The following is a 60,948-nucleotide window of genomic DNA, read 5'->3' on the forward strand; positions in this document are numbered from 1 at the left end:
CAAACCAAGCTTCTTGGTTTCTATCCAAAGGCTTTGTTGGGAGAAGTATCAAAGTGTGTTCATTTGCCATGTAAGATATAAGGTAGAGAACCCAATTTGAAGGAGGTGGAATAACTTTCCAAAATACTTATGGCTAAATTCTCAGTTGATCTTGGAATAAGATTCAGGAATCCAAATGCACCCTTCTTTGTTATCTTGCTAGAAAACAGGTCAGGCATGGTGGCTCATGCCTGTAATCCCAACACGTTGAGAGGCCGAGGTGGGTGGATCACGAGATCAGGAGTTGGAGACCAGCCTGATCAACATGGTGAAGCCCTGTCTCTACTAAAAATACAAAAATTAGCCAGGCATAGTGGCATGCACCTGTAATCCCAGCTACTCAGGAGGTAGGCAGGAGAATTGCCGGAACCCAGGAGGTGGAGGTTGCAGTGAGCCAAGATCACGCCACTGCAATCCAGCCTGGGTGACAGAGCTAGACTCTGCCTCAAAAAAAAAGAAAAGAAAAAAGGGCAGGGAAGGGAAGGGAAGGGTAGGGAAGGGAAGGGAAGGGGGGAAGGGGAGGGGAGGGGAGGGGAGGGAAGGGAAGGGAAGGGAAGGGAAGGGAAGGGAAGGGAAGGGAAGGAAAAAGGGAAGGGAAGGGAAGGGAAGGGAAGGGAAGGGAAGGGAAGGGAAAAGGGAAAACAATGGGCTTTTACCCACAGCTGATAAGCCTTTCTAATTGTCTACCTTTGGGTTAAACTTTATCATTGAGTGTTTTTATCCAATTATGAAAGAATTAAGATTTGAAGGACTGAGGTAAGGGTGAAATTTTACTCTTAATTGAGTAGCTTAACCAAGTCAAGCCACAGATTAGCTGAAGCCAAAAAGTACTGGCAGCATTTGAAATAATTGAGAACATATTATACTCAACACTTTATTATCTAAGAGAGGCACTTGAAGTTGAGACCTAGAAATTTGATTCTGGGATCTTTGTTTCTAAGGGGCAGGGTGAACCCAGCTATAGCATTCACAGATGCTATAGAATTATATATATTCTATATATAATTATATATATTCTATATATAATTATATATATTACATTCATATTAATATATGTTAATATATTCTATATTATTCATATAGAATTCACAGATAATCCAAGTGCTTTTTTAATTCATTGATACCAAATCTCTCCTGCTCTCAAAAAAAAAGCCCAAGGTGAAAATTTTTGATTAGGCTGTATCTGCAAATTCATAGTGCATGGCATGATGGGTACTCTACATTCCTCCTCCTATTACACTCACTGTGCCCAGGTGAACCTAAAGTCACCAGTAATAGTGCTAATGTAGTAATGGGCCCAAGCTTCAAAAGAAGGAAAATTAATATTCAGTATTTAAATGTGGGAAAGAGGAAGAATATGGAAATTATCAATTTTATAATACCTATACATATTCTTCCCTGCATTAATGCAAATAGACATCAATGATAAACAGAATAATGCCCCATAAAGATGTCTACACTGTAATCTCCAAAACCTATAACTATACTATATCACATGGCAAGAGGGAATTAAGGTTACTAATCAGCTGACCTTGAGATGGGAGATTCTCCTGGATTGTATGGGTGGGCCCAATGTAATCACAGAGTCCTTATAAATGAAAAAGGCAGACAGGAGATTCAGTGTCAGGCTGATACAATGAGGGAAAGACTACCAACAGTTGATGGCTTTGAAGACAGAAGAAGGGGGCGATGAGCCAAGAAATGTGAGTAGCCTCTAGAAGCTGAAAAAGGCAAGAAAACGGATTCTTCCCTAGAATCTCCAGAAACGCAGCCCTGCCAATGTTGTGATTTTAACTCAGTGAGATGCATTTTAGACTTCTGACATCTAGAATTGTGTTGTTTTTAGCCCTCAAGTTTGTGGTAATTTGTTACAGCAGCATTAAGAAAATGTACAATGACCATGTGCAGGGCCTCATGCCTGTAATCCCAGCAGTTTGGGAGGCCAAGGTGGGTGGATCGCTTGAGTCAAAGAGTTCGAGACCAGCCAGGGAAACATGGTGAAACCTTGTCTCTACAAAAACACAAAAATTAGCCTGGCGTGGTTGTGTAGACCTGTAGTCCCAGCTACTCTGGAGGCTGAGGTGGGAGGATGGCTTAAACCTAGAAGGTGGAGATTACAATGAGCCAAAATCATGCCACTGCACTCCAGCCTGGACAATAGAGCCAGAACTTGTCTCAAAAAAATGAAAAAGAAAAGAAAAGAAACTATACAATGCTCCTGTGATTCTAGTGCTATGTACATATATCCTTTATAGGGAATTAAGGAGGTTATAGACACAACCAGAAGAGGAGGCATGGAATAGACTAATGTATAATGGATAAGAAAGTGTATCTTTTACAACTTCTCTGTAAAAACACCTTCACCTACTTTATGAGTTTGCCTCAGCTGCCATAACAAAATATCAGACCAAGTGGTTTAAATAACAATTTATTTTCTCACAGTTCTGGAGGCTAGAAGTTTAAGATGAAAGTGCCAGCAGGTTTGGTTTCTGGTGAAGTCTCTCTTCCTTGCTTGCCAATGGCCACTTTCTCACTGTGTCTTCAAATGTCCTTTCCTCTGAGTATGTGAGGAGAGAGAGGTTTGATGCCTCTTCACCTTCTTATAAGGGCACCAGTCCTACTGGATTAGGGCTCCACCCTTATGACCTCATTTAACCTTAATTACCTCCTTAAAGGTTCTATCTCCAAATACAGTCACATTTGGAGTCAGGCCTTCAACATATGAATTTTGAGAGGACACAATTCGGTCTATAACACCTAGATGGAAGGCAATTTCATATAAAGATGATATGCAGTCTATGACAGCAGAGTAGCTCGTGGAAATCACAACCCCTAATTCTATTGTTATGTCATTCCCTAAGCCCAGGTCTCATGTAGATATAGCATTGTTCAGGGCTATCTCTTTGCTGTTCTTTTTTTTTTTTTTTTTTTCAGACTCACACAAGCAATGTGGAGAAGGAACATGAAAACATCTTTGAGACAGAGCATAATACAGATGTCAATCTCTTTGTAAATAAGCAATTAAAGGTGGGACCACTGTCAAACATGTGAGAAGAGTGAGTGGCTATTGCTGGATATTTTTAAATACACATAAAATGTGGTATAAATGGTAGAATGCCAGGGATAAAAGGAATATTTTATAAGTTACCTAGTCAAGGTTCCGGCTTCTGGGTGGAAAACTATCTACACTCAGCCAGATAATCAGTTTCGACTAAATCAGGAAAACATGGAATCATCTTTATCTAGGTAGTGTTACAGTTAAATTGCCTCATTTATCTACACATCAGGAAATTCTTTCTCATTGCTAATATTTATCATTCTTATAGCATAAGCAAATGTTTTAATTCTATTATGGTAAAGATAAAGATTCTGTAATTAAAACACTTTAATCTGGAAAGACAGCAGTAAACCCTTCAAGCAAAAGCCCCAGTAGATTCAAAAATTATAACCAGAGAGGTTAAAGGTAAACCAATAGAGTGATATGTTACAGCAACTGAGGGAGAGAGGCAGGAATTTTTTTTTATTTCTTTTTTTATTTTTTATTACTCTAAGTTTTAGGGTACATGTGCACAATGTGCAGGTTAGTTACATATGTATACATGTGCCATGCTGCTGTGCTACACCCATTAACTCGCCATTCAGCATTAGGTATATCTCCTAATGCTATCCCTCCCCCCTCCCCCCACTCCACAACAGTCCCCAGAGTGTGATGTTCCCCTTCCTGTGTCCAGGTGTTCTCATTGTTCAATTCCCATCTATGAGTGAGAACATGCGGTGTTTGGTTTTTTGTCCTTGTGATAGTTTACTGAGATTGATGATTTCCAATTTCATCCATGTCCCTACAAAGGACATGAACTCATCATTTTTTATGGCTGCATAGTATTCCATGGTATATGTGCCACATTTTCTTAATCCAGTCTACCATTGTTGGACATTTGGGTTGGTTCCAAGTCTTTGCTATTGTGAATAGTGCCACAATAAACATACGTGTGTATGTGTCTTTATAGCAGCATGATTTATAGTCCTTTGGGTATATACCCAGTAATGGGATGGCTGGGTCAAATGGTATTTCTAGTTCTAGATCCCTGAGGAATCGCCACACTGACTTCCACAATGGTTGAACTAGTTTACAGTCCCACCAACAGTGTAAAAGTGTTTCTATTTCTCCACATCCTCTCCAGCACCTGTTGTTTCCTGACTTTTTAATGATCGCCATTCTAACTGGTGTGAGATGGTATCTCATTGTGGTTTTGATTTGCATTTCTCTGATGGCCAGTGATGATGAGCATTTTTTCATGTGTCTTTTGGCTGCATAAATGTCTTCTTTTGAGAAGTGTCTGTTCATGTCCTTTGCCCACTTTTTGATGGGGTTGTTTCTTTTTCTCTTGTAAATTTGTTTGAGTTCATTTTAGATTCTGGATATTAGCCCTTTGTCAGATGAGTAGGTTGCAAAAATTTTCTCCCATTTTGTAGGTTGCCTGTTCACTCTGAGGGTAGTTTCTTTTGCTGTGCAAAAGTTCTTTAGTTTAATTAGATCCCATTTGTCAATTTTGGCTTTTGTTGCCATTGCTTTTGGTGTTTTAGACATGAAGTCCTTGCCCATGCCTATGTCCTGAATGGTAATGCTTAGGTTTTCTTCTAGGGTTTTTATGGTTTTTGGTCTAATGTTTAAGTCTTTAATCCATCTTGAATTCATTTTTGTATAAGGGGTAAGGAAGGGATCCAGTTTCAGCTTTCTACATATGGCTAGCCAGTTTTCCCAGCACCATTTATTAAATAGGGAATCCTTTCCCCATTGCTTGTTTTTCTCAGGTTTGTCAAAGATCAGATACTTGTAGATATGTGCCATTATTTCTGAGGGCTCTATTCTGTTCCATTGATCTATCTCTGTTTTGGTACCAGTACCATGCTGTTTTGGTTACTGTAGCCTTGTAGTATAGTTTGAAGTCAGGTAGTGTGATGCCTCCAGCTTTGTTCTTTTGGCTTAGGATTGACTTGGCGATGCGGGCTCTTTTTTGGTTCCATATGAACTTTAAAGTAGTTTTTTCCAATTCTCTGAAGAAAGTCATTGGTAGCTTGATGGGGATGGCATTGAATCTATAAATTACCTTGGGCAGTATGGCCATTTTCACAATATTGATTCTTCCTACCCATGAGCATGGAATGTTCTTCCATTTGTTTGTATCCTCTTTTATTTCACTGAGCAGTGGTTTGTAGTTCTCCTTGAAGAGGTCCTTCACGTCCCTTGTAAGTTGGATTCCTAGGTACTTAATTCTCTTTGAAGCAATTGTGAATGGGAGTTCACTCATGATTTGGCTCTCTGTCTGTCTGTTATTGGTATATAAGAATGCTTGTGATTTTTGCACATTGATTTTGTATCCTGAGACTTTGCTGAAGTTGCTTATCAGCTTAAGGAGATTTTGGGCTGAGACAATGGGGTTTTCTAGATATACAATCATGTCCTCTGCAAACAGGGACAATTTGACTTCCTCTTTTCTTAATTGAATACCCTTTATTTCCTTCTCCTGCCTAATTACCCTGGCCAGAACTTTCAACACAAAGTTAAATAGGAGTGGTGAGAGAGGGCATCCCTGTCTTGTGCCAGTTTTCAAAGGGAATGCTTCCAGTTTTTGCCCATTCAGTGTGATATTGGCTGTGGGTTTGTCATAGATAGCTCTTATTATTTTGAGATACGTCCCATCAATACCTAATTTATTGAGAGTTGTTAGCATGAAGTGTTGTTGAATTTTGTCAAAGGTCTTTTCTGCCTCTATTGAGATAATCATGTGGTTTTTGTCTTTGGTTCTGTTTATATGCTGGATTACATTTATTGATTTGCATATATTAAACCAGCTTTGCATCCCAGGGATGAAGCCCACTTGATCATGGTGGATAAGCTTTTTGATGTGCTGCTGGATTCGGTTTGCCAGTATTTTATTGAGGATTTTTGCATCAATGTTCATCAAGGATATTGGTCTAAAATTCTCTTTTTTGGTTGTGTCTCTGCCCGGCTTTGGTATCAGGATGATGCTGGCCTCATAAAATGAGTTAGGGAGGATTCCCTCTTTTTCTATTGATTGGAATAGTTTCAGAAGGAATGGTACCAGTTCCTCCTTTTACCTCTGGTAGAATTCGGCTGTGAATCCATCTGGTCCTGGACTCTTTTTGGTTGGTAAGCTATTGATTATTGCCACAATTTCAGAGCCTGTTATTGGTCTATTCAGAGATTCAACTTCTTCCTGGTTTAGTCCTGGGAGGGTGTATGTGTTGAGGAATTTATCCATTTCTTCTAGATTTTCTAGTTTATTTGTGTAGAGGTGTTTGTAGTATTCTCTGATGGTAGTTCGTGTTTCTGTGGGATCGGTGGTGATATCCTCTTTATCATTTTTTATTGCATCTATTTGATTCTTCTCTCTTTTTTTCTTTATTAGTCTTGCTAGTGGTCTATCAATTTTGTTGATCCTTTCAAAAAAACCAGCTCCTGGATTCATGAATTTTTTGAAGGGTTTTTTGTGTCTCTATTTCCTTCAGTTCTGCTCTGATTTTAGTTATTTCTTGCCTTCTGCTAGCTTTTGAATGTGTTTGCTCTTGCTTGTGTAGTTCTTTTAATTTTGATGTTAGGGTGTCAATTTTGGATCTTTCCTGCTTTCTCTTGTGGGCTTTTAGTGCTATAAATTTCCCTCTACACACTGCTTTGAATGTGTCCCAGAGATTCTGGTACGTTATGTCTTTGTTCTCGTTGGTTTCCAAGAACATCTTTATTTCTGCCTTCCTTTCGTTATGTACCCAGTAGTCATTCAGGAGCAGGTTGTTCGGTTTCCTTGTAGTTGGGTGGTTTTGAGTGAGTTTCTTAATTCTGAGTTCTAGTTTGATTGCACTGTGGTCTGAGAGACAGTTTGTTATAATTTCTGTTCTTTTACATTTGCTGAGGAGTGCTTTACTTCCAAGTATGTGGTAAATTTTGGAATAGGTGTGGTGTGCTGCTGAAAAAAATGTATATTCTGTTGATTTGGGGTGGAGAGTTCTGTAGATGTCTATTAGGTCCACTTGGTGCAGAGCTGCGTTCAATTCCTGGGTATCCTTGTTAACTTTCTGTCTCGTTGATCTGTCTAATATTGACAGTGGGGTGTTAAAGTCTCCCATTATTATTGTGTGGGAGTCTAAGTCCCTTTGTAAGTCACTCAGGACTTGCTTTATGAATCTGGGTGCTCCTATATTGGGTGCATATATATTTAGGATAGTTAGCTCTTCTTGTTGAATTGATCCCTTTACCATTATGTAATGGCCTTCTTTGTCTCTTTTGATCTTTGTTGGTTTAAAGTCTGTTTTATCAGAGACTAGGATTGCAACCCCTGCCTTTTTTTGTTTTCCATTTGCTTGGTAGATCTTCCTCCATCCTTTTATTTTGAGCCTATGTGTGTCTCTGCACGTGAGATGGGTTTCCTGAATACAACACACTGATGGGTCTTGACTCTTTATCCAATTTGCCAGTCTGTGTCTTTTAATTGGAGCATTTAGTCCATTTATATTTAAAGTTAATATTGTTATGTGTGAATTTGATCCTGTCATTATGATGATAGCTGGTTATTTTGCTCGTTAGTTGATGCAGTTTCTTCTTAGTCTCGATGGTCTTTATATTTTAGCATGATTTTGCAGTGGCTGGTACTGTTTGTGCCTTTCCATGTTTAGTGCTTCCTTCAGGAGCTCTTTTAGAGCAGGCCTGGTGGTGACAAAATCTCTCAGCATTTGCTTGTCTGTAAAAGATTTTATTTCTCCTTCACTTATGAAGCTTAGTTTGGCTGGATATGAAATTCTGGGTTGAAAATTCTTTTCTTTAAGAATGTTGAATATTGGCCCCCACTCTCTTCTGGCTTGTAGAGTTTCTGCTGAGAAATCCGCTGTTAGTCTGATGGGCTTCCCTTTGATGGTAACCCGACCTTTCTCTCTGGCTGCCCTTAACATTTTTTCCTTCATTTCAACTTTGGTGAATCTGACAATTATGTGTCTTGGAGTTGCTCTTCTTGAGGATTATCTTTGTGGTGTTCTCTGTATTTCCTGAATCTGAATGTTGGCCTGCCTTGCTAGATTGAGGAAGTTCTCCTGGATAATATCCTGCAGAGTGTTTTCCAACTTGGTTCCATTCTCCCCATTATTTTCAGGTACACCAATCAGACGCATATTTGGTCTTTTCACATAGTCCCATATTTGCTGGAGGCTTTGTTCGTTTCTTTTTATTCTTTTTTCTCTAAACTTCCCTTCTCACTTCATTTCATTCATTTCATCTTCTTTCGCTGATACCCTTTCTTCCAGTGGGTCGCATCGGCTCCTGAGGCTTCTGCATTCTTCATGTAGTTCTTGAGCCTTGGCTTTCAGCCTCATCAGCTCCTTTAAGCACTTCTCTGTATTAGTTATTCTAGTTATACATTCGTCTAAAGTTTTTTCAAAGTTTTTAACTTCTTTGCCTTTGGTTTGAATTTCCTCCTGTAGCTCAGAGTGGTTTGATCGTCTGAAGCCTTCTTTTCTCAACCCGTCAAAGTCATCCTCCATCCAGCTTTGTTCCATTGCTGGTGAGGAACTGCATTCCTTTGGAGGAGGAGAGGTGCTCTGCTTTTTAGAGTTTCCAGTTTTCTGCTCTGTTTTTTCCCCATCTTTGTGGTTTTAACTACTTTTGGTCTTTGATGATGGTGTTGTACAGATGGGTTTTTGGTGTGGATGTCCTTTCTGTTCGTTAGTTTTCCTTCTAACAGACAGAACCTCAGCTGCAGGTCTGTAGGAGTTTGCTAGAGGTCCACTCCAGACCCTGTTTGCCTGGGTATCAGCAGCGGTGTCTGCAGAACCGTGGGTTTTCGTGATCTGCAAATGCTGCTGTCTGATCATTCCTCTGGAAGTTTTGTCTCAGAGGAGTAACCAGCCGTGTGAGGTGTCAGTCTGCCCCTGGGTGCCTCCCAGTTAGGCTGCTCGTGGGTCAGGGGTCAGGGACCTGCTTGAGGAGGCAGTCTGCCCGTTTTCAGATCTCCAGCTGCGTGCCGGGAGAACCACTGCTCTCCTCAAAGCTGTCAGACAGGGACATTTAAGTCTGCAGAGGTTACTGCTGTCTTTTTGTCTGTTCCCTGCCCCCAGAGGTGGAGCCTAGAGAGGCAGGCAGGCCTCCTTGAGCTGTGGTGGGCTCCACCAGTTCAAGATTCCCGGCTGCTTTGTTTACCTAGCGAGCCTGGGCAATGGCGGGCGCCCCTCCCCCAGCCTCGCTGCCGCTTTGCAGTTTGATCTCAGACTGCTGTGCTAGCAATCAGCAAGGCTCTGTGGGCATAGGACCCTCCAAGCCAGGTGCGGGATATAATCTCCTAGTGCACCAGTTCCTAAGCCTGTCGGAAAAGCGCAGTATTCGGGTGGGAGTGACCCGGTTTTCCAGGTGCCATCTGTCACCCCTTTCCTTGACCAGGAAAAGGAATTCCCTGACCCCTTGAGCTTCCCGAGTGAGGTAATGCCTCACCCTGCTTCAGCTGGCACACGGTGCGCTGCACCCACTGTCCTGCACCCACTGTCTGGCACTCCCTAGTGAGATGAACCCAGTACCTCAGATGGAAATGCAGAAATCACCCATCTTCTGCGTCGCTCACGCTGGGAGCTGTAGACCAGAGCTGTTCCTATTTGGCCATCTTGGCTCCTCCCCCCGAGGCAGGAATTTTTTAAAAGAGAGAAGAGGAATTATAACAACAGAAACAGGTTAGCCAGCTGCCAATTTAGATGAGCATAATGAGTCCCTTAGATAGATCATTGGTGACTTTTATCAAAACACTATCAGTGGAGTTGTGGGAGTGTTAGGCTGACTATAATGGATTGAGGAATTAAATAGTGATGAACCCAAAACAGAAAGTCTGAAGAAATTCCCTTTGAGCCAAAAAAAAAAAAAGGCCAGGTGCAGTGGCTCACACCTGTAATCCCAGCACTTTGGGAGGCCAAGGTGGGAGGATCACCTGAGGTCAGGAGTTCAAGACCAGCCTGGCCAACATGGTGATGCTACTAAACATTGTCTCTACTAAAAGATACAAAAATTAGCCAGGAGTGGTGGCAGGCAACTTAATCCCAGCTACTTGGGAGGCAGAGGCAGGAGAATTGTTTGAACCCAGGAGGTGGAGGTTGCAGTGAGCTGAGATCAAGCCATTGCACTCAAACCTGGGGGACAAGAGGGAGACTTCTCTCAAAAAAAACCAAAAAATTCCCTTTGAGCATCTTTGCTGTAGAGATGAAATAAGAGAGAAGTGGATTCTTTAGTATAGAGACGGAAAGGTATGGAACTAGAACATGTGGGTTGTGAACAGTGGCTAATTAAACCAGGACCAGTAACCTAGATATCACATTGGACTTAATTGCTGGGTTATTCATTCATTCAGGCAACATGTATTTGTTGAGAGGCTGAATGTGCCAGGTAATAGAGACACAAAGGTGGTTAAAATAGACCTTGGCCTCTGTCTTCAGGAAGCTTCCAGTCTGAAGAGGGATGAAGACACATATTAATCAAATAATCCCACAAATGCAGGTATAATCTGCATAAACTGACAAATATATCTACTTTGGTGTGAAGAAATTAAGAGAAATAACTGATGTGATCAGTGAACAAGTAAGATTTATTAGGAAGATGGAAGGATGACATTATTTCAAATATATTGCAGGAAACCCCAACCATAGTAACAACATCAGGCCTGTCTTTACATATGTTTAATAATGCTTAACTTCACTTTTGCTCCTATCCTCCCCAAAGCAATCTTCAAGATCTTCTCTATCTTTGTTTTATTTTCTTTGTTCTTTTTTGTCTCATTTCCTATACTGTTTTTATTCCATACTTTGACAGTTCAGTGAACTCCTTTGATAGATTCCAAGTCCTCCTTTTTCAATATTTACAGTTATAATCATTTTTGATCACTCCAAAACAGAGAACTTTGAGTGTAGATTTTCTAGGCTTCTTATTTTATTTTTAGACATTATATAGAAAAATTAGAGGGAAGGGAAAAGAAGGATGGCAACATGGTAACTGGGACAGTGTTCAAAAGGTCCAAGTCCTACTTCTCACTCCATAAAATTACCTGCAGTTGTTTTATTTTTGAGACAGGCTCTTATCTCTCACCTAGGCTAGAGTGCAGTGGCATAATCATAGCTCACTATAACCTTGAACTCCAGGGCTCAAGGGATCCTTCCATTTCAGCCTCCTGAGTAGCTAGGACTACAGCTGTGTGCCACTACACACAGCTAGTTTTTTTATTTTTTTTATTTTCATAGACACAGGGTCTCACTATGTTGCTCAGACTGGTCTTGAACTCCTGGCCCCAAGCAATCCTCCTGCCTTGGCCTCCCAAAGTTCTAGAATTGTTACAGGAAAGAGGTCCCAATCCAGGCCCAAAGAGATTTTATTTATGTACTAGTGTGGAGCCTAGCCTAGGACACATCAAGCAGAAGTGCAGATAAGGTCTGACTCTTTCCAGTACAGCTAGGGTGCCTGGCTCTCCACATGTCCCCAGGCCTTATCTAGAATCTAATGTCTCCAAGGTAGGTACATTGAACAATTTTCAAAAGTCAAGGAAGCAGTTTATGACCTTAAAGCATTTAGCAAACTTACTATCTGACCTGCCTAATTTAGACCAAATGTTTAGATTTTTGAAGATATTTTTATCAGTAATCTTTAAAACCATTTTTTTATTTTCCAAAGATTACTTAAGTCAAATGAACTAAAAGGCATTACACATTTTACTTTTCTGATGAAATATCTGATTTAAGCACTTATTATTTTTAAACCAATTAAAGCTTTTTTATATCACACACACAACCCATATAAATACACAGACAGGCCGGGTGCAGTGGCTCACACTTGTAATCCCAGCACTTTGGGAGGCCAAGGCAGGTGGATCATGTGAGGTCAGGAGTTTGAGAGCAGCCTGGTCAATGTGGTAAAACCCCATCTCTACTAAAAATACAAAAATTAGCTGGGCATGGTGGAGGATGCCTGTAATCCCAGCTACTCAGGAGGCTGAGGCAGGAGGATAGCTTGAACCCAGGAGGTAGAAGTTGCAGTGAGCCAAGATTGTGCCACTGCACTCCAGGCTGGGTGACAGAGGGAGACCCTGTCTCAAAAAATTAATAAATAAATACACAGAAGAAGATAAAGGACTTATCCCCTAAGGCAGGAATCAAACCCTGAACACAGGCCACCATTGTTAAAAGAAAAAGCACGGCCACATGGTTACAAGGTCAAGCTCCCAAGGAAATACAAAACAAGAAGGAAACCTCATCCAGTTTTTTCAGGGACCTGCAGCAAAGTTTGTAACTGATCAGTTTACTGGGCCATCTTGAACAGCAGGCTTACAGGTGTCCTAAGCTCATGTTCTATCCTAAGATACCCCTCTTTATGACAGAATAATACAGAAAGACAAACAACAGATTTGCTACAACTTAAAACTAGCCTCATAAATCCATTTTTTCACTAATCAAAACTTTACAGAGGAAATGAACAGTGATTTTTGCCATCCATTCAACAAGTTTTATAGAGAGAGAGGAAAGCATTGCCTGAGGCAGGGTGAGGAAGGCCCGGCACTCTGAGTGCCAGAGAAAGCCCCACCCATTGCAGCAACACTGAAAAGTTCATGCGGCTGCTTGTCAGTCATGAACGGATTTTTTCCAGCAGTCCCATCAGCTCTCAAGTTTCCCTTTTTAGGGAGGGAAAAGCTCCCCATGTTCTAAAATCCTGTACATGCCTAATTCTGTCAACCATAGCCATCAGCAAAGAGTGCAAGGCAGATCAATCCAAAGAGAATAGCGGTTAACATCCTGTAATGCCAAACCTGTTCTTAGCCGAAAGGGACTTTAAGGAGAGGGACTTTACTGAGAGGGGCCTCTAACCCCCTAAATCTTATAAGGGACTCTAATCCTCCTAAGTTGGGCCTCTAACCCAATGTCAGTCAAGCATCCTTGCCTTTTATTGAGAGGAAGCTTTAACCCTCTCTTAGGAGAGACTCTAACTCCCCTAAGTTGAGCTCTAACCAATCCCATCCTTTGCCTGAGTACCCCACCACTTACCCAAAGTTGTCCAATTAGTAACACAGTCTATTTCCTTTGTGTTGGGGGGTCTCCTCAGTATCATCCCTTCGAGTTTCACCAGAAAGATGTTACCAGACCCCACCACTTACCCAAAGTTAGCCTTTGGATCGGGGGTTTCTGCATTATAGTCACTTCAGTGGTTGCCAGAAAGATGTTATAGGACCCCCAACACTTACCCAAAGTTAACCTTTGGGTCAGATATTTCTGCATGATAGTCCCTTCTGTGATAGCCAGAAAGATGTTATAGGAAAGGGGTCCTGATCCAGGCCCCCAGGAGAGGGTTCTTGGATCTTGTGCAAGAAAGAATTCAGGGTGAGTCCGCAGTGCAAAGCAAAACCAAGTTTATTAGGAAAGTAAAGGAGTAAGAGAATGGCTACTCCATAGACAGAGTAGCCGCAAGGGCTGCTGGTTGCCCATTTTTATGGTTTTTTCTTGGTGATATACTAAACAAGGGGTGGATTATTCATGCCTTCCCATTTTAGACCATATAGGGTAACTTCCTGACATTGCCATGGCATTTGTAAACTGTCATGGCGCTGGTGGGAATGTAGCAGTGAGGACGGCCACACTAATGTGTTTTAAACCTTTTCCCCAGCCAAACTACATAAAAGCAAAAATTACTTTGTTTCAATATTACCCCTAGTGGCTAACACACTAGCAGGTCATCAGAATATTTGCCATTCCTACAAAATTCCAAGATTCTGTGATGATCCTTTGAGTATAAGAATCACAGAGATACACACAATTGTTACATGCTTTCTTTAAGTTATCTTTGTTATATTTTCTCTTTATACCCCCCACCCCATTTCCTGACTCCTTCTTTTTAAACGGTCTTTGGGATCATGAAAGCAAAATGCAGCATCCTCAGTGTCACATGCATCCATGTGAAGAGACCACCAAACAGGTTTGTGTGAGCAATAAAGCTTTTTAATAACCTGGGTGCAGGCAGGCTGAGTCTGAAAAGAGAGTCAGCAAAGGGAGATAGGGGTGGGGCAGTTTTATAGGATTTGGGTACGTAGTGGAAAATTACCGTCAAAGGGAGTTGTTCTCTGGCAGGCAGGGGTGGGGGTCACAAGGTGCTCAGTGGGGGAGCTTCTGAGCCAGGAGAAGGAATTTCGCAAGGTAATGTCATCAGTTAAGGCAGGAACCAGCCATTTTCACTTCTTTTGTGATTCTTCAGTTGCTTCAGGCCATCTGGATGTATATGTGCAGGCTTGGGCTCAGAGGCCTGACACTCAGCAGCTACTGCCACCATTGGCACCACTGGCACCACTGCCGCCACCCCACCACACCCCAGTTGCTTCACTCTCTATCACAGAAGCCTTTTCAGCAACAGCCAACGTTTGTACCCTCACCAAGCCCTCTGATTTTCCCAATCACAAGGCCTTCATTACAATATTTTCTTCATTCACAAGTGTCACCTATTCTCCATCCCTAAGGTAAGTAAATTCTAATTTTTTTGCAAGGGTTGACAGAGGTAAATCCTGTCCAGATACCCCATAGATGTTTCATCTTGGCAATTCTTGACTCTTACAAGGAAATAATAATAGTCAAATATAACTAAGTAAAATAAATAAGAATATATAAGGTCTGTAAACCAAAAATAAAATTCTAAGCCCCCCAACCAACTGAATGGACCCCTCCTCTCAGCCAAGGGCATTCTAAAGTTAACCTGAAAGACTAGTTCAGGCCATGATGGAAATGGCTGGTCAGGCATGCCTCATTATATCCTCCTCCCTTTGGAATTTAGGCACAAAAGACCAACATTAACATTAAAACAGAGACCTTAAGATTGACAAAGCAGTCTCTTTGTAGCAATAAGATATGAACACAACAGATAGCAGGCCCCAAAATATATTTATTCAACATATTTTTAAATGGCTCTGCAAAGCTGTCTCTTGTGGGGAAACCTACATTCTGTAGAGAATGCCCTTCCCTTTCCAGATCTTTTCGCTTATCCAGGAGAGAATTAACTAAGAGTCTGGTACCTTTTTAAGTCTGATAAGAAACATTTACAATCTATTCTCTCTGAAGCCTGCTACCTGGAGGCTTCATCTGCATAAGAGCCTTAGTCTCAGAAGCCCCTTATGTTAATGCAGATACTCCCTTCTATTGACTTCAAGACTTTAATCAGAAAATCTCTGAGTCTACCTATGACCTGGAAGCCCCCACTTTGAGTTGTCCCACATTTTCAGACCCAACCAATGTACATCTTACATGTATTGATTGATGTCTTATGTTTCCCTAAAATGTACAAAACCAAGCTGTAGCCTGACCACTTTGGGTACATGTTCTCAGGTCTCTTGGAGCTGTGTCATGAGCTATTGGTCACTCATATTTACTTGGCTCAGAATAAATCTCTTCAAATATTTTATAGAGTTTGACTCTCTGTGGACAAGTCCTAGTTTTAAAACAGTTACCTTGTAGATGAAGGAAATCAAAATGTTCCTCTTTAAAATACTGAGGATTGTTGAGCTAAAGAAAATTAAAGTACAGGGGGACACTGCCCTCCCCCTTCTTGCCTGATGGCAGGATAGCAATTTACAAAGACAAAAGGTCTTCCTGCCCTTCCCTCTGCCTTTTTTCACCCCTTTACAAGGCTTATCAGCTCAGAGACAGTGGCACTAGAAAATCTAGAAAATCTAGGAGCAGACTTTACTCTTCCCATACATTTATCTTCTCACATTTTCCTGCCTCTTAGAAGCCTGAAGATGCTCTCTTGTTTGTCTTGTCACTATAGGATTTATGACTTGTTGTTAAACTACTGTTTAAGCAAGGACCCTAAGCCACTGCCTTAAGGGAGAGATACTTTCAAACTGAAGCGTCTCCTGCATGATGGGTACAGCACAAATCAATAAGCTTCTGCTGGTTTTTCTCTTGTTAATTTGACTTTCATTTTCAGGAGAGTGTCTCAACTAAGAACCTATGAGGGAAAGAAAAGAAATTATATTTTCTCCCCTGCACAGATAATCTGACCACTTCTCTGAGCTCTCCTAAATATAACACAGCTAAATTATCTTAAATAACACATACCCATTAGTCAGCAAATCAGTATAGTGCCTCTGCTGGCATAGCTATAAACTAAATGACTTGTTTTTATTTCATTTATTTATTTTGAGATGGGGTCTTCCCTCTGTCACCCATGTTGGAGCGCAGTGGCACAATCTCAGCTCACTGTAACCTCTGCCTCCCAGGCTCAGGTCATCCTGCCACCTCAGTCTCCCAAGTAGCTAGAACCACATACGTGTGCCACCATGCCCGGCTAATTTTTTGTATTTTTGATAGAGATGGGGTTTCTCCATTTTGCCCAGGCTGGTCTCAAACTCTCTAAGCTCAGGCAATCCACCTGCCTCAGCCTCCCAAAATGCTGGGACTACAGGCATGACCCACAGCGCCCAACCAAAATGACTTGATTTTAGACAAGAGGTGAGAAATTTTTTTCCTCAAAGGGCCAGACAGTAAGTAGATTAGGCCAGGGTTTCTCAACCTCAACAGTATCCACATTTTGGGCCAGATAATTCTTTGTTGTGGAGTGCTTTCCTTTTCACTGTAGGGTATTTAACAGCATCCCTGACTTCTACTCCCTAGGTGCCAATAACATCTTATTCTCAGTTGTGAAAACAAAAACATTTTCCAGACATTTCTAGATGTCCCATAGGAGGTAAAATTGCCCCGAGGTGAGAATAACTGGTATAGACTTTGCATTCCATATGCTATCTGTCACAACTACTCAGCAGTGCCATTATAGCACAAAAGCAGCCATAGACAATATGAAAATGAATGGACATGGTACTTTCCCAATAAGTACTATGGAAACTGAAATTTAAATTTCATATAATTTTCAAATGTAATAAAATATTCCTTTAAAAATTTAAGCATTTAGAGATGGAAAACCCATTGTTAGCTTGTGGGACAAACAAAAACAGGTGGTAAGCCATAGCTTTCCAACTCCTATTTGTTTTATTTTTGAAAGTTTAGTAATATATGTAATTTAAACTGCTGTATCCAAATAATATTATTTTAACATGTGGTAATTATAAAAATCAATTCATAAATTCAGTATGTATTTTATATTTACAATACATCTCAATTTGGACTAGCCACATTTTAAGTACTCAATAGTCATATATGGCTAGTAGCTACCATATTGGGGCCATGATGCCCTAGAGTATTTGCTTTTAATTATTAGGCATACTTCCTCTCAAGAGGCCCTAGTCATTGGGAACATGAGGTCACTTTCTCTTTGAAAGTAAAAGCCTCTAAGTCCTGTTATTGATCTAAACTCACAAAAAAAAAAACTGAAAGTAAGGTTTAAAAGACCACCATGACAATATTTATCCAATTTGTGACTGTATTTCTGATTGGCAATTCAAAATTTTATTTGGCTTAGTAATTTTTCTTGCTATCTTGAATAGAATTAATCCCAGAAGGTCTGGTAGACAATGAGTGTTTTGGTGTAACTGGGTTTCTTTATGTACAAAGCTACAGAATTCTCCTTGAAGACACTGGCCTTGACATCCCTGAAACAGCAAAATCGACTTTTTTGTTTACTCCACGTGTAGTATATGACAGTTAGTGCACTGTAGATAGGGCCATCTATTGAAATCTACATGTGATTATACTCTATTGAACATCTACTTTAAAACAGCAAACATGAGAGCCTACAATTGACATCTCATTGTTTTAAAAAAACAATTTCACATATATATTCACAAACATACTAAAGTGGTCAATATTCAAAGCAAATAGTAAAGACTCAGATATTCCTCACTTTACACCATGGTTTACTTAAATAATACAAGTACCCCAACAACCCAGTTTAAATTTCAGTTGCCATGGTATATTGACTGTGATATTAAATAAAGTACAAATTTCACTGCTAGGTTTTCAGTATGTAAATTACTATACAACTAACAGATGTGCATCATGATCAATTATGAATCACATCACTTCTTTCACAGTCTTTGGTGACTGGTCACTTATCAGCTATTCAGTACATGTGCAGAGAACAAACCATGTGTTTGTGTTGCCTCTTTGTCTGCCAGTGATAAACCCAAGTGATATTTAACAAAAACATATAATGAAAGAGGGAATTGGCCAATAAAAATGAAAGCTCAAGAAAGAAACTAAAAGTCACAATGCTGGAAATGAAATTCAACTCAAAGGTAAATGAAGTTATAGAGGAAATAGCTGACTGTGGGAATGTTGACACTTCCACTGGTTGGAAAGGCTATATAGATATGAAGCCAGAGGAACTTAGTTAAAGCAGACATTGACATAAATGAGGAATTTGGTTGTGACAAGCAATGCCTATTTTAGACTGATGGCTTGTATCCTCATTAGGGACTGTCAGTATACCAAAAGAATGGGTGTTAAGTCTAGGAAAATTATAATACATCATTATGTTGACTTTTAGTTCCCAAGATTTCCTATAATTACTGTTTTCAGTATTTAGATATTACTGCTAATGGTAAAATGGCCTATGAGTAGAAAATATGAAATTTACATTTCTCTTTATCCAAATTTCCTAGTGGAACCCTGCCCCTAACAATGTTTACCACTTCTTACTGTCCATTTTCACAGATATGGGGGACATGATTACATGCCCTCAACCCATATGTTTTCTAGGTAACTCTACCACAGAATAAAGCGGTACTCAAATTACTCTCAGCTTGCTTAATATCCACTTTAGGACACTGAAAAACAAACACAAAGGGACTAAACAAGATGAACAGTACGTATCCCATTTCTTTTAAGTCCACTATCTTGATATCATGAGGCCCCCTCACTGGTTTTATGTAGATGGGCTACTGGAATGCATAAGCTAGTGCCAATTCTTATTTTCCAAAAATGTTAAAAGATTAACATAGGATGGGAGGAGAGTGAGGATCAAAAAATCTACCTATCAGGTACTATGCTCACTACCAGTGTAATGAAATCATTTGTACATCAAACCCCATGACACACAACTTACCCATGGAAATTTACCCATTGGGTTTTGCTGCAAAAGTACCCCTTGAACCTAAAATAAAAGTTGGAAGAAAAAAACTTAACATAGCAAATTCTTAGACATCGTTCTGACTTGTTTGCAAGACCTATGCTTTCTTCCTAAGCTGGTGCTGGATAGTTCTTTTGACTTTTTTCATTATCGATCTTCTCTCTCCCTAGCATTGCCACCAAGGGAAACTATTTCATGTAAGACATTCTTTTCCCTCCAGCCATCTGGTTGGCCCTAATTTCTCTGAGCACATCTTTCCCACCTGTATTGTGAACCATAGAGCAGGCCTAAGGGAAGGTTATAAAGAAGGTAAGGTTGGTCTGTATTGTCTCAGTCTCTTTTAATATCTATTCCCTTGTGTATGGTACTCCTTCTTCTCAGAGACTCCTGTTCTCTAGCTTCTTCATAATCAGCTTTCAAAATAGGATCTGCTGTCAGCAATTTATCCCTTTAGTGTTAGGATGGTAAATAAATTTTTTCTTGCATGCCAACTCTAAATTATTAGTAGCAGCCACCTGAAATGCTATGTGAAGGATTCTGGGGATGCATCCAGTTGAATTAGTTATGAGAAGAAAAACTGGCTACTATAGGAAAGAGAATCAACAATTCAATGGATTAAACAAAAAGAATGTTAATTATTTCTTACATGACAGTATCAATGTAAAAAGTTCCAATCAGAGAGGGAATTCTGTTTCTTAGTCATTCAGGGACTTGATTTCCTTCCAAGTCATTGTACTTTCATCTCATAGAGAATCACTCTCATCTGTATACTGAAACTGGGTAGTCATTACATCCAAGTTGCAGCTGGTGGGAGAAAGTATGGAAAGGAGAGCATACCCTATGTCTTAGGACCCAGGCGTGGAAATGGCACACATCATTTCTACTCACATTTTATTGATCATAACAATCATTTGGCTACACAGAACTGCAACAGAAGCTGAGAAATGTAGTCTAGCTGGGCAGCCGCACATCAAGCAAGAATGGGAGAATGTATTTTGCTGGGCAACGAGCAGTTTTTTCCTTACTAGGCTTAACAGGAATCAATGCTGTAATTAATTAATGAAATTTTCCACGAGTTGGAAAAAAACTGTGGCATCCACCCATATTATGGTATTAGCTGATCTTGCCTTAAGTGTGAAATGGAAGTCTTGTTTTCTTTCCTAGAGGGTTCTGAAGTTTAAATATAATTCAAAAAAATTTGACAGACATTTTCTACTATGAGAAAGGTACTTTTGTTAGGTACAAAAATAAACTAGTCCTTGCTTTATCACTTATTGTAGAATCAAAGATTCATCTCCAGATAATGGAATTTCAGACATCAGCTACCAAGGAGGGAAAATATAGGCTTGGGAAAGAAGGCCTTCTTGTATGAAATCACACCACACAGGCACTAGACAGCTCTACTTATATAAAGTTTAGCTCTATAAAAATGAGATTGGGGTGTTTCAGAGATCTTATTAGGAAATGTACAGAGAAAACAGTTGATGTGGCAAAAGCTATAAACACTAAGGTGAGAAGGAATCAGAATATAAGCAAGAGTTATAGAAGCATCTAAATGGCATTTGTATCTGTTTAATCAGCCTATCAGGTAAATCTGCCCACTTTTCTCCCTACCAGTGAACATCTGTTTTGAACCTCTAGGATATGGGACTTCTTGCTTGATACCAGAGTCTTTCTGTGCCTACCTATTCTAAAGCCTGATGTCAACTTCTGTGCCTTCCCTTATAGGCTTATTTCCTTCAACACTGACCATTCCTCCAGCATTTCTTATTCTAAAGATGAACAGGTAAAGAAACTTCGTTGGAGGGAAAATTAAGCAGGGATTGGCATTAGAGAGGGAGCTGTGCACAGTCCCTGTCTCAACAAAAATAGCTTAAGATGAGACAAGTACTTTACTTAGCATAATCTTGCTACTGAAGGGGCTATTCTAAATGTCTCCCCGCCCAACACCATTATGTAAACATTCTCTAATATTCGGTACTTAATTTAGATAATCCACCCTTCCTTCTGGCCATTGCATTCCTTATCTAGCAATGCAGGAAAAGGGCAAGAAATCAAAGGGAAGGAATAAAGGGACTTCTGATTCCAGACTGTATTTTGAAGGGAAGTCATGGTTGGTTAGCGATTTTCTTTAGCTTTTGCTTTGCCTTTGCAGAATAGCTAATATTATTGTTTTACCTATGGGAACTGGTATCCAATCTAGTGCCTAATGGGGCTGTTGTTACTAGAGCTATTTTCTGTGAACCTCATAGCAGACTCTCTTCTGCTGAAAATGAGATTTACTATTCATTCTGGGTTCTCTCAAAAGCCAGCCTGCCATCTACAATTAGCGGTCACATCCATTTGGCTATAGTTCAGGTAAGTCCCATACTTCATGTCCTGCTTCTCAGCTCTCTGCTGCTCAGAGCCAAAAACCCTATCTTAGAACCCCAAAATACATGTCTAGTTGCTGTATCAAAGACCAGGTAGCAGCCTTTACAGAAAGTCCCTTTTCTCAGAATCTAGTTGAGCCAATACTAGGCAGTGTCCACTATATTCTTCTTGGTTCATTCTCTTTCTTTTGGAGGCAACAGCTTACTATGGTGAGGACAACTGGAACCCATCTCTACCTATTCACCACTTTTTAAGTAGTAAAAGTGGTAGCTCAAAAGTAACTTTCTTCCCTGCTAAGTCTCACTCTTTCCAATTATTATTCAAACATGAGAGGTGACAGTGAGAAGATTGGTTTGGCATTATAGGATGGTACCATGCAAGGTACTCTAACAACCTGCCTTCTCTCTCATGGTCTATCTCCCCGCAGATTCAGGTTGCATCAGCTGTCCTCCTATGTCCACAATGCAAATGCTATGTGATACTATGGCAGACAAGTTTTCCAGTTCTTCAGGAAGTAGCAACTGTGAGTATTCTAGCTCACAATGGGAGGAGCACAACCACTGGACTCCAGCCATGAGCAAATACAAGTAAAGGTTTAACTGAGACTGTCTGCTCCCCAGTTCTCCAACCCCTGCCTACCCCAAGCCCCTTTTTGTCTTGATTTATAGTAGAAAAGTAATAGTCGGCCGGGCGCGGTGGCTCACGCCTGTAATCCCAGAACTTTGGAAGGCCGAGGCAGGTGGATCACCTGAGGTCAGGAATTCTAGACCAGCCTGGCCAACATGGTGAAACCCTGTCTCTACTAAAAATACAAGAAAAAAATTAGCTGGGTGTGGTGGCAGGCACCTGTATTCCCAGCTACTCAGGGGGCCGAGGCAGAAGAATCATTTGAACCCAGGAGGCAGAGGTTGCAGTGAGCTGAGATTGCACCATCGCACTCCAGCCTGGGTAACAAGAGCGAGACGTCATTTCAAAAAAAAAAAAGAAAACAGAAAAAGAAAAGTAATAGTCACAAAATGGATATAAAAAGAGAGGTAACAATGGGAAACTACAGGGGGGCAAATTAATACTTTTATAGTTTCAGCAGACCTGTAGTAATAGAAGAAAAACTGACTTTCACTTGGTTCAGACTATCTCCCTGGGCTAGAAAGTATAGGGCCAAGGTAGAGGAATCGGAAGTAATGAATTATCTTCCTGTGTCTTCCTTTAAGTAGTTCACATTGCTCCCATTTAGGTACCAGTTAATAGTCATAATTACTATAATCCCTCTCTTTGGATATTCCCTAAGACTTTATTTCCTCGTGAGCATAAAGACATAAAATAGTACACTGGAGGTTAGCTATGATTAGGAAGAGCCATTCTAACTGTAAATTACTCATAATCCATGCTCTTTCCTGATGAGCATGTATCCGTTATAAAAGAGGCTATGATAATATACAGTGAGAAAAGAATTCGTTTAGAAATTAAGTGAATTTGGATCTAGGGTCACCTCAGCTATTTTGCACTGTGACATTGATCAAGTTATTTTCTCTGGGTTTCAGATGCCTCATCTTTATTTTGTGCATTTAGATACACCAATTCTAATTGGCCCAATGGGAATTACACAGCTAACACCATCATGCAGCAAAACAAAATAAAATACAGTGGAACTGAAGTGAGGGAGTAAAACCACCACACTATGCAGATGAGACTATCTGCCTAGTAACAAGACATTTCTTGGACTCTGGTACTTCAGCCAAATGTCCTCTGGGGGTGGAGCGGCGGGAGACAATATAGCCCACTGCCAGATAGAACCCACATCTGTTCCACCATTCTCATTGTCATTGCGTTTCCTGGGATACTTTCAGAATAATTCATTAGTAACAAAACAAAACAAAACAGCAAGGAAAAGGCTACAAGGGGAAGGGTTTTTCTAGGTCTTTGGGATATATCTAATCATTTCTTCACAGAATATTATAAAGTAGGGTCCACTCAAAGCTCATCCCTCACAAGCCACCCAACCTTTGACATTCTTCTTCTATTTAATATGAGTCTGTCTAAGATTTTTTAAAATCCTGCCTGCAAAGTCTGCTTATGAATTTTTTTCCTCACCACGGAGTTCCCAAAAAATGACAGGTTCTGCCTAAGTAGTTAGCTACCTGCAAGGCTGCTCGAATCCAACTTTCTTTCCCACTCTACTTTGCATTCTGCTGTCCCTTTGCTCTCCTCTCCTTAGGCCCTCAAGTGATGCCAGCTTTTGTTTTAGCACTCTAGAAAGGAGTTACTATTTTGATCCAGCGTACATAGGGAAGCGAAACCGGAGTGGGTAAAAGGAAGCTCATCACTGGGAATGCTGGTGCTGGGAGAAAGACTGTGGCAAACCCAGGAAATACTAACAATAAGGACCCCTCAAAAGTTCACCTTTACCAAGCTAATGGAAACAATATAGCTGAGTGGGGTTTGAATTTTGAGACCTAATGACTCCTCAGCTACCATGTAATTGCCTTGGTGCTCCATTTGCTATAATTCATGGGAAAGGTACTAAGGTACTTCAACTGGTTTTCCTTGCTACCTCCACCTTTTTCAGAAGTTGGACCTATGACTAGCACACTTCCTGCCTACCCATTCACAGTGAAGAGAATGGCTGGTTAAATTTTAGACCCCATTTAAATTATTCCACTTCGAAATTTGAATGATAGATGCTTGCCTAAGTCTACTAGCCTCAGTAACATTACCTTTTCTCATGACCAAGGGTAAAAGAGTAAACTGATAGGAGGCACAAGTTTTTGTGAATGTGGGTTGGGCTGGCACCAAATCCAACTACAAGCATACAGTGATCACTTCATACACACCACATAAAAAATACAAAAACTGAAAAATACTATCAAATGCTTTGACATTTTCTAAATATTTCTGCTGCCCCTATAAAACTGCCTTGTCTGACCTTTCCTCACTAACCAGGAGATATGGTGTTTTTCATTTCCTCTCCCTTCAAATTTTACAAGAGAATCAAGGAATTTGAGGACCAAAGCACCACAAACACAAGGGTAAGCACAGCAAATATGACAAGGGGACTGAAGTAAGCCCCTGTGGGAATAGGATCTGCTGAAGGAATCAAGAGGGATGGACAGAGGAACAGAAGACACTCAAGAATAACTTCAGGAAGTCTCCTTACCGCCTCACCTGCTTTCCCTCTGTCCTACACATCCAGCCTTGCAAAGAAATAGGAGTAAAGAGAAAAGTCCATGTAGGACCATCCCAGTTCAGAAGCAACCCCCAGGATATGGGTCAACTTTATCACCTCAAACTCTACTCATTTATAATGACAAATTCAACTGTTAACACATAGGTAAGAGTTCTTCAGGCATCGGTTTTACAGGTACATGTACTGGGACGGGTGCGGTGGCTCACGCCTGTAATCCTAGCACCTTGGGAGGCCAAGGCTGGTGGATCACCTGAGGTCAGGAGTTCAAGACCAGCCTGGCCAACATGGTGAAACCCAGTCTCTACTAAAATACAAAAATTAGCCGGGCATGATGGCGGGTGCCTGTAATCCCAGCTCTTCTGGAGGCTGGGATGGAAGAATCACTTGAACCTGGGAGACAGTGATTGCAGTGAGCCGAGATCACACCACTGCACTCCAGCCTGGGTGGCTGAGCAAGACTCTGTCTCAAAAAAAAAAAAAAAAGAAAGAAAGTACATATACTGAATAACCATCTGGGCCCATAACAGCTTAAGACTTTCCGGAGAAAAACAAAAAAAAAAAGTTTCCAGTTTAATTTCCAACAAAGCAGTAGAACTCTTGCCAATAGAATACTGTGCTGGGGGCTGGGCACTGTGGCTTATGCCCGTAATCCCAGCACTTTGGGAGGCCGAGGCAGGTGGATCATTTGAGGTCAGGATCTAGCCTGGCCAAAATGGTGAAACCCTCTCTCTACTAAAAATACAAAAATTAGCCCGCTGCCGTGGTACATGCCTTTAATCCCAGCTATTCGGGAGGCTGAGGCAGAATTGTTTGAACCCGGGTGGCAGAGGTTGCAGTGAGCCGATCACGCCACCACACTCCAGCCTGGAGACAGAGCGAGACTCCGTCTCAAAAAAAAAAAAAAAAAAAGAATACTGTGCTGGTTCATTTGCCTATAAAGTCACCAATCTAATGTTTTGGTATTTGATCATTTAGAATTCTAGAAACACTGAAGATCCCTTTACCTACTCAGGGTCTGGGCCTCTTTCATGAATGCTTAATTCCCACAGCCTTACAGTTTATACCCTGCTCCTCTCCCACTTTTGATCCTCAGTAGTTTTTTGCTTCTCACATTTTTTATTGGGTTTGTGCTTCTCAGTATCCTTGACCAAAGCAACTGATGCTGTAAGAAATGAGACTTCAAACCATTTATCCACACTGGGTGATTAAGGTAGTTTAAAAAAAGAAAGAAATGAGGCCGGGCGCGGTGGCTCCCGCCTGTAATCCCAGAACTTTGGGAGGCCAAGGCAGGTGGATCACTTTAAGTCAGGAGTTCGTGACCAGCCTGCCCAACATGGCAAAACCCCATCTCTACTAAAAATACAACCATTAGCCAGGCGTGGTGGCTCGTGACTGTAATCCCAGCTACTGGTGAGGCTGAGGCAGGAGAATCGCTTGAACCCAGGAGGCAGAGGTTACAGTGAGCCAAGATGGCACCACTGCACTCCAGCCTGGGCAACAAAGCGAGACACCATCTCCAAAAAAAAAAAAAAAAAGGAAGAAGAAAAGAAAAAAGAAATGAAGACCTTAGGGTAATTAGTGTGGTTAGGGACAGTGAAATTGTCACATCAAAATACAAAGTTTTCGAAACAGTATATTTTATTTTACAATAGCAACCAACTCCCCAGTTTGTTTCAATTGTGACATCTAGATGGCTTAAGATTACTTTTTGGTGGTCACCCATGCTGAACAATATTTTTCAATCTTCAAAACAGCAAAGACTCAAAAGAGATTCTGCATTTCACATCAGTTCACAAGTTCAAGAGTCTTCCATTTATCTTAGCATTTTGGAATAAATTCTCTTTGAGGTAGAAGGGCAATGATGAAGCCACTTAATTCCTTGTGTCTGCATAAAAGCAGATTTATTCATCACAACTTCATTTATGTGAATAAAGCAGATGATGATAAAATGTTCTCTTATTCTTGTTTAATCAGTGGTGGTAGTGATGCCAGAAACTGTGAAAGGAAGGCTTTTAGTTACTTTCTTCTTTCCATTTTCCAATAATGCATTCCCCATCCTCACCTGAAGAAAGGGGTGTTACTGAGTCCAGCTGATACCACACATTGAAAGATAAACATTAATATTTCAAATCTGATGTCTAACTAAAAATGTACAGAATGAAAACTAGAAAATTTCAACCCCAGATTATCTTCAACCTTGCTCCCTCCACCAATCATACTTCGACATTTATCTATTTCCTTCTCCACTTATGGATGTAATTGGCTTGCCACAGAAACTACAGTTTAGATGCTTTGAAAGTATGTATGAACTACAATGAACAATAAAGTCCTCTTCTTTTGAAGCATATTTTGGCTTCAGCTTTAAGATAATCTTATGACAAGAGGGGTCACACTGATTCACTTAATAAATTTCATTCTTACCTAACACAAGGTTTAGTTGATAAGCACTTGGACAAAAATAATACTTTTCAAAAATGTAAAGCAAACTAATGAGGACAAAGGATTTAGTCTCATCTCAACAATGATCAGCTATTGGAACTGCATGAAACTAAACAATTTAAACCTGGAGCTGGTAATGTTCTTAAGACCAATTCAGAACAAAAGCAGGCTGCCCTTAAAACAGGTTTGACCTTTTCCTTCACTCTTCCTCCTGTCCCACCCTCTGTGAGTGATTTAAAAATGGAAAAGGTCAAAGCCCAGCCAGGCCTACATTTAGAGAAATTTTTTAAAAAAATTTTCCTTTCAATTTTGGCCAATTATTTCCAATTTTTATTTTATTCTTAAAACTTAAGCACGGTAAAATGTTAAGCTGTTTTCATCCACTGATATTATTCTACTATAAGAAGCCCTTCTTGAGCAGATTTGATGATAAAAGGAGAACATTTCTAAGGTATAATTTGAGAAGCTGTTGCATGAGAAATCATGTCTCCATCTCCATTTTGCTATGCGTTATCTGAGGATTGTTTCTGAAAGAGATCTATTTAGGCAGTGTATGTATGTGTCAGCACGTAAAAAGTAAAGAACTGAAAATAGACAAACCTTGTAAATGCACTTCAAAACCAATTGTGGCTCAAGTGTGGGTGGTTCCCCAAGGCTGGTACCAATGAGACTAGGGTTTGGGAATTAGTTGGTCATCATCCCTCCTGCTGCCCAGCAGTGGTCAGTCATTTTTCATGAGGGATGGACTAGGAAAACGAAGTGTCTATTATAAGGAGAGTTCCCGCAACTTAAGGAGCAAGCTCACTACAAAACCCAGCTACCTGCTTATCGTAGTGGCCAGAGTGGTAGAAGAGATACAGAGTAGGAATTAAACCACACAATGTTATTTAGGGACTAAGCCATGCCCCTAACAAGAAAACAAGCCAAAACGAAAGTACTTGGCATTCTCTGGGAAGGTACATGCATTTTTTTTCCCATGTCTCTGGGGCCAAAAACCTTATACCAAGTACCTATTGGCACCCAAATATATTTGTAGAATGAATGAATACATGAAAAAAAAATAAACAGTAACCTTTCTCCTATATTCTACTTTCCAAGCCAATTAATAAGCAAGTATCTTTTCGTCATGATTTTTTTTGTTTTCTGTCTAGGATTTAACAAAATGGTTGACATAACAGTCACTTCTGTTTGATGAAGAGTATCACTTCATTCCATTTATTGTGTTTTTGTTGCATCTCCAAGTCAGAATAAATGCCTTTTGGAGCAGATATATTTCATTTAGCATTTAGTATCATCTTCATCAATATTCATATGAATGAAAAAATAAAAAGCCCTCTCTTATTCCCACTCTACAGCGCATGTCAAAGGTGATCTGTTTAGTTTTTCCTTAGTATCGAACATATCACAGCCACTCAATGAAGTTTCTTCTCAACTAAAGAAACACAGTCTCTTAGAGAATTTGTTCCTGTGTTTCCACCATAAGATAAATGAGATAAAGTGCACTTTGGTTTAGGTCTTTCAGGCACTTAAGAACAGCACTTTATTGTTTTAATAAATTTTTACTAAATTGGTAAATGCAAAAGAATCTTTTTTTTATTGCTCAAATGTCTTCCTGTTTCTAAGCCTGACCAATGAGCAAATACCTTTAAAACTAGTTGTTTCATCTTGAACCATTTAACTGTAATAAAAGCAGAATGTTTCGGTAATGAATTAAAGAACAAACCCTGAGCCCTTTTATCAGTCTTCTGGCTTTAAACTAAGCCAATGAGCAAGCGATTTGGGGGATTCCTGAAACTAGGAAAAATGTCTCTTTATTTTGAAAGAAACTTGCGTTTTTCTTTCTTTCTTTTTTTTTTTTTAATCTCAAAGGCAATTGAGTGGGTCTTCTGGGCCAGACCTATTTAATTTACTAATTTACCAAACATAGTACCTTGCAGAGAATAGGCACTGAAATATTATTTATACAATCAAACCAAAGATGTTCTTCTATCTTCAGCTGTCAGTGATCTAATGCCCTCATCTCTCTTATCCTCAGGACCCAGAATGGTATATTCCACATAAAAGATGCTTTGTTTATCAAATGAATCAAAAAGCAAGCCTGAGGCATTTATTTTTACTCCTTTACTTCTGTAGGCCAGGCCAAGGTGGGTAATTCACTTCTATCATCGGCACTTAAGAAACTGGATGGAAGACCACAACACCTTGTTTTTTGCAAAAATTTTCCATCTCCTCAATCACGCCAGGAAGCATGTATCTTCTGGACAGGACTTTATCTCTCTACTTAGCTTAGTACACTGCCTTATACTAGTCCATTTTGTCCCATGGTTTCATCATTGAATAAACTTGTTAAGTGACTTATGGTCTGGATCTCACACCTATTACTTCATTTCCTTCTGTGAGCACTCTATAATGATAACATCATTTTTATATCCTAGGGCATGTAGTTCCGAGCCCCACAGAAAGTAATCACCATTCAGTAAGCCAATAGTTCATTCCTATCTGTATAGAACTGTAGGCTTGTAAATCTACACATAGATCTCTGTTGTAGGTTCAATAATGATAATAAATGTTTGTGTCCCCAGTTGTTATCTCTAAGGATAAGAGTAATCGATGATCATTCAGCAGATATTGCTTATATATGGGTGGCAGTTTAGAAATTATAAATTGATTTTACACATATTTTCTTCTGCTACCCAAGACACAATAAAGATGGTTTATCTTTACATCCCCAATGCCTAGCAATGAGATTGGCACACAATAGATAACTACTATAGTGGCATTCTTCAGACAACCAATCCCTTGCATATGCGTATTCAAAAGATAATCATTGTTATTCAAATTTTCCTACTTTATTTGCACAATATAATTAGCATACAATTTTATAAACCTAGTACTCAGCACCAAGTGAGAAAATCAACAGTTACATTTATATGGTGCCTTAGAGTTCACAAAATGCTAACATAGGTATTGCCTTATTTTTGGCCATGGCTAAATGAAATATGATAAATTTTCAGTGCCTTTAACAGTGAGTTCACATAGTAGGCAATCAAAATTGCTCTATTTAACAGGTATTTAAACCCTTGGTTTGTATAACTACTTATAGAACCCTTCTCACTGTGGTTTAACTATACAATGAGAATTTTGTAGAGACAATACCTAGCTTACAGAAAGTTTTATTCATACAGAAAGCATCGAATTTTTCATTCACAAGTGCTTTATAATTTAGAAAGCACATTCGCAAGCTGAATTAAGTGACTTTTGGTCTGGATCTCACATCTATTACTTCATTTCCTCATACTAGCTCTTTCCTGGTTACCTGGGAAAATGTATCGGTAATAATTTAACTTAACCTCACCAGTAAAGTCTTGATTGTTTAAAATTAAGCAATATATTATTCCTTACATCTGAATAGTATAGAGGATAAACTTTCCTCTTATTACATAGGAGAATTAATCTTGTATTTTACAGTACCCAAAATAGCTGGGATGTAAGAGGCACTTAATATTCATTCATCCATTCATTCATTCATTCATAAATATGTAGCCCATTGACATTTGTATCGTGCTTTAGTTTACAAAGCACTTTAATATGCACCTTTCTGAAATTTTTTGTTCTATGAGAATATTTTTCCCCCTTTGGTAGCTCTAGCACCCAGCATGGTATCTGGCACATTATAGGTGACCACAACAAGCTTAGTCCCTTATGTTTTCAGTATATTTTAAAGTTTAAAAGCAGTTTCCATGTGTTTTCGTTTCTGATACCTGGAATACTGCATTTTTACTCAAAATTACCAGAGCAGCAAACACAAATTGGCCTCAGATATACATATAATTTATTCATTCATCAAACAATTCCTTGTGTCTGCATAGTACTATATTCCTTTTGAAAGAGCACTTTTTTATGCTTGCTCCTTTCTTTGTATCCACAATGCTTATCACAGTAGAATACAAGTGCTTTACAGTTTACAAAGCACATTCACTATTTTTTTTCAGGTCACCTAGATATCAATAATCATTGCATTTTTAGTGCCTAGCACAGGGACAGACACAGAAAAGGAAACTAGTAGTATTCAGAAATTTTCTCTGAATAACAAATAATACATCGGGGGTGGTAAGCTATGAACAGCAGGCCAAATCCAATTGGCTCAAAAACTAAGAATGATTTCGACCTTATAGAAAGGTTGTTTAAAAAACAAATATGTAACAGAAACCATATGGCCCACAGTCTAAAGTATTATGATTTGACCCCTTACAGAAAAACTGTGGACCCGAGTTACATAATGCTTCACAATTTACACTGCACTTTCAAATGTTAACTGCATGATTGCCAATACACTAATAAGGAGCACGCCTTGGTTTTTCTCTTATGTTTTACAGTGCTTTCATACACATTATCAGTCATTTAAATCAACTTCCCACATAAACAGGAAGAAAAAAATCAAGGAAAATATTAAATGTGCTCAATAGTCCCAGGTTCTCTCGCCTTTAAGCCTAGAGATGGGTATTAAACCCAGGAGTAGGGTTGGCACAGTCCACCAAATTATTTGGCCACTACTATGAGCAGGGAGTTCAGGCTGTCCCCTTGGGACCTCGCTTTGTCCCAGGCAGTCACCCTTTCCATAACTATCACTAGAAATCCCAAACCCCAGAATCCTGCTCACCTAAGCTCAAAGAAGGAAGCTGTTGCTGGCAGGTGCTTCTCGGAAGTCTGGTACATCTGTGTATTTCTTGTCTAATTCTTCTCATTGGCCTGGAGCATCTCTTCACATTTTTCTCTAGAGAGCCTGGCACTTTTTTTTCCCCAACAACCTGACCATTTTATCTTCTCAGTCTAGGGCTTCTGGGGTTAAAAGAGAGGACTGAAATACAGTATCACCTATATAAATGCCTGCTCCTGAGGGAAGTTAACAAAAGCCAGATTAGATTAGATACTGACTGGATTTTGGTGTCTCTCCCAAGTGGAGAAGATGTGAATAGATACAGAAGTTTACAAAACACTATAGCCTAACAAATAGGTAAAAGCTGTGATTTAAAGCTGGCTCAAGACTGGCCCAGGCATAATACTGTCAATCTAAAGGTAACTGGCAACATCAAAAAGTACATCTCAAAAGAATCAGGCTTAAAGAGAAACAGGAGAACTGGAAATATCTAAGAGTAAGAAGTGTAAACAATAGAAAAGAGGTAGAGTTTAGGGTTCTCATCTTGGGATTTCCCCAGGTCTTCAAGCTTCTATCCTTCCTGGGTTCTGGGTCATGGGCCTCCAGATTCCGGCCTTTAGTCTTGAGATACCTGTTTCACTTGGGTCCTCTATCCATCTAGGTAGGCTTTGTGACAGGGGCCTTCCATCCTTGGGTTGTAGGTCTTCCAGCTACAACCCTGGGATAATCTTAGGTCTTTGGCCTTGTGTCACAAGTCTCAGTTCTTAGGCCTTCCATGTGTCCTGTCCCAGGTCTTAAGACTTCTAACTCAAGCCTTGAGACTTCCATCCAACTCAGGCCTTCGGTCCAATTCAGGCCACCCTCTGTTTTCTTGGCTCTTGAGGCTTTTGTTGGTTTCAGGCCTGAGGCTTCTATCTATCTTGGAACACGGGCTTTCCATCTTAGTCCTCGGGTCTCAAGTCTCAAACCATCTGTCTTCTACTCTGGGCCTTCTACCCATATGAGCCTTCCACCTTCTGTCCTACTCGAGTTTTGGGTTTTACTGCAGTCTAGGGCCTTGTTTTGGTCTTGGATCATCTCACGTGGCAGCCTGGCATAAGGAATCGCTCCACAATGCTTATTCTGATAGCCGACGTTCTGCACCTATCAGGCAGGGGTTAGGAAGCCCCTCTGCCACACATGACACACACACACGTACACTTGCCCACATATGCAAAGAAATATTTAAGGAGAGATTACATGAAATCAAAGAGAGGGAGATAGATTCATGAAGAGGCTGAAATACTCAAAGGTGAGTAGAAAGGGAAGAAGCAGAGAAGAAATACAAGCCAACAGAGATTAATACTGAAATAGAAAATCACAAACAGCAAGAGATGCTGAGGCACGCAGGGGAGGAGAGAGAAAATAGCCCAAGAGAGGCAGAAAGGAAATGCAGAAACGAGAAATGTGAGATAAAAAGTAGAAACAGCAGAAAGGAGGCCAGACTCAGAAAAAAGGTGAAATTTAAAACGAACAAGAAGGGGAAGGGGTAACAAGTAATCACAGTTCACAAAGAGAAAAGAGAGGTAGGCAGAGAAAGGAGAGGTAGACAGAACAAGAAAAAGACAAAAAGCACACAGCATGTGACCCAAAAAGGAGACATGAAATAAAGCGTGAAAGAAGAGCCACATCTAGGAGAGCAAACAGAAACAGCAACAAAATGAAAAATGAGAGATATGTCTAAGACAAGACACAGACCACTCTTGTGAACAAAAAGAGAAAATGAGGCAAAGGCACACATGAAAGAAATTAGCAAGAGAAACATGGAAATGGGTAAGACACACTTTAGATAGAGAACAAAGAGCAAAGACAAGGAAGAAAGAGACAAAGAAATACACACTTGAGTGCAAGAGATAAGCAAAGGAAGACATTCAGAGGAAGTAAGTAGCAGAAGAGGCAAGATACAGTGAGGGGCACAAGAGGCATGAAAAGCATCACAGAAAGATTAAAAAAATCAAAAAGTGTCATTAGTAATTATAATAAACTATTGTTACTACAAATACTACTTATACCACTACAATAATAATTATAACAACCACCAACACCAACACAGATGCTCTTCTATTTATAAACTTTTACCTTAGGGATTTCTTACATAGAACCAAAGCATGCCAACTCTGCCTGCTACCTGATAGTGCTAGTGGTCACTTATATTGTGGGAAATGAACTTATGAGTCTTCTTGGGTTACCTTTTACTTGCCATGTGCCAGGCACTGCAATAGGTGAGCACTTTACATACATGATTTCATTTAACCCTCACAAACAAACAAGTCTAATCAGAGACTTTAAGTTGTCAAAGATCATATATCTAATGAGTAGCAGAGGATTTAAAACACACAATGTATGCCTCTTAACATTCTGTTACAACTATTTACTAGGATTTCTGGAAGAGCCAAATGGGATGTCACAGATGACTAAGTATTTTCATAAAAGGCTCTTCGATAGGACTTGCTCAATCCCCTCCTTTAGCATCACCTTTCCCCAACTCTTTAGAAAACGGACTTCATTCTCACACTTTTATAATGGCTACTTCAGAGTTTAGTTTTCTTTTTACACTAATCTTAACTGACGACAGAGTCTCTCACAAATGGAGATGAGGAAGGGTTACCCTTTCAGCAGAAAGCAGAAATGGTGCTTTAAGCTTCTCAATGTTTAAGGCTCTAAGAATGACAGAGGGCCTATACAGTGAAGACAGAACACACAAGCAAAGGCTAAATTCTGTGATACAACTGGTAAGAAGACCATAATGTCTTTGAGTTGCTTCACTGAACCCAGTCAGCAATATGGAAGACTGGTCATCTTTCCATCTCACATTTAGCCCCACTTCACATTAGACCAACACACCCCATCCAACACCAGCTCCCAAAAAACAGCTGTTGTAACAGTTCTGAAGTGATCCTCACAGGACTGCAACATCAACAACTTACTTCATTCAGCTATCCTAAAGTGCTAGAGTGCCAGGCACGTTGATCTTCAGGTGGGAAGGCTGACTTCCTTCAGTGTGTTCAAATTTCTTGGACCTGCTGAAGACTCAGCTCTCCGCACCGCTTGTAGGAAGTATAATGATTTGGCAGATAGGAACAATGAAGAGCTATAAAAAAACGTGAGATAAACCATGTAAATGCCGTAAATATTGAGTACTGTGCTAAAGTTACATAAGATTCAAATTAATAAGCAATAGAAAATGTTTCCACAGAACTTTGAAACCTATAAAGTCAAAACTTTTAGGGTCTTTAAAGAGAAAATTTCCTCATTCAACAGAATAGGAAACTGGCATAAATGGGAAAATGTCTTGCCAAATATCACTTGATGAGTCACTAGAGACACCACCACCAGTCATAGCCTTATACCTTAGTTAAAGACCAGAACTGCAGGGCGTGGTGGCTCACGCCTATAACCCCAGCACTTTGGGAGGTTGAGGTGGGAGAATCACCCGAGGTCAGGAGTTTGAGACCAGCCTGACCAACATGGAGAAACACCGTCTCTATTAAAAATACAAAATTAGCTGGGTGTGGTGGCGCATGCCTGTAATCCCAGCTACTCGGGAGGCTGAGGCAGGAGAATCGCTTGAACCCGGGAGGCAGAGGTTGCAGTGAGCTGAGATTGCGCCATTGCACTCCAGCCTGGGCAACAAGAGCAAAACTCCGTCTCAAAAAAAAAAAAAAGACTACAATCTTGTTTTAAGTGCCAATCAGCTAGGAAAGAGTCCCTTTAAATGATTAATAACTGAGATCACAAAAATACTAGATATGAGAGGAAAAACACAAGGTCTTCCCAATGTTTAAGGCTCACTTCGATGTTTTAGGACCACCTCAAGTTTGCTTTATTTAAGTCTCCTGGCTCAGGACTAACAAAACACAGCCATAGAGCAGCATTTCCAAAACTCATAATATTGCTCTCTGAGATAAAGGTGAGTCACTCTGGAAGGCAAATATTCTCACAATAAGAAAATTCACATAAGTTGTTTAACATTACAGCTAAAATACAAAAAAAAAAAAAAAAAAGAAGTAGAAAAAGAAAATTCACATAGGCTACTGGCCCTAGGAGAATTTATCTAAAGATTCTGAGTACAATAGATAGATCTTCCTACATAACTCTCAACTTAGCTTTCTAGTTCCTAGGCTTTCTAACAATTTCTGTTAGTAACTCTCTATTTCTAAACCTACAGAGCTTTCTAGTCAATTATAACATTTCAAGAGTTCTTACCCATGAAAATATTTCATGAAATTTATAGGTACCCACTATTTATGAAGAATGCTGGGCAAAGCCTATACGTTCAGGATTTATTGCACCAAATGGTCACCTTTATCTGCCAATTCTCACTCGCTAATCAGCCTCTCCCAATACTGACCTAGAGAATGTAGGGTCCTGGTTCTTTAGCTCCTGCCTGATGACAGATAACTTTGTGCCATTTTTAGTCAGGTTTCCATCTGTATTTATGCAGCTTCCATCAATCAGCAACCATAGCATAAAAAGACACACCTCTCACTTGTTGTGTTATATCCCATGGCATCCCAAGCCATCCTGAAGTATGTAAATGATTGGCAAAGTTCTTCTGTAAGGCTTTAAGAGAGACTTTGGGGACTACATGGAACAGAATGATTTGCCCATGTGATCAAAGTCACTGATGTGACAGTTGTCCATGTTCTCCTAAAAGAAAGAACAATTTAGCTGTAAGCCTCTGCCACGTGCTATAGTCCCACTCTAAACACCCGAACACATGCAACCCGCTACCCTCTTTACGTCATCACTTTAACCAGTTAATCTCACACCCCGTTGCTTCCCAGGTTAGTTAGGAAGCTATTTTTACCAAATCATATGCAGAATAATGATGAATACGACCTCAGTGAAATGCTAAGTGCAATGTATACTGGAAAACAAAATCAAAATTAAGACTACTTATTATGCTTTTAGGGACAGCTTACGCACCTTGACTTGTGGTGGTTGTTTTTGAGACTTTATCTTCCTATCTGGGACCAGGAAAGTATCTTGACAGAACCTCCTGACCTAGGGTTGTTGCCCAGTGGTAGTGAGCTTTTCCCCTGGAGGATCCTCATGCCCCATCTCCACCTAGGGATCGTCAAAGGGAATGGATCACTAACACTGTAAAGCAACAAGCCTATTCTTCTGAGGAAGATCTGAAAAGAGATAAAAGAAAAAGTATTGAAATGCAGTACACTGGGAAAGTCTGTTCTAATGGGCAACTAGTGGTTGAATTCAATCATATTTACCCTTTTCTTCATGTGGATTGAAGAGTGGACATTTACAGTTGTGCACAGCTGTTATAGTCTGGCTACCAACCTAGCAAAAAAAAAAAAAAATTATCCTATTCGTCCCAGCTCTATTCTGTATGCTTTCCCTCATTTCCAAGAGAAATTTAGAACTGAGTAATTGCCAATATTCCCATGCTGCATTTTATTCTCCAGTCTTTATTAAAGAGCGATCCTCTACAATGTGGGTTGTTAATGCCCTTGTGTTCTCAGCACAAAATATAGTAGGGGGGTCAAGAAATCAAGAGGTTGAAACTAACGGAAGGAGAAGCTAATGCTTTCTCAACCAAGAGAGCCATGAAGCCACACAGAAAAGGTCCAATGTGGTCTTACAGAACCCTATGAGTTCTGTAAGAATTCTCCTCCACAATGCCTCTGGCTTCTTTTATAAAGCGCTATTTTAAGAACTGAGCAATCCACCTCTATCAAAGTGCCTGTCAGCTAGTTTTGTAGCATTCCCCTCTTTTAATTTGTACTTTAAGTAGTGCCATGCCATAATATTGCCAAGATAAAGAGAATTGTTTCCTACTCAATCCACGTGGTAACATTTCTTTAACAACCTGTACAATAGGGCGCCACCAAAGTTCTAGGATATTCGGAGAAACCAAGAATGGTCACAAGCATATAGAACTCCAGTTATAACAACAGCTGGCCAGGCGTGGTGGCTCACGCTTGTAATCCTAGCACTTTGGGAGGTCGAGGCGGGTGAATCACCTGAGGTCGGGAGTTCGAGACCAGCCTGACCAACATGGAGAAACCCCGTCTCTACTAAAAATACAAAATTAGCCTGGTGTGGTGGCACATGCCTGTAATCTCAGCTACTTGAGAGGCTGAGGCAGGAGAATAACTTGAACCCGGGAGACAGAGGTTGCAGTGAGCCGAGATTACACCATTGCACTCCAGCCTGGGCAACAAGAGAGAAACTGCGAAAAAAAAAACACACACACACACACACACACACACCACAAAAACAGTTAAGCAAATCTATGCAGAAGGAAAAACAAGGTACAGAAGACTAGGGATTCAGTAAATTCCTTATACAGGCCCCCAGGGCTCTCCTATTCCACTTTTTAACAATTTCAATTGTTTTTCAAGCTAAGAAACTTTTGATTTCTTGAAACAAGGAAATGGCAGTGATAATGGAATTAGGCCTACCAAAACCGAGCTAATACAGATGAAGTTAGTCTTATTTGTAAACAAATCCTGAGAACTTAATACCCATCTGCCAAAGGAAAGTGGGAATAATTTAAAAGCCCACTAATCAAAAGGTGTTAAGTTCATTAAATCTATCTTGCTAACTATGTGGTGAGAAAGGAAATAATTTAGTGTTTTGCATCTCTCATTCTTCATTGGGGATCAAGTATGCTTGCCCTTACAGACCTCACTGGAGCCCAGCTGTGAGGGATAAATGAAACAGGCCGAACTCATTATGTAAAGTTAAAATGTATGTGTACATGCAAAAGAAAAAGTATAGGAATTGATGAAAACTGGCTCATGTTCTGCTTTTCTTTCTTTTTAAGAGACTGGGTCCTACTCTGCCACCTAGGCTGGAGTGCAGTGGCCAATAATGGCTCACTGCAGCCTTGAACTCCTGGGCTCAAGCAATCCTGCTGTCTCAGCCTCCAGAGTAGGCAGGACTACAGGCACATACCACCATGCCCGACTAATTTTATTTTATTTTATTTTATTGTAGAGACATGGGTCTTGAACTCCTAGCCTCAAGTGATTCCCCCACCTCGACCTCCCAAAGCCCTGGGATTACAAGCAGGAGCCACTGTGCCCAGCTGTATTCTGCTTTAAAAAGGAGAGTTGTAGGAAGTTAAAGCCAAAGACAGAAGCCCTACAACAATAAATTCCCCAAACTACCTTTTTCTCCAGATAGCTGGCAACCCATCCAAGTAGATTAGCTGGAGCTTGGCCAGATTCTCAAAAGGAAAGATATGCTGAATTTGGAGCCTCTGACAGCTGTTTGCAGTCCTCAGGTCTCACATGCTCAGAATGTCCTTAAGAAGAAAGACAGGGTTCAGTAGGCTACCAAAGCACTGGTAGGATACCAAAAGAGTTACAAAAACCCCAATGAAAAAAAACCTAGGAAGTATAAACTGAAGCATTAGACATAGGTATCTCCTGTCTCTACTTTCTAGCCTGCTTGGTCTCCCTAAAGTCCTCTAACGACAAGCCCTGACAGTACACGGGAGGATTAGACAAGTGAAGAAAAAGAACTACATGAAAATATGGGTCAAACCAATACCGACCTTAAGGGCTGACACTAAATTTGTGGCTAACGGTCATCCTGTTGCTGAAAATACTTCAAGATTCAAGGTAGTGTGGCAACTGCTACTACTGCTTAAAGGTGCAATTGTCTTGACTGTTTTTAATAATTGGCTATCTACCTTTACTATACCATAGGAGCTCACTAAAGCGGATCTAAGCCAAATTTGCAGTCTTGAAAGCACTTTGCATGGTATGGTGTAGTATGGTGTGAAAAGCACCCAGTATGTTAAACCTGAGTACCTTAAATGAATACGGGCTTCCAGATCCCCGATCAGGGATTATTGTATCATGAGGGAACCTTTATGTCAATGTCAAACAGGAATATATGGAATATCACTTATTCAACTCTATTCTCTAGCTTTAAAAAGGCCAAACTGTTCTATGATGTTCTCAATATAAGCAGAACAAGCTTCAAAATCTCTTGCCAACATCCTTCCCCATCCTAATTTAATCTAAGATTAGATACTTCACTTCCAAATGCAGGCTTCCAGTTAAACATGGCGGTTCATACATGTTTATGCATTTACTCTACTGCTTCCTGAAACTCCATTAATGAGTAAATGTGCACTCCATGTGCAAGCAAATTCACCTAAAGAAATTTTAAATAAACGGATCCTAGCTTAAATTCATTTATACACTGGCATCTAAAAGGAAACAACTATTCCAGTCTCCCCAAGTCTTCTTAAGCATATTTATGGAGTATCTTGCTTTAGCATCAAAGCCCTCTAGTTTTGCCTGTTACTATGGTGATGACATACTCAAGGAGCATTCCCTTTCCCTTAACAGGAATCTAAGGCTAGAGAAAGTGGTTACATTTTGGAACTGATACAGAACCATACATTTCACTAGGGTTCAATATTCACTGACAAGAATTTTGAGAATCTGTCATCTTGCAGACCAACAAAATATCAAAGTATTATGGAGAGAATAACTGAGTGGCATACCCAGCCATCTGGTTCAAATACTCCAGCATCAGACAGAATTGTCACAGCTAGACGTGATATTAATAATCACATAGGCCAGGCGCAGTGGCTCATGCCTGTAATCCTAGCACTTTGGGAGGCCAAGGCAAGTGGATCACCAGAGGTCAGAAGTTCAAGACCAGCCTGGCCAACATGGCAAAACCCCGTCTGTACTAAAAATACAAACATTAGCCGGGCGTGGTGGCGGGCGCCTGTAATCCCAGCTACTTGGGAGGCTGAGGCAGAAGAATTGCTTGATCATGGGGGAAGGAGGTTGCAGTGAGTCGAGATCGTGCCACTTCACTCCAGCCTGGGCGAAAGAGCAAAACTCTGTCTCCAAAAAAAAAAAAAAAAAATTACATAATTCAACATTTTCATTCTCTAAGGAAACTGGGAACCCAGAAGATGAAACTACCTCAATGTTACACAAATAGTAGGTGACTAAGTGATACTTAAACCCATGTCTTCCCTCAATTCAAAGGTCTTTTAACTCTGGGGTCTGTGCATGGATTCTCAGGACATATGGGGAGCTTTCTACAAAACTTTCACAATACTCTCATTTCACTGTAAGGATAGTTTAGATCAGCTATATGACTACCTCATAATATAGGACCACGTTGCCAGATCAGTGGCAAATGTTCTAGTTTTGTTGCCTGGGGATTCTAGAAAAGAACAGAAGGAAACAATATATAAATGTGTTTTGTGCCAAATGAAAGCGAAATAGCATTGCTATGTGCTATAATAGCAGGATTTAAAGCAGTTTGAAAACAGCAGTTTGGTGAAGTGCATCAACACAGCATGTGATATTACAGACACACCACTCAAAAGAAACTATAATACTATAATAGTGCCATATTTGCATTTTAGTTATCTATTAACTACTAATTTGTACATCTGCTATGTTTTATAGTTGTATTATAGATGTAGGCAAACAGATTTCATTCCAGGTTTGTTCATACACTTTAACTTAACAATTATTCCCATAAACCTAAAGGGTACATAATAATATTTTTCTCTTACAGAAAAAGTTTAATCAAATATAGCAAAATATTAATTGTAGAATCTAAGCAGTGATTATGTAGGTGCACACTGAATAATTCTCTTCTTGAGAGAAAACCTCCCTACTATCAAACTTATTATACAGACTTGAGAAACACTGTCTCAAACTAATATCTAATATAAAATATTAAAATTATACTCAACATAATTTCATGTTATTTTAAATTGCTGATTAATATGCAATGCACATGGCAATGCTGTTAATCAGGGCACTTTTTGTAACAGCACACCAACTTTCTTGACTAAAATTGAAATGTTAAAAATTATATTTGGGTTACAATTGCCAAGGAAGACATCTACTCCTTGGGTCTTAAATAGGCACTTTGGAAGGCTAGCTGGAGGTCAGTAAATGAACCTTTCCTATCCCACATGTGAACATGCCTTTCCCCTCCTTTCCCACCTCCAGTGTTCTCAGGGTCCTTTAGCTCTTAGAAAAAAACTGAAAGAAGAAATGCATACCCAAGGAACAGCTTACCTGGCAATATCAGAATAATTTAATCTGAAAATCAATGTCAAAATGTGGATTGAAGTAAATTCTGGTTCTTAAGATAAAGTTTGTTTCTGCAACCTATTTTACGTTTCAAAATTGGCAGAAACATTTAGGGCAGAAGGGTCATTTCTAGTTTCAAGAATACCCTACAGCTAAACCCTCCCTAAACTTAACCATAGAAGCAAATGTCAAACACTCACTACTGTAATATTAACAGAAAAATTTCCCAACCAAGCCAGGTTTCTCACTGTAGAAATGGGAGGTAACAGATAAGCAAGGAGGTGAGACTATAATGATCCATGTGGCAATGATTAGAGTTGGAGACGTAGGTATAAACACATTTAGTTTAACATAGATACAGATGGTTACACATATTTATAGATATGTGCATATATACAAGTTAGAATGCAAATATATATCTCCTTGCTCTTGTCAACTGAAAAGGTCTTGAAGGAATGACACTCCAGTAGCAATGAGCGCACCTAGCATTCACTTCTTGATTTCTAATATTACTCTCCAATAAAAAGTATCAAGACTCCTTGGAGAAATACATCATTCTAGGTCCAAGCAGGAGATATGCAAATGAGTCTGAAGCATCTTGTAGTGCCAAAAATAAGAAAGTGCTCAAACATAAAACCCACATTCATGGGGTTATATCAAAGCCAAATGAAAGAACTCCCAATGGCCAAAGCTGAAACAATTTGAACAACAGAATAAAGTAATACTGTATTATAACCCAGAGTATAAAATATCCCTGAGATCATACTGATATAAATGACTGAATAAACACAATACATTGTGGAGAAAAGACATCCCGTGCAAAAGAATTCCAAATAATTTATGTAAATACTCTGCCTTCAACGAGGTGGAAGGTAATTTCCCATTCCTTAAGTGCTGGCTGCACATAGTGACTTCCTATGTGAACAGTACAATATGGAAATGGAGAAATAAAAACTAATTTTACGCTGGAGAAACCTGACAAACAGTACCTCAGACAGGTGATTAAGGATAACATAAACAGTGGTAAGTCATGTTGATAGTATGTACTCTTGATAAATGATAAGAATGGCACTCTACCTTTGTAGTCTTCCTCCTAAACACTCATAAACCCAATCTAGTCATGAGAAGAACATCAGATAAATTCCAATAGAGAGACATTCTATAGAATACTGGACCATTAGTCCTCAAAACTGTGAAGTTCATAAAAAACAAAGAGTCTGAGAAACTGTCATTACCAAGAGGAGCCTAAGGAGACATGACTACTAAGGACACATGCAGCGTGGTATCTTCAATGGGATCCTGGAACACAAAAAGAACATTAAGGAAAAACTAAGGAAATCTGAATAAAATATGGACTCTAGTTAATAATAATCTATCAATATTGGTTTGTTGTGACAAATGTACCAAACAAATGTAAAATGTTAACACTGGGAAAAACTGGGTGTGAAGTACACAGAAACTCTATCTTCAGAATCATTCTGTAAATCTCTACACTAACATTAAAAGGTTATTTTTTCTAAAAATCTCCCAACCAGATGCTGAAGACTTACAAGACACAGTTTTTAAAAAGCAAGCAAAATGGAACCTAAGAACTTGTAAGTCTATGTTCCAGATTTTGCTACAGTACGTACCATCATTGTTGCAGATCTGACCTAAAGACTTACTCTCTTTCTTTTCTGTTTATGTGGATTTATAATAGGTAATTTTGATATTAAAATATACAAGGCCCAAATGACCGGGTATCCATAATATCAAAAAGTTATTTTTTAAAAAACATTAGCAATTAAACTTTGTTTTTGTACATCAACAGATTTCCTGGAAAGACCTAGTCAATCTGCTGTAAAAAATAAGTCGTAAGTACGTAGCTAATTTTCAGTCAAGGGAGATCTATAAGGCTGGAAAATTTTAATGATATATAGTTTGTAGAGTGATTATATCCCTTCACTGTTCAATGCCAATCACACTAACAGCATACTATAAAATATACTATGCAAATAGTTTTCAAAGCTATGGGTAAAGTAACATAGATAATTTTATAATGGGACCTGGTAAAGTACAGCGATGTTCCAGTCATATCCCTATTTTTAAATTCTTATACGCACTTGATTATGTAGTAAGAGGGTATTGCTTGGGTCTACTGCATAACCTCTCATGTTTCCAGGGACACTAGAAGAATAACATTCTAATTGGTTAAGGAAAATAATACTTTAAGTCTACCCATAATTTAAGAAGTCTAGCACTGGTCAAATTTACATTTTGTTTCAGTCTCTCATCCTAACATGAAAAAAAAAATCAAAAGTTGTTTCCAATATAAACATCAAAACAATAAAGGAGCGGCTTATTTACCAAACTCATTTGTATAAGATGCAGAAGAAGCCCAAGTTCCATGTATCAGTACTCAATTTGGAAAGGTCAAGGAAGAGCTATCAAGTAAAGCCTAAGTCACCAACAAAAACATTTCCAACTCAACAGCCTAATACACATATATATAGTGATATACAACTGTACATGGCCATTGAAGTTTAACTTGTTAAATTCAGCAGGCCAGCTATGTCTTAAATACATGAGCTCTAACTTGAGTTGGATTTTTGAAGGAAACCTGTGTAAAATGCTACTTGCCTACAGCCCAAAATATGGTAGTGAGATTATCAATTTTCTCCCAAACCAGTCTTTAAGACAAGGCAGAGGCAGGCATTAGCTCTGTTTAACTAGACATACCATTACTCTTTTCCATCCAAACTGATAAGGTTTGGGGGAACAGAAGACGCATTAGCTCAGTTCAGATATAATCATTAGTTTCTTTCTCTTTAAGCTGGTAACATATTTTTCCAGGATGCTTTCACATATAAGAATATTTTAGCAGTCAACAAAGGTCAACTCTTAATTCATTACTTTAAGACATGAACTCCCTTCAAGCTGTACATTTGATAATCAGGGCACAAACACCCTGAAAAGAAATTATGAATGCCTAATCACAGCAGCCCTGGGTCTCACAGTCTTCTGTAATTTAGGGAGGTGGCTAGAGAAATGGAAGTTACAGAACGATAAAGCTGAAAGAGGATATGAGAAAATGGTCAGAAAACTTCCTCCAATCCTACACGTTAAGGTTTTATAAAGGGAAAAGTCAGAAAAGAAATGACAATAATCATTTAGAGAAAGGCCAAAAAAGTTTCCTTTATTAGACTTTTGAAAATTTTCCAAATCACAAAATGTCATTTTCAGGGATTTAGGTATGTGATTTAAGCCCCTATCTTATTTCACTAGCAGTCTCAAGATGGTCAGATTGATGGTGATTTGAACCAAAGTAAGAGCCAGGACTAAAGTCTAAGCGTTTCTGCCCAACACCATAATGATTTCCTTCTGCATCCTCCATAAGAAAGCAAATTCCTTGATATAAATCCTGTCTTCGGTTTTGCTATTTATTCCAGCACCTGGTACAATAATATTTGTTGAATTAACACAAGAATTATCTCTATTTTGAAGATGCCCACATTTCCAGAGCATCCCTTTTTACAATTGTTAGAGATTTTTCTTAAGGGTGGAAATTATTTCAGGCAATGAATTTAAATACAGCTTCAAGATTCACCTTTGGATGCTATCTAGTATAATCAATCCACCTAAAATCAAGCCATCCTTCCTCTTGAGTTAAGGTACAGAATCACCTCTAAATTCATTCATTTAAAACAAATTCCAATAATAATTATAATTGTTTGTTGACAATGAATGACAATTTAATTAGCAATAGAAGATTTCATAAGCATAGACCAGTGTTTCTCAAATTGGGGTTATAACCCTGGGGATTTGTGGATATATTCTAATGGATCCCCAAGTTCTACATAAGTTATATAAAACACATCTTTGACGAAGACAGCGTAAAATTGGAAAACATATTTACATTTCAAATATCTTTGTTAAGTCAGTGTTCCTCAAAACACATTTTTTTAGGATCTCAGAAAATTTTGTTCCTTTAGAAGGTGTTTCATCATGAAGCATTACTTGAGTTTGAGAAACAATGGCACAGACCATGTTTCCAAGAAGGCTCAAGACCATGATGTATATAACCCCCAGTCAGCCAGACAATGTTGTTAAACATATGGAGTGGGGGTGGGGGGCATGAAAACAAGCCATGAGGAAATATGGATATGAATTAAAATGGGTTGTAAGTGAAGCCAGTTCATTTATATGGTTCTTGTTGCTCCTGCTGTGATGCATGAATGTGCACCAGAAAACAAGTTTCAAATGTTATTATGTTAAACAGTATTTTTTCAGCTGGAAAACATTAAGGAGGCTAAGCTTCTTTTAGTTTTACGAAAGTAAATTATTACTATAATTTACGAAAGAGGGTATATAAACTACAGCATAAAGTAGGCAAGGAAGGTCAAGGTTTTGACTTCACTTCTCCACTACCCTCTTGGCAAAAAGATTCCAAACTTAAAAAGTATCTACGATATGCATTATCCATGGTCATCTGTTCTTGGGCAGAAATGTAGTAAAATTGTGGAAAGAGCCGAAGTATTAGATTTATACCCTCAATCTCTGAACTTTAAAATACTCAAGCTTATGAGATTTAGCAATCACTAATTTGCCAGCCTTCGCAAATAGCCAAACACAATGGCTATGCTCTATCCCTTTCATCTCTTTCCATGGCTCCAAAAGAGGTAAAAAACAAATGACATTAAAATAAACCAACTGGACTATCCAGATGGCTGCAATATTAATCCTATCTTGGCTTAAAGAGAAAAAGCAAACCCACTCCTTAAGTTTATTCTATCAACTTCAAATCCTTGTGGGTTGCCTTCTTAAAACTACTACTTATGATGCACACAAAACAGCACTTGATTATTATTTTCTAAAGTTGTTTCAAATGTGCTTACATTAGCTCCTCAACAATAAAACCATCTCAGGAATGAAATTATATAGGATGGTATCATTTCTATCCAGGTTATCAGTGTAACCTAGCACAGAGCTGGGTCCACAATATTAATTCTACAGTTCTGCTGGTTAACTCACATATGTGTATTTATGCATGTATGTATGTATGTATGTATCTATCTATCTATCTATCTATCTATATATTGCAGATGAGGTGGGAAGAAGGAAAGAAACTTACTGGACCCTCTGACTTTTCTATAGGTGGCATCTAAGAGAAAGAAAATAGAATAGGAAAAAGATTACTTAATAGCTACAAAGTAGTACTTACAGTATTCTAAAGAGCCAGAGACTCTTCTTACAGCTGTCCGAGGAGCTAGTAGGGCAAACTGCTCCCTGAGCTGGGCCGATCTTTTGACATCCTTCTCCGAGAAACAATATTCTTTTTCAGTTATTACAAAGAACTGCTGTTGTGATGACTAGTTATTTGCTTGAGCAGTTCCATATTACATAATCCTGTGCCACAAAACACCCTGTACACTAGTGGCTGGGATATTATTCATTTCCACTAGGCAGCTATCTACTGTTGAAATTTATATCCAAAAGAATATTTAATTTTGGCTTATTTTTCTTATAAAATAGGGAACTCGTCTTATCATTTTTAAGTCCTCACCTCAGTGTGGTACTTCAAACTACTTCAAATTATTACTATAATTAAATGCTTCATTTTATATAATAGATTAATTAATAAAAAAGGTGGCATATGCTTTTTTAAAGCACCTCTGCATATGTTCCCTCATTTAATCATTTTACTGCAATCTTCTTGAAATAAGTAGGGGCAGGTGCTCCAGATGAAGAAATTAAAGGATTATAAAATTTAGGTAGTTTTTCTAAAAGTGAATGCTGGTAAAGCCCACACAAAGATACTGGTCTTAAGAGTTCCACTCTAGAACGTCTTTGATAATATTAAAATAGCAAGAGTCAGTGTTCTATCCACAGACCCACCACCCTCAGTTAAAATGAGACACTGGTCACCAGGTACATAGTATAAATGGATATTTTGGCTTCAAAAAAATAATGACCAGGTTATCGAGTCCACCCTACAATCCAGATGTCTTTCTTAAAAAAAATTTTTTAATAATAATAACAGCAATTTTTCTGGCTGTATCCTGGCATTTGGCACTTTACAATAACAATATACAAAGGGGACAACAATAGATTCTTAACCAGGCAATCTGCTCTGGAAAGAAGAATGCAGAGAAAGTGCCAACCTTTCTTCCTGGGGAGACAATTTGATAGTGTATACTGGAAACACAAAATAAAGGATGGCAATCCCGCTCCCTGGGTCTGACTTGCCTTGAGTATTTTGCACAGTAAAGCAGTAACACAGGTGGGCAAGAATGGTTCTTGCCCCCAGAATCTGACAATAATTGAAACTAGGATCATTAATAAATAAAAGAAAATGAGTGAAGGCTTATCCACCTAGTTCAGGCCTGCTTTTCATAGTCAACACTGCACAAACACACCAAAGTGGTAGGGAGATCTTCGACTGATGGGCTGAAAAATGGGACAATCAGTACTGTGTTTATTAATAACACAGAAGGGGCTTTGGGTAGTCAGCATACTCAGAAGCAATGCGAAAGGAAGTAGAGGGGTTCGTGTATAATGGGTGGGACCAAGGAAAGTGCAACTGAGAATTGTTTAAGTCCAAGAGAAAGGACCTTGTCCGGTCAACATTACCCAGCAAAGAGGCAAAAGGGGCAGGGCGGAGGGAAGGGAGGAGGGAGACAGCACAATCTTATCTAATAGCTGGATATATGGACACCTGAGATTGTGAGCAATAGTCTGTAAAAAGGGGCCAAGGGCACACAAAGGGCAGAGAGAGGGAAGACTTCGTATATAAAGCATGACACCATGGCTACCTGTGATTTTACACACTGGTGCAATGCAAAAGGGGTGGGAGTATGGACCACTGTTTGATGGACAAGGGCATGGAATACTCCAATGCTTATACTTTATTATACCATGGGAAACTAAGGGTGGGTAGGGTGCTTGCTTAACAAGGTCAGGGAGGGAAAAAACCATTGATAACTGCCATTGTGCCTATTAACAGTCCCAGGAGAAGTTTTGAGTAGTCAGCAGCCCCTGCAGTAATGCAAAGGGGATACTAGGGCATAATATCCCACTCTTAACAGAAGGAGACATGTATAATTGCAAATATTCACGTTAACAGTACAAGGGGCCTTAGTGGGTCAGTACCCCCGATGTATGCAACGAGGAGGCAGGAGTCTTATCTAATGATCAGTGCCCTTGATAACTGTTATTAATGCTATTAATTGTCCAAGAGCTGAGATTATGAGTAGTTAACACTTCTCAGCAGCAATCCAAAGGGTAATGGGAGGAACATAGGGTCTTTTTCTACTACACAGGTCCACAAATACAATTATGACATTAATATTAAAAGAAAAGGGTTCATTCATAATTAACATGCCCCTGATGCAAGGGGAATATGTGGAGATCAACTCTTAGTCTAAAAGAAGAGGTGGACAATTGCATTAATGCATATTAAGTCCAAAAGAAGGGGCACTAAGTGAATATCATCCCTCTGCTCTGAAGCAAAGGTGGTACACGAACATGCTTAGAGAATTGTGTTTGTGCACATGAACATTCCAAGTGACAGAGTCTTGAGTAGTGGGCACTACCTGCTAAAAACGCTAAGAAAGTAGGTAGGATCCTTATCTAGTGCACAGATCAGGAGCAAATGTAATTGCACATATTAACAGTCCAAAACAACAGGACTTTGGTTGATCAGAACACCCTGCTGTACTACAAAGGAAAGGTGATGGGGTATGACTTTAATCTACTGACAAATACAAAAGAAAATTTCAATTATGTATGTTGATAGTCCACCAGAAGGGGCCTTGGAGGGAAACAGTATACCCCACAGTAATGTAAAAGATGTACAGTGGTCCTAGAAGTGATAGGGTTGTGGACAACTGCAATTATTCACATTAACTGTTCAAATGTAAAGATCATAAGGAGTGGGCACCCACTACTGAAAAGAGGTGGGACATCCTTGTCTAGGGCACAAGAACCCACATAAATGCAATTATGCATGTCAACACGCCAAGAAAAGGGGACTTAGGGGGTCAGCAACCCTGGTATACTGCAAATGGAGGGTGAGAGGGTAGGATCTTGTTTAATTAGGATGAACCATGCGGTGATTACGTACATTAATGTCCAAGGGACATTGTTGTGGTCAATTAAAACCATGTACTTTGGACAAATATAAGAATATTAAAAAGTAGTGGGTACTCCTTGTTGAAAAGCAAAGGGAGTCCATGAGGTGCCCTTATCTAGTACACAAGAATATAGACGAGCCAAGAAAAGAGACCTTAGTGATCAGCACCCCAGCTATACTGCAAAGGAGGTCTGAGAGTAAGACCTCATTCAAATAGGATAAGCCATGTGCAGTTATGCACATAAATTTCCAAGATGCATGGTTGTGGTCACTTACAATTGTGCACCTTGATTGTCCAAATGTAAGGGTCTTATGGAGTGAGCACTCGCTGCTGGGAGGAAAAGAAAGATTACGGGTAGGTGGGGTGGGGCAGAGGAGGCTTCCTTGTCTAGTACACAGAAACCTGGACAAATATAATCACACACATAACAGGCCAGGAAAATGGGCCTTGGTTATCAGCACCCCTGCTGTACTGCAAAAGGGGTCTGAGAGTAGGGCCTTGTTCAGATGAGATAGGCCGTGTGCAGTTACGCACATTATTGACCAAGGTGCATGGCTGCGGTCACTTACAATTGTGCACCTTGACTGTCCAAATGTAAGGTTCTTATGGAGGGGGCACTCCCTGCCAAAAGGGAAAGGAAGATTGAGGGTGGGGTGGGGCAGGGGAGGCTTCCACGTCTTATACACTGGAACCCAGACAAATATAATCACATACGTTAACAGGCCAGGAAAAGGGGCCTTGGTTATCAGCACCCCTACTGTACTGCAAAAGGGGTCTGAGAGTAGGACCTCATTCAGATGGGATGGGCCATGTGCAGTTACACACATTTATGTCCAAGGTGCGTGGTTGTGGTCACATACAATTGTGCACCTTGACTGTCCAAATGTAAGGGTCTTATGGAACGGGTACTCCCTGCCGGAAGGGAAAGGAAGATTGGGGGTGGAGTGTGGCAGGGGAGGTTTCCATGTCTATTACACAAGAACTGGAACAAATATAATCACACACATAACAGGCCAGGAAAAGGGGCCTTGGTGATCAGCACCCCTGCTGTACTGCAAAAAGGGTCTGAGAGTAGGACCTTATTCAGATGGGATGGGCCATGTGCAGTTATGCACATTAATGTCCAAGGTGCGTGCCTATGATCACTCACAATTGTGCACCTTGATTGTCCAAATGTAAGGGTTTACGGAGTGGACACTTCCTGCTGGAAGGGAAAGGAAGATTGGAGGTGGGGTGTGGCAGTGGAGGCTTTCATGTCTATTACACAGAAACCGGGACAAATATAATCACACACATAACAGGCCAAGAAAAAGGGCCTTGGTGATTCAGTACCCCTGCTGTACTGCAAAGGGTATCTGAGAGTAGGACCTTATTCAGATGGGATGGGCCATGTGCAGTTACGCACATTAATGTCCAAGGTGCGTGGCTGTGGTCACTTATAATTGTGCACCTTGACTGTCCAAATGTAATGATCTTATGGAGGGGGCACTCCCTGCTGGAAGGGAAAGGAAGACTGGGAGTGGGGGCGGGGGGCGGGGGGGCAGGCTTCCTTGTCTAATACACAGGAACCCAGACAAATATAATCACGCACATAACAGGCCAAGAAAAGGGGCCTTGGTGATCAGCACCCCTGCTGTACTGCAAAAGGGGTCTGAGAGTAGGACCTTATTCAGATGGAATGGGCAAAGTGCAGTTATGCACATTAATGTCCAAGGTGCATGCCTGTGGTCACTTACAACTGTGCACCTTGATTGTCCAAACGTAAGCGTCTTACGGAGGGGGCACTCCCTGCCAGAAGGGAAAGGAAGATTGGGGGTGGAGTGTGGCAGGGGAGGCTTCCATGTCTAATACACAGGAACCGGGACAAACATAATCACACGCGTACCAGGCCAGGAACAGGGGCCTTGGTGATCAGCACCCCTGCTGTACTGCAAAAGGGGTCTGGGAGTAGGATTTTATTCAGATAGGATGAGCTGTGTGTAGTTATGCAAATCCATGTCTAAGGTGCATGGTTGTGTTCACTTAACAATTACGCACCTTGACTGTCCAAATGTGAGAGTCTTATGGAGCGGGCACTCCCTCCTGGAAGGGAAAGGTGAGACTGAGGTATGTGGAGAGGACCCTCCTTTTCTAGTGCATAGGATCCCAGACAATTATAATCACACATAACATGCCAAGAAAAGGGGACTTGGTTATCAGCAACCCTTCCGTATTGCAAAAGGGGTCGGAGAGTAGGACCTTATTCACATGGAATGAGCAGTGTGCGATTACGCACATAAATGTCCAAGAGGCATGTTTGTGGTCACTTACAATTGTGCACCTAGACTCTCCAAATAAAAGGGTCTTACGGGGTGGGCACTTCCTGCTGGAAGGGAAAAGTGGGGATGAGGGGAGCACTTTCCTTCTCTAGTGCATAGCAATCTCGACAAATACAATCACACATATTGGGAGGCCAAGAAATGGGGCCTTAGGTGTCACCAACCATGCTGTCCTTCGAAAGGAAGGATCCTGATGTAATTGTCATTAGGCACATTAACAGTCTGAGAAAGGGGCCTTAACTGAATAGCACCCCATGCAATAAAGCAAAGAGGGTGTGATAGGTCAGAAACCCAAGTCTAATTGAAGGACCATTGACAACTGCAATTACATGCATCTACAGTCCGAAGAGAAGGGCTTAATGTTGATTAGCACTCTCTGCTTTGATAAGTACAGGAGTCCTGATAAAAGGCACAACTGTATACAACTGAAAATGTGTATATAACAACTAAGATTATGCACGCTAACTTTACTAGTCTAAGGTTCTTAAGTAGTAGGTACTTCCAGCTGGGATGTAAATACAGTGGGTGGGGTCCTTACATGGTAAAAAAGTACAGCAGCAAATGTAATTATGCACATTAACAGTCCAAGAGAGTGAATTCAGGCTAGTTAGAAGCTCCTGCAGTAATGCAAATGGAGCAAGAAAGCGGGATTCTACTCTAACATAGGGGCACATCAACTACTGTTAATTATGCGCATTTAAGCAGTATAAGAGAAGAAGCACTAGCTAGTTAGCACTCCTGCTGCTATGCCAAGGAGGTGTGAGGGGGATGGGATTCCAGGGCAATTGTTTTACTTTTTTTCTTTTTAATGTTGGCCAGGCTGGTCTCAAACTCCTAGCAGTAAGGGATCTTCCCACCTCAGCCGCCCAAAGTGCTGGGATTACAGGTGTGAGCCACCACATCCGGCCTCAGGGCAATTTTGCATAATAAAGTTCAAGAAAGACTTTAGGAAATCAGTACCCCCTTCTATGATACTGAGAAGTCAAGATATTAGCTTGATATAAAAGCTAGATATTAGCTTGATATAAAAGACTCAGTTCTAATCAATTAGACATTTGAAATGTCTTAGACAATTGAAATCAATTAGACAATTGAAAATATGCACATTAAGAGTCATGGACAATTAAAAATACACATTAAGAGTCCCAAGAGAAGGACTTTGGGTTGCCAGCATCCCTTTCTATAATGTAAAAGGGGTAGAATATAGGTTTAAAGGGAGAGACCATGAACATTGGAATTTTGCACATTCATAGTCCCAGGGAAAGGTAACATAGGTAATTAATATCCCTTGCTGTAAAACAAGGAGGATACAATGGATCTGATCTGAAAGACATTGTTGTGATCAGTTGCCATGGTTCACATTAACTATCCTAGTGCAAAGGTCTTGACTAGAGGTCATCCACTGCTGAACACTAGGAAAGTGAGTGGGGTCTTTAGTGCACAGGAAGAGGGACAAACGCAACTAGCACATTAACAGTACAAAAGAAATGTCCTTGTGATTAGCACCCTCTACTGTAATGCTAAGAGGGTGTGAGCGGTTGGGATCTTAATTTAATGGAAAAGACCATAATTGCAATTATGCGCATTAACAGTCCCAAGTACCCCCTGCTGTAAGACAAAAGGAATATGAGGGGATGAGACCCCAGACTAACAGCAGATAGGGAAATTGCATTTTGCACATCAATAATTTCTGGAGGAGGGGCATTAGGTAACCAGCACCCTCTTGATGTAAAGCAAAGCTGATGCAGGGACCTTAATATAAAAGACTCAGTTCTAATCAATTAGGATTGTGCACATAAACTGTCCTAGTACAGAGGTCTTGAGTAGTAAGGGTCCCCTACTGGAATACAAAGGGAGTGGAAGGGTTAGTGCACAAGATCGTGGACAAATACAATTATGAACGTCAATGCACAAGAAGAGTCCTTGGGTGATCAGCCCACATTGTAGCGTGCAAATAGGATACAGAGTCCCTTTCTAATGGACAGGACTCTGGACAATTGCAACTGTGCAAATTAACTGTCCAAGAGCTGTTACGGAATAATCTGCACTCGTTAGCAACATCCCACAGAAGGTGGGATGGGGTGAGAATCCATTTTTATTGCACAGAACCATGAATATATGCAATTATGCATATCAACTGTTTAAGAGAAGGAAACTTGGGTAGTCAGAACTCAGCAGCAATGGCAAAGGGGACATCCTAGACCAATGAGTGGGACTATGGGCAATTAGTGTTTTACATATTAATGGAAGGTGGTGGTAGGTAGTTCACACTACCTAGGAGCAATGATAAGGGCATATACATAAGTGGGTCTTTTCTGTTACACAGAACTATGAATAATTACTATTGTATCCATTAACATTCTAAGGGAAGGGGCTCTAAGAATGAGTCAGTCCCACTGCTGTTACGCAGAGATGTTTGCAAAGACCATAGTGTAACTAACATAACTATGGATAATTGGGATTTTACTCAATAATTTAAGAAACTCTTAAATCTCAGGTAGTCAGCACTGCCTCAAGGCAAATGCAAGGGCGACTGGTAGTCTTCATGATTAATGGGTGAGACAATTAGCAATTACTACTTTGTTCTTTAATTGTCCAAGAACAGCAGGATTCTCCAGAAGCACAGCAAAAAGCGCAGTAGGGTGCCTTTGTTTAATAGGCAAAGCTATGACAATTGGGACTGAGCATTTTAACTGTCCAACAAAAGACGGGTTGTCTGCGACCCCCTGCTGAATGCAAATGGGGTTCAGAGTGCTGTGTAATCCAATGGGTAGGATTATAGGCAATTAGAATTTTACTCAATGCAAAGAGTTTTAGGTGGCCAACACAGTACACAAGAAAAGATCACTACTCAAAATTGGGACTGTGACTACAGAAGCAATGACAGAGAAATGGTTTCTCCTTTAAGGGCAGGGGATCGAGAAAATGATAAGTAACTCAAATTGTGGGCAATAATGCTCTGATAGAAAGCTCTCAATTGACATTCCCTAACCTTAACGTACCGAGTAAGGAAATTCTTTGTTCTGAGATCACAGACAAATGGGATTGTATGCATTAACTGAAAATGGTCAAGGAGTCAGTACTGAAGATCAGCAATGCCAAGGGTAAACAGAATATCCCAATATAATAGGATAAGCAATGGACAACTTATTTTGAGCACTGAATCAATGAAAATTAGAGTGACTTTCAAGAAAAGCTGGGCGGGACTGAGGAACCAGGACTGGGACTGGGGCTAGGGCTGGGGGCTTAGGGGACTGGGGCTGGGGCAGGGCTGGGGCGGGGTGGGAGAAGGGCTGGGGCTAGACTAGGGGTTTGCTGGGAGCAGGGCTGGGGAGGAACTGGATGCTAGGCAGGCAGGATATAACCAAAAATTGAAATACTCCAATATAATAAGTATGAATAGGGGACACCAGACCACAGCAATTCAAGTTTCCTGTCTGATAAGTAGGTGATTAGTCAATTAGTGCAGCATCAAGGATGGGAACAAAGCAAGGCCTGGACCTGTGTAAACCTTCAAACACTTTTTTACATTAGGTCATGAAGTTAAATTTTTTACTGTTTCTGTGCTACAGACTCTTCAAAATCCAAAGGAAAATAGTTAAGTCAATTTCAAAGAAAATAACCAGCACATTTTTAAAACATTAGAAATGATTTGACTTTGACTATCTACTGCCAAAAAAAGGTTAAGGAATTTGTAACGAGAAGCTAAAAACTTTAAGGAATTTTAAGGAACTCAAAACAAAAACTCATTAAATATAATTAAAATGAATTCTACAAATAAAGCCTCTTAATACATTTCTATAATAGTCACTTAAGACTTAAATTCAAACACTAGCAAACCACAAAATCAGACTGTATGACTGACATCCAAAAGATAAATATAAATCAAAATCCGACCCCAGCATTAGCCAAGGGGTAGGTGTTCCTCTTGAGGAAGGCAGGAATTCCTCTTCTGCCACCTGTTGGCCAACGATCATCTGTGATCCATTCTGGTCCTTGCCACGGCTCACCACCATGTCCACACCAAGCAGGCCTGGAGCACTGCCCATGGCCACAGTGCAGTGCAGGGCAGACCAGAGGGGGTGGGGGGGGTGGGGCGGTGGGGGGGGGAGTTGAGTTGGGGGGGTTGGGGGGGGTGGGGGGGAGGTATACTTAGCCTTAGGTGAGGCACCAATACAAAGGAATGGAGTGAGGTTCAGACCACACAGCCAGATATCCAGCACTGCAAGAGGCAGCACTGGAAAGGAGGGGACAAATGAGAGGGGACAGAGGTGGAAAGGCCAAATGTCCTTGAAAAGACCTTGAAAACACCTGGTGTACCGCCCACTGGGAGACATACACGTGGCCCCTCCACTTCTTTCTCCTGACTGGCTGAAGACAGCTGCGAAGTGCTATGCTAATTCACCCAAGTCCTCGCTTAGTAGCTGGACAGTGTGTCATCAGTCTAATTCCATCTTCTGCTCTAATTGGCTGTGACCAATTCCACCCCCATTTCTAATTGGTTGGGTTATGCAGCAATCCAGCACTGTCCATCCCACCTTTTCTCCCGCTCTGCGTGGCACTAGGCGGCAAAACCCGCCATCTTTAACAATGCGGCAAGCCCGCCATGATGTCCACGTGACAAAAGCCATGCTATACATATGACAACGCCTGCCATATTGTCCCTGCGGCAAAACCCAACACGAAAAGCACACAGCAAAGACAAAGAGGCCCGCCATGTTTTACACTGCGGCAAGACCTTCAGCCGCCATCTTTTCCTGTGTGACCGCATATGTCCACCACCATACTAACCACTTAACAAAGCCTCGCCCATCATGATGTGGCCTTCCCGCCACTTGAACACTGCGACAGAACTGGATCCGCCATTTTGGACAACCTAACAAAGCACAGCCCGCCATGCTGAGCAATGCCGCAATGTCAAAATCGCCATTTTAAGCCCTGCACCTTAGTCTTTTCTAACCTTTCATTTTCAACTAGTCCCTTGTACTGATAAAAGACGATTCTGTCTTACTGCCTCCCGATACAACAATCACGCAAAGCTCCTAACAAGCCCCAAATCAACTCATTCAGATAGGTTTAGCTCATGCAATGCACATGACTTCCTCTGCCTGACCTGCTATCATCCATCTTGCCTCCCTAGTTTAACTTAGCACAAACGACTAGCCCTAAGCTGAGTTATGCGGCAAGTCTAAAATGGCGGCCACTTTTCCTCCACAATCTGAACACGCCCTTAGCTTAACTGCAGAGTCATTCTCTGCCAAAGCCGTAGGTACACTCACACACCACCAAATGATCAGCAGCAAAAAAAGTGTAGATATTCCAGAGAGTGCCACAACCCACAAAACCAACATTTTTTCATCCATAAAAAGCACCGATGGGCGATGAAAAAAAAATCAAAGCAGGTATCCGCGGCCCCGATGGGCCAGAAAAACAAAATTAAAGCAGGTATCCGAGGCCCCGATGGGCAAGGAAAAATAAAAAAAAAAAAAAAGCAGGTATCCGAAGCCCCGATGGGCCAAAAAAGAAAATTTTTAAAAAGCAGGTATCCGTCACCCCGATGGGCCAGAGTGTTGGGGGTTCAGAGGGGAAGGGAATCAGCAGGTATCCGATACCCCGATGGGCTAAGGAAAAAAAAAAATAAAAAGCAGGTATCCGCGGCCCCGATGGGCGAATAAAAAAGAATTAAAAGGCAGGTATCCACGGCCCCGTTGGGCAAAGAAAAAATAATAAAACCAGGTATCCGCAGCCCCGATGGGCAAAATATAAAAGAGAGTGGAAGAGTAGAAAACTGATCCACAAAAAACAGAGATGTCAACCAAAAATGATTCCAAAGAAAAATTCCTTAAAAATTAAAAATTGCCTCAAAATATTCCAAATATTTTTTTAAAAAAAATATGGAGGATGTGTCAAGAAAACACTAGAAGAAAGTATAGAATTTTTAAAAATATTTTATGGAATTTAGGTGATTTTTTTAAAGAAATACTCCATAAGGGGTGTTGGGGGACTAGAAAATGTTCTAGAAAGAACCCCAAGTGCAGAGAGATCTTCAGTCAGTAAGCTTCCAGCCCCGAGAGAGGAAGAAATATGGCTGCAGCAGCGAATTGCAGCGCTTTAAGAACTGAGGGGGGGCTGAGGGCGGAGAGAGCATAAGAGGCGTGGCCTAGAAGATTGAAAGCCCGACATCTTTGTGATTTGGTTGGTTCAAAATTTACCCAGCAACGACAAAAAAGGGAAATTTCAAGAAAGCAAAGACATACCAGGAAGAACATTAACTGGAAGTAGACTTCATTTCTAGACCAGGAGTCATAACTTCAATGGGTTTTCCAGTTCTCATCTATAACATGGGGACATTGAGTAAATCAAGCAATAATTAATGCTAAAATCCTCCATAAACTGCATAATAAATGTAAAGATGTTAATTCAGCTTGGTTTTGAGATTGGGGGAAGGGATAGGTAGAGCTTTGATGTGTTGATAAAGTATCCAAATATATCATTCAAACCAGAATTTGTAACTCCTCCACCAAACTTTTGAACCAAAGAAGCTAGAAAGGAGTAATACATTGAGGTTAGTACCATCTTCAAGGGACTTCCCATTCCATTATCCAATGTAATAGATAATGGAATATGTATTGCATAGATAATAATAAAGGATTATTCCTGTTTTGTACATTAAAATAGAGTCCTATAGAGGTTACATCATGTGCCTGAGGTCACACACCATGATTCAGCGTCAGTGTAGTTTTTACTCCAACACTCTACCTTGTATGGTTCCCAACCATAAGAGAACGGAAGTGCTTATGAGTCAATTGGTGAGCAAGAGAGAAAAAGGAAAGAAAGACATTTCATAGAATGGCTATTTGGTTCCTAAGTAATCAAGAAAGAGTACTGTTTGTGACCTGTTTGTAATTTTTTAACTATGACTCCTTAATCTTTACTATTTTCCTATTTCCTCTATGAATCTGAGGAACCCAACATTGGACCAACCATATGACACAGTAGTGAAGTTGACCCTCTGTCAGTAACTGATAAGTGGTAGGGAAAAAAAGCTCATATAAAAGCCAAAGCTGCCCTCAGAAACCTGGCTATTTCAGTAGGAAGCAATTAATCTCATAAACTCTTCTATCTTATTCGAGAAACAACAGAGAAACAGAAGGGAGACAATGGCAACTTAAGTATTATAAAGTAACTTCTAGAAAGTCAAAGGATACATTACCCTCCCACTGGCTGAACTGGAAAGTGTAACTATCAACCCAAATCTATCAGGTAAGCTTGCTCTTCAGTTTCCAGAAAAATAATAAAGTATGCAAATTTTCTTCCTTAAGAAATGCCTTCCATCTTCTAAGTGTCCTTGGGTCAAACAAAAAAAGTAATCTGACTCGTCATTCCAAATGAGGGTTATTGTATTGTAAAGTGGTGCAATACAATGGTACCTTTGAGAAAACAATGCTTAACAAAGAGTGAAACTACCTACAGTGAAACCTATGAAGCAGCTATCAGAAAGACTGGATTACCAAACCTCTAATACAACTTTATCTACTAGAAGTTTCTACAAGTGTGGAAATGTTCTATACTTTTAAGAAATTTGGTTGGCCGGGCGCGGTGGCTCATGCCTGTAATCCCAGCACTTTGGGAGGCCGAGGTGGGTGGATCACCTGAGGTCAGGAGTTTGAGACCAGCCTGGCCAACATAGTGAAACCCCATCTCTACTATAAATACAAAAATTAGCCGGGCATGGTGGCAGGCACCTATAATCCCACCTACTTGGGAGGCTGAGGCAGGAGAATCGCTTGAATCCAGGAGGCGGAGGTTGCAGTGAGCTGAGATTGTGCCACTGCACTCCAGCCCGGGCGACAGAGCAAGACTCCATCTCAAAAAAAGAAAAAAGAAATTTGGTTGGGGAAAATTTTTCTAAAGACTCAAGTAGCATCAACTATAAAAGACTGATAAATTTGACTCTGAAATTAAAACCTTTTGTTTCACAAAAATACCTTTTAAAATAAAAAGGCAAAAAGAAAATTTATAAACTGGTTGTCCTGGGTTTCTGTGACCAGGCCCTGGTTCCAAGTGGGCAGCCACGCTAGCAGATCACTCTCATTGGTTGTCATTGGATTTTTTTAAATGGTGACTCTTAAGGCTAGGCATGCAAAATGGTGCTGATGTGCCGTTATGGGGTGACACTCACATTGGACACAGGACATGTTCAGAGCTGTGGCCTACCTAAATCCACTGTTGACCCTTAGGCTAAAGAAACTGCAAAAGCAAGAAATTTATAATTTCAATACAAAGAGGTTCCAGAGTGCCATTGCAAAAATGGAAGTAGTACAGTGTTGCTATGTTTTTCTCATGGAGGGAGATATGAAATTTGCCAGGAATGGTGCATTTGACAATAAACACAAAGAGATGATTTCTGGACCTAAAAAGGAAGATATGGTGCAAGGTCATTATAAAAATTGGTACGTGAACTGTTGAATAAACAAATATGTAAGCATCTCTTCTCCACCACGTATTCTAAATTTTCATTGATAAATCACTACACCTCACATGGGCCCATGTATTTATAATATATTTTTAATCAAACTGTTTACATTAAAAGGAACTTCTGAAAAATATTTGCCTAGGCCTTTGCCCTAGAGCAGTCCTGCCCTCTTC

At 40.1% G+C, this 60,948-nt stretch overlaps 1 long non-coding RNA gene across 11 annotated transcripts; it reads right to left on the minus strand.

Moving 5' to 3' along the window:
• Positions 1-26,296: 26,296 nt before the first annotated feature.
• LOC129024400 (uncharacterized) lies at positions 26,297-56,371 on the minus strand. Of its 11 annotated transcripts, none has more exons than XR_010125455.1 (10): positions 47,071-56,366; positions 43,106-43,169; positions 40,920-40,983; positions 38,952-39,088; positions 37,047-37,116; positions 36,745-36,953; positions 36,167-36,465; positions 34,743-34,906; positions 31,780-33,654; positions 26,297-26,675 (listed from the first exon to the last, which is right to left on the minus strand). It is a non-coding gene; the product is annotated as an uncharacterized LOC129024400 (long non-coding RNA). The 11 variants fall into 11 exon arrangements; XR_010125454.1 differs by lacking the exons at positions 26,297-26,675; positions 40,920-40,983 and adding exons at positions 40,509-40,655; positions 46,981-47,010 and having other exon boundaries at positions 27,312-33,654; positions 36,298-36,465; positions 56,197-56,370; XR_010125447.1 differs by lacking the exon at positions 26,297-26,675 and adding an exon at positions 40,509-40,651 and having other exon boundaries at positions 27,312-33,654; positions 36,298-36,465; positions 47,071-56,369.
• Between the last annotated feature and the right edge of the window lie 4,577 nt (positions 56,372-60,948).

Source organism: Pongo pygmaeus, chromosome X (genome assembly GCF_028885625.2).
Source record: "Pongo pygmaeus isolate AG05252 chromosome X, NHGRI_mPonPyg2-v2.0_pri, whole genome shotgun sequence".
In the NCBI taxonomy this organism is placed as follows: Eukaryota; Metazoa; Chordata; class Mammalia; order Primates; family Hominidae; genus Pongo; species Pongo pygmaeus.